Source organism: Balaenoptera musculus, chromosome 18 (assembly GCF_009873245.2).
Source record: "Balaenoptera musculus isolate JJ_BM4_2016_0621 chromosome 18, mBalMus1.pri.v3, whole genome shotgun sequence".
In the NCBI taxonomy this organism is placed as follows: Eukaryota; Metazoa; Chordata; class Mammalia; order Artiodactyla; family Balaenopteridae; genus Balaenoptera; species Balaenoptera musculus.
Window position 1 is genome coordinate 36,408,679 of NC_045802.1, and position 72,089 is coordinate 36,480,767.

The window sequence follows — 72,089 nt, forward strand, 5'->3', positions numbered from 1 at the left end:
AGGGGCTTCCTAGTGTGTGGAAACCTTTCCTCCTTCAGAGCTCCCTCCCACTGGTGCAGGTCCCATCCCTATTCTCTTGTCTCTGTTGTTTCTTTTTTCTTTTGCCCCATCCAGGTACGTGGGGAGTTTCTTGCCTTTTGGGAGGTCTGATGTCTTCTGCCAGCGTTCAGTGGGTGTTCTATAGGAGCAGTTCCAAGTGTAGATGTATTTCTGATGTATCTGTGGGGAGGAAGGTGATCTCCGCATCTTACTCTTCCGCCATCTTCTCCTCTCCTCCCAGGAAATACATTTTTAAAAGTAAGTTACATGGGGATTCCCTGGTTGCGCAGTGGTTAACAATCCACCTGCCAATGCAGAGGACATGGGTTCGAACCCTGGTCCAGGCAGATCCCATGTGCCGTGGAGCAACTAAGCCAGTGCGCCACAACTACTGAGCCTGCGCTCTAGAGCCTGCGAGCCACATCTACTGAGCCCAAGTGCCACAACTACTGAAGCCTGCATGCCTGGAGCCCATGCTCCAAAACAAAGAGAAGCCACTGCAATGAGAAGCTCACGCACCACAACAAAGAGTAACCCCCGCTTGCTGCAACCAGAGAAAAGCCTGCGCGCAGCAACAAAAACCCAACACAGCCAAAAAGAAAAAAGAAAGAAATTTTTAAAGTAAGTTACAATGTTGTTTTAGGAAATTTTATTAAAATGATTTAAGAATATGTCAAAAGTGTACAGCATAACAAAATACTTTGGTATTGAAAAGAACCTCTGCTACGCAGGTACAAAAACCCCTGTATTTTGACAGAAAATATAAGTTCAAGTTTTGCTCTCTTTGCATGTCATCCATGTAACAAGTTGCAATAAAAAGATTCATAAGCCTTCTGCCTTATGAATAAATCCAGCATATTTACTCTCATTTGCCAAAAATTTCAATAAATTTTGTTCATTTAAAAATTATCATTTGTAGGTTTTATATTCCCTGGAAAATCAGGTCCATGTCCCATCAGACCTTAAGGAACTTGAAATCATATAAGGTATGTTCTCCAAGCACAATGGAATAAAATTAGAAATCACTAACAGAAGGAAATTTGGAAAGCTCATAAATATGTGGAATTTAAACACAATGTTAAATAATCAATGGGTTAAAGAAGAAATCATGAAGGAAATTAAAAAAAAACTTTGGGATGAATGGAAATGAAAACACAATATACAAAAATTTATGGGACACAGTTACAGCAGTGCTTAGAGCACAATTTATAGCTATAAATGCCTATATTAAAACGAATAAGGAGAAGAGGAGGAACCAAGATGGTGGAGTAGAAAGACGTGCTCTCACTCCCTCTTGCAAGAACACCAGAATCACAACTTGCTGCTGGACAATCACCGACAGGAAGACACTGGAACTCACCAAAAAAGATACCCCACATCCAAAGACAAAGGAGAAGCCAAAATGAGACGGTAGGAGGGGTGCAATCACAGTAAAATCAAATCCCATAACTGGTGGGTGGGTGACTCACACACTGGTGAACACTTATACCACAGAAGTCCACCCAGTGGAGTGAAGGTTCTGAGCCCCACGTCATGCTTCCAAACCTGGGGGTCTGACAAAGGGAGGAGGAAATCCTAGAGAATCAGACTTTGAAGCCTAGTGGGAATTGATTGCAGGACTTTGACAGGACTGGGGGAAACAGAGACTCCACTCTTGGAGGACACACACAAAGTAGTGTGCACATCGAGACCCAGGGGAAGGAACAGTGACCCCAGGGGAGACTGAACCAGACCTACCTGCAAGTGCTGGAGGGTCTCCTGCAGAGGCGGGGGGCAGCTCTGTTTCACCGTGGGGACAAGGACACTGGCAGCAGAGGTTCTGGGAAGTACCCCTTGGTGTGAGCCCTCCCAAAGTCTGTCATCAGCCCCAACAAAGAGCCCAGGTAGGTTCCAGTGTTGAGTTGCCTCAAGCCAAACAACCAACATGGAGGGAACACAGCCCCACCTATCAACAGTCAAGTGGATTAAAGTTTTACTGAGCTCTGCCCACCAGAGCAACAGTCAGCTCTACCCCCCACCAGTCCCTCCCATCATGCCTTAGATAGCCTCATCCAACAGAGGGCAGACAGCAGAAGCAAGAAGAAATACAATCCTGCAGCCTGTGGAACAAAAGCAAGATTCACAGAAAGAGAGACAAGATGAAAAGGCAGAGGGCTATATACCAGATGAAGGAACAAGATAAAACCCCAGAAAAACAACTAAATGAAGTGGAGATAGGCAACCTTCCAGAAAAAGAATTCAGAATAATGATAGTGAAGATGATCCAGGATCTCAGAAAAAGAATGGAGGCAAACATCGAGAAGATGCAAGAAATGTTTAACAAAGACCTAGAAGAATTAAAGAACAAACAAACAGAGATGAACAATACAATAAGTGAAATGAAAATTACACTAGAAGGAATCAATAGCAGAGTAACTGAGGCAGAAGAACGGATAAGTGACCTGGAAGACAGAATGGTGAAATTCACTGCTGCAGAAAAGACTAAAGAAAAAAGAATGAAAAGAAATGAAGACAACCTAAGAGACCACTGGGACAACATTAAATGCAACAACATTCGCATTATGGGGTCCCAGAAGGAGAAGACAGAGAGAAAGGACCAGAGAAAATATTTGAATAGACCATAATCGAAACCTTCCCTAACATGGGAAAGGAAATAGCCACCCAAGTCCAGGAAGCGCAGCAAGTCCCATACAGGATAAACCCAAGGAGAAACATGCCAAGACACAGAGTAATCAACTTGGCAAAAATTAAAGGCAAAGATGAATTATTGAAAGCAACAAGGGAAAAATAACAAATAACATACAAGGGAACTCCCATAAGGTTAACAGCTGATTTCTCAGCTGAAACTGTACAAGCCAGAAGGGAGTGGCATGATATACTTAAAGTGATGAAAGGGAAAAACCTACATCCAAGATTACTCTAAATGGTAAGGATCTCATTCAGATTCGATGGAGAAATCAAAAGTTTTACAGACAAGCAAAAGCTAAGAGAATTCAGCACCACCAAACCAGCTCTACAACAAATGCTAAAAGAACTTCTCTAAGTGGGAAACACAAGAGAAAAAAATGACCTACAGAAACAAACCCAAAACAATTAAGAAAATGGTCATAAGAACATACATATCAATAATTACCTTAAATATGAATGGATTAAATGCTCCAACCAAAAGACACAGGCTTGCTGAATGGATACAAAAACAAGACCCATATATATGCTGTCTACAAGAAACCCACTTCAGACCTAGGGGCACATACAGACTGAAAGTGAAGGGATGGAAAAAGATATTCCATGCAAATGGAAATCAAAAGAAGGCTGGAGTTGCTATACTCATATCAGATAAAATACACTTTAAAATAAAGAATGTTACAAGAGGCAAGGAAGGACACTACATAATGATCAAGGGATCAAACCAAGAAGAAGATATAACAATTATAAACATATATGCACCCAACATAGGAGCACCTCAATACATAAGGCAGCTGCTAACAGCTATAAAAGAGGAAATCAACAGTAACACAATTATAGTGGGGCACTTTAACACCTCACTTACACCAATGGACAGATCATCCAAAATGAAAATAAATAAGGCAACAGAAGCTTTAAATGACACAATAGACCACATAGATTTAAGTGACATTCATAGGACATTCCATCCAAAAACAGCAGATTACACTTTCTTCTCAAGTGGGCATGGAACATTCTCCAGGATAGATCACATCTTGGGTCACAAATCAAGCCTCAGTAAATTTAAGAAAATTGAAATCATATCAAGCATCATTTCTGATCACAATGCTATGAGATTAGAAATGAATTACAGGGAAAAAAAAAATAAAAAACACAAACACATTGAGGCTAAACAATACGTTACTAAATAACCAAGAGATCACTGAAGAAATCAAAGAGGAAATCAAAAAATACCTAGAAACAAATGACAATGAGAACACGACCATCCAAAACCTATGGGATGCAGCAAAAGCAGTTCTAAGAGGGAAGATTATAGCTATACAAGCCTACCTCAGGAAAAAAGAAAAATCTCAAATAAACAATCTAACCATATACCTAAAGGAACTAGAGAAAGAAGAACAAACAAAACCCAAAGTTAGCAGAAGGAAAGAAATCGTAAAGACCAGAGCAGAAATAAATGAAATAGAAACAAAGAAAACAGTAGCAAAGATCAATAAAACTAAAAGCTGGTTCTTTGAGAACATAAACAAAATTGATAGATCATTAGCAAGACTCATCAAGAAAAAGAGGGAGAGGACTCAAATCAATAAAATTAGAAATGAAAAAGGAGAAGTTACAACAGACACCACAGAAATACAAAGCATCCTAAGAGACTACTACAAGCAACTCTATGCCAATAAAATGGACAACCTGGAAGAAATGGACAAATGCTTAGAAAGGTATAACCTTCCAAGACTGAACCAGGAAGAAACAGAAAATATGAACAGACAAATCGCAAGTAATGAAATTTAAACTGTGATTAAAAATCTTCTAACAATCAAAAGTCCAGGACCAGATGGCTTCACAGGTGAATTCTATCAAACATTTAGAGAAGAGCCAACACCCATCCTTCTCAAACTCTTTCAAAAAATTGCAGAGGAAGGAACACTCCCAAACTCATTCTACGAGGCCACCATCACCCTGATACCAAAACCAGACAAAGATACTACAAAAAAAGAAAATTACAGACCAATATCACTGATGAATATAGATGCAAAAATCCTCAATGAAATACTAGCAAACAGAATCCAACAAAACATTAAAAGGATCATACACCACAATCAAGTGGGATTTATCCCAGGGATGCAAGGATTCTTCAATATACACAAATCAATCAATGTGATACACCATATTAAAAAATTGAAGGAGAAAACCCATATGATAATCTCAATAGATGCAGACAAATCTTTTGACAAAATTCAACAACCATTTATGATAAAAACTCTCCAGAAAGTGGGCATAGAGGGAACCTACCTCAACATAATAAAGGCCATATATGACAAACCCACGGCAAACATCATTGTCAATGGTGAAAAACTGAAAGCATTTCCTCTAATATCAGGAACAAGACAAGGATGTCCAGTCTCACCACTATTATTGAACATAGTTTTGGGAGTCCTAGCCATGAAGTCAGAGAAGAAAAAGATATAAAACGAATACAAATTGGAAAAGAAGAAGTAAAACTGTCACTGTTTGCAGATGACATGATACTATACATAGAGAATCATAAAGGTGCCACCAGAAAACTTCTAGAGCTAATCAATGAATTTGGTAAAGTCGCAGGATACAAAATCAATGCGCAGAAATCTCTTGCATTCCTATACACTAATGATGAAAAATTCTGAAAGAGAAATTATGGAAACACTCTCATTTATCTTTGCAACAAAAAGAATAAAATACCTAGGAATAAACCTAACTAGGGAGACAAAAGAATTGTATGCAGAAAACTATAAGACCCTGATGAAAGAAATTAAAGATGATACCAGCAGATGGAGAGATATTCCATGTTCTTGGATAGGAAGAATCAATATTGTGAAAATGACTATACTACCCAAAGCCATCTACAGATTCAATGCAATCCCTATCAAATTACCAATGGCATTTTTTATGGAACTAGAACAAATCATCTTAAAATTTGTATGGAGACACAAAAGACCCCGAATAGCAAAAGCAGTCTTGAGGGAAAAAAACGGAGCTGAAGGAATCAGACTCCCTGACTTCAGACTATAGTACAAAGCTACAGTAATCAAGACAATATGGTACTGGCGCAAAAACAGAAACATAGATTAATGGAACAAGATAGAAAGCCCAGAGATAAACCCACACACCTATGGTCAAATAGTCTATGACAAAGGAGGCAAAGATATACAATGGAGAAAAGGCAATCTCTTCAATAAGTGGTGCTGGGCAAACTGGACAGCTACATGTAAAAGAATGAAATTAGGGGCTTCCCTGGTGGCGCAGCGGTTGGGAATCCGCCTGCCAATGCAGGGGACACGGGTTCGTGCCCCGGTCCAGGAGGATCCCACATGCCGCGGAGCGGCTAGGCCCGTGAGCCACAACTACTGAGCCTGCGTGTTTGGAGCCCGTGGTCCACAACAAGAGAGGCCGTGATAATGAGAGGCCCGTGCACCGCAATGAAGAGTGGCCCCCGCTTGCCACGACTAGAGAAAGCCCTTGCACAGAAACGAAGACCCAACACAGCCATAAATAGATAAATAAATAAATTAATTAAAAAAAAAAAAAGAATGAAATTAGAACACTCCTTAACACCATACACAAAAATAAGCTCAAAATGGATTAAAGACTTAAATGTAAGGCCAGACACTATAAAACTCTTAGAGGAAAACAGCAGCAGAACACTCTTTGACATAAATCACAGCAAGATCCTTTTTGACCCACCTCCTACATAAATGGAAATAAAAACAAAAATAAACAAATGGGACTTAATGAAACTTCAATGCTTTTGCACAGCAAAGGAAACCATAAACAAGATGAAAAGACAACCCTCAGAATGGGAGAAAATATTTGCAAATGAATCAATGGACAAAGGATTAATCTCCAAAATATATAAACAGCTCATGCAGCTTAATATTAAAGAAACAAACAACCCAATCCAAAAATGGGCAGAAGACCTTAATACACATTTCTCCAAAGAAGACATACAGATGGCCAAGAAGCACATGAAACGCTGCTCAACATCACTAATTATTAGAGAAATGCAAATCAAAACTACAATGAGGTATCACCTCACACCAGTTAGAATGGGCATTATCAGAAAATCTACAAAAAACAAATAAATGCTGGAGTTGGTCCAGAGAAAAGGGAACCCTCTTGCACTTTGGTGGGAATGTAAATTGATACAACCACTGTGGAGAACAGTATGGAGGTTCTTTAGAAAACTAAAGATAGATTTACCATATGATCCAGCAATCCCACTATTGGACATATACTCAGAGAAAACCATAATTCAAATAGACACATGCACCCCAATATTCATTGCAGCACTATTTACAATAGCCAGGTCGTGGAAGCAACATAAATGCCCATCGACAGATGAATGGATAAAGAAGATGTGGTACATATATACCATGGAATATTACTCAGCCATAAAAGGGAAAGAAATTGAGTCATTTGTTGAGACATGGACAGGTCTAGAGACTGTCATACAGAGTGAAGTAAGTCAGAAAGAGAAAAACAAATATCATATAATAAGGCATATATGAGGAAGCTAGAAAAGTGGTACAGATGAGCCATTTTGCAGGGCAGAAGTTGAGACATGGATATAGAGAACAGACGTATGGACACCAAGGGGGGAAAACCACTGTTGGGTGGGGATGGTGATGTGCTGAATTGGGTGATTGGGATTAACATGTATACACTGATGTGTATAAAATTGATGACTAATAAGAACCTGCAGTATAAAAAAACAAACAAAACAACTAATACTAAACTTTCATTGGATTATTTGTATGGAAATATGTTAATATAAATGTTTCAGACATTACATGAAATTTCTAAAAATCTTATATGTTCTGGTATAATGTTATAAGTCATAATTCTAGTTATTACTTTAAAATGTATATCTCAGAAATAACTAAATTTCCTTGTCAATTCCAAAAAAAAAAAAGAGAATGAGGATTTCAAATCAATACCATAATACTCCACCTCAAGAATCTAGATGAAGAAGAGACAACACATCCCAAATGTTCATCTACTGATGAACAGGTAAACAAATGTGGTATATCCATATAATGGAATATTATTCAGCAATAAAAAGGAATGAAATATCAATAAATGAGACAACATGGTTGACCCTTGAAAGCATTAAGTTAAAGGATGATACCTAGTCACAAAAGGACACATATTGCATGTATCTATTTGAATGAAATGTTGAGAATTAGATAAATCAATAAAGATTAAAAAGTAGATTAGTGGTTGCATAGGGCTGGGAGGAAAGGAAAGTGTGTTGTGACTGCTAATGGCTGTGGGATTTCTCTTCAGGGTGATGAAAATGATCTGAAATTATATTGTGGTGATAACTGCACAATTCTGTGTATAAACACCACTGAATTGTACACTTTAAAAAGGTGAATTGTGCAGTATGTTAGATCTCAATACATTTGTTATTAAAATAAAATGCAGGCTTTGTTCCTAGAGATTCTGATTCAGGTTTGGGGTGGACTCAGATAATTCATGTACTGTGGGAAGTGTGTGAGCTATGAGTCATGCTATTGTGTTTTCAGAAGACTGCTGTCAAAATGCAAATATAGTATCGGGGAAGAGTACGATAATAAACATCTGTTCTCCAACTGATATGAGTTAAATCCTCCATCTGTCTTGTGGACTCTGAAAGACTGAAACATAATCATGAGAATCTTAGTGACAAGAATGTGGAAGATAGTTAAGTGGCTGGCCATGAAGGTAGGAAGGGAGTCCTGGGACAGACACTTAGTAGGAAAAAGGGGCGCTGGGCAGATGGAGGTGCCTGAAGCCCACTATTCCTAGACTAACACAGCTGCATCTGCCTCTCCACTTAAGTATCAGAGTGAATATGATAGCCCACATGTATTAGGCACTTATTTTGTAGCAGGCAATGTTCTAAGTGCTTTTTAGTGTAGAAACTTCTTTATTCCTTAAAAAAAAAAAATGAGATTGGTACAATTATTATTTCAATACTACAAAAGAGGAAACTGAGGCACAGAGCAATTATCGTGTCCCAAATCACATAGCTGATGCAATAAAGAGCCAGAATTCAAACTTTGCAGTCTTGCTTCAGAGCCTTGTAACCACCACACTACTTTGTTGCTCCAATGCTACCTGGGAATCACCAGCCAAGGCAGATGGTGGAAGGAGAGGCTGCCAGGTGCCTTATCTGTGGCTTCTAGAGGCGGTGATAAGGTTGTGTGGAGCTCCAGAGAAGTTGGGTAACACACGTGGGTGTGGAAATGAGTATTAGACTTGGATTTGGACCATCCTGAGATTAAAACCACAGCAGAGACCTAGCTTTTAGGTTCTCATGATTCCTGGAGGCTCTTGGATTTATAAGCGATCTGGGAAAGAAAAACTGTCTTTTCAGACCAGTCCTTAGAGATGAGAGATTTCCATTGCAGTTTGAGGATAGCTGTCTCTCAGGTCTCCTAGTAGGTAAGTCCAGTTTTAAGTAATTGACATTAAAAATAATAATTCTTTCTAGAAAATTATTGTTAGTTTGTTTCACGAAAAAAAAGTTGGCAGAAGAAAAGTTAGTTCACCTCCACCTCAGAGCAATTGTTCAGCAAATTTTTCAGAAGTCTGGATGTGCATGGAGGAACAGGCTCTGAAAAGTTCACCTCGAGGTCTCGCTTCAAATTATAACGTCACTCTTTAGTCAGGGGGGGGTCCATCTTTTATGTCTGTGTTATGTACAGTTCAATGGCAGGAGGGAAGAGGAGAAAGGATTTGATTTTGATTTCAGCTTGCTCTGATTAGGGGGTGGTGGAGGACTTTTTCTGAATGTGCTGTTAGGATGGCTGACAGATGTCTTCTTAACATTTGTACTGGAATGTAGAAATTCGCAGTGTGTTCAATGACTTTCTGGTAGCTGTGGGATTTCATAGCTCCTGAATGTGCTAATTTAACATTTGTTTAGTTTGGATGGCCTTGTTTTGAAATGGTAGCAAAGAAGGCTCTGAGGATCATTTTGAAGGAGAGTTGTTTTGGAATATAGTGACAAGCTCATAAACTAAATGTCATAACTGTGACCAGTGGATCATTAATTTGTTTTTCTGCTTCTTGGCAGACCAGATCCTGTGTATTTGCAGCAGACTTTAATGCTGATGATTTAGACAATGAGAAATGTCCCTGTTTGTATTCCTGCATTCAGAGGCTCTGAAGTATAAGTGAAAACATGCTGAGCTGAAAGCCTAGAACAGGAGGTCTTAGCACCATTTTACTCTAGTGGATCCCTTTACCCCAGTCTCTCTCTCTTTCTTTTTAACTGGTACAATAGAAACCTACAGATAGATTTCTGGGCCCAGTTGAGGAAGTTATTTTTCTAGGAATTTTTTTTTAAATTAAGTTTTATATTTTCTTCCTTGGCTAGATTCATTAATCAACAGGTAGAAATAGTTTAAAAGTAGTATGGGACCCTCTCTGCTGCTCTCCTAGGGCAACCTAACCAGGTTGCTCTCTCCCTTTCTCTTTCTTCTGAATATATAATTAAGCATCTAAGAGGATTTGTGTTCCTTTGGTTCCTGCCTTTTTATACTGCATTAGTCCAGTTCTTCCAGGCATATTTAAGATTTACTTTCAGAAGAAGATGAGTCCTACCTCATCAATCATGCCTGAGTCACATACTCCAACTCAGCTTTCACCAAAAAGCCCTACTTTGACAGTGTCTAATATTGACTCACTTATATATAAATAATTGCTTCCCTACATGACTAGTCTTTCTTTCCCAGAGTTCTCTAGGATAGAGGCTGAATAATAGCTCAGGACTTGGATATTCCTAATCTCCTGATCATAATATTCTCAAAATAAAATAAAACCTTTTTTAGAACTCAAAACAGTAAGCGTTTCACTGCATGCTTGTCTGACTATTGCTTTTGCCACATTAAAATTGGAAGTACACTGACTTGGTGATCCTTGATTCTATTCTGTTCCAACTCTGCCTCTTACTCCTTTGGTGCCCTTGGCCCTTAATTTTCTCATTTGTAAAAAAGGAGAAGTAGATTCTTTCAGGTTAACCTTTAATCTTTAACATTTTCTGATACTGAAAATACCTCTCTAATGAATTCAGAGCCCACTTACATAGGAAATTTATTTTTATTTTTAATCTTTCCTCTGAATTTACTTTTGAATCTCAGTCTGCCTCTCTCTCCCTCCCTGCTCCCCCCACCCCCATACACACAGTTAAATATCAGTGAATTAAATACATTTTCTGTGAATGGAGAAAAAAATTTACATGACATAAAACGTCTATGGGGAAATGGAAGAAAACACCCAGAGTAAAACAGGTCTCACCATATTTAGGAGGCCTTTTTTAATGCAACTTCAAAGGAAATATCCTCGTGTGAGAAGAAGCAGTTTCAAGCAGATCAAGCAGTTTCTAATATGCCTCATTTATAGCCTTTTCACATAACCAAGGATATCACATTTTTAAAAAGAATGAGCCATGCCGAACTCTGAAAAGAGCTTAATGTTTCCGTGAATAACATAATTACGATGAACGTTCACATCAATGAGTTAATCTGGGTCATTGCTTTATGAAGAAGTTCAGAAAGAAGGACTTATTCAGGAGGCCTGTGGAGAGGATAGTGAAAAATAAAAATACAGATCGGCTTTGGAGCAGGAGGTTATACAGTCACAGAGGGCAGCTGCTGAGTCCAAGCTGGATGAAAGGCTCTGCCTGGAATCGCAGGCCAAATGGACAGGAGAAGAACTGGATGGAGAAAAGGAGAGCAAAATCCAAAATACAAAGTGTAGTATCTCAGGATGAGTACATGAGGCTCAGCCTCAATAACACGTAGCTGAAGAGTAGCACTTGCTGGAACACCACGCCTGTGAAAGAACAGAGAGACAAAGGGGATGGAGATGCAGCACCTGCTCTGTGCAGACCTCTGTGTAGTCTTTTTTGTGCTTAACCCTGGAACTTTCAGGGGTTAGAGTGGGTTGAGTTGTTCGTGCAGATATTCAATATTATCCTCATATCCTTGAGGAAATACCCTTTGCTCTGACAAATCCCTGTTTGATTTCAGTTTACAATCTCTGTTGAGTACCTGTTGCTTCGTATGTTTTTGCTGCATCACCTCATGTGGAAGAAAGGGGGAAAGGACAGTGAGAAGTGGTGGAGAGCAAGCCAAGCTCACCACCAACTTTTATCATCATCCCAGAGGAAGTTCTATTTCATGCACAAATTGTTTGGCATATATTATTCATGGAGTCACCCAATGAAAACAATGAACTGTCAAATACAAAATAATCACTTTATTCACTCACGGACTTGGTCTCCCAAATCTAATTATTATTTGGAGAATTTAGGAGAGTTTTAATCCAAGCCAGTAGAATGTTGGTTTTTTTTTTTTTTTTTAACCAAATTCTTATTTGTATTGTTAGGACACCATTCTCCATGGTTCTCTCAATGTTCCTGTGTGTCTTATGACAGAGGCACTAATTGCTCTCTTATTCTGAGCTATCTTTTAGTGTTTATATACCAAAGAGCCTTGAAAAGATAGCTCCAAAACAAAGAGCAGGCATGTCTCTCTAAGCAAAGGGTGTGCATGCATACCACCAATTACAGAAGATGAAGGTTCTTCTGCTCTAATGCAAACCACTCTGTGTGCAGCCATCTTTCTGGGCTTATTCATGTCTCCCTGTGGGACTTGGGACAAGGGAAAATATGCTGATTCTCATGCCCTTTGCTACACTATGAGTAATAAAGTCCTTTGTCTCTGACCCAGGAATCTTGTGTCTTCCACCAGCATCCATGAACTGCTAATGAGTTGTGGCTAACTTGTTAGCTTGTAAATCAGGTAACATTTCAGACAATTAACAGTTCTTGATGAAGTGGTGCTGAGGATGAGATGTTGACAGAGATATACAACTGAGAACAATCCTAACATTCTCCTCTTCCCTTTCACTTCAATAAATGGGAGTTAAGCCAAGAAAATAATGAGATCCAACAATTTTTATGAGCTTTAAAAAAATTTGTCATCTAGAAGCAAAAGTTTAGATTTATAAAATCTTTAGACTTATATTACTTTCTGTTGTAAATATTGTGTTCCAAATGGGCTTTGTGTGCACATGAGTGACCAATATTGAAAGTGGAAACAGGCAGAACTCACAAATTCAGAAAACATTGTAGTCTCTGGGGGCATCTGAGTGACAATGTAAATTAAAGAAATTCTCTAGGGCTAAATCCTTACCTAAATCTCAGTTTTATCTAATATATGATAGATAAACATACACTGATGTTTGTTAAACTGAATTAATTAAAAGCCATTTTGCTTAACTCAGTACACACATGATACACATGACCAGTACACAGTTAAACATTTACAAAATTTTTCGTCTTGATTGATTAAAAAAAAACTGTTTTCTGGATAAAGAGAGAGAGAGAGAAAAAACAGTATTGTAGAAGGACTTCACAAGGCTGGGAAAATGCAGTTATGAGGAAGGGCTTCCAGGACAAATATGATTTGACAATAGAATAATCAAGTTTCCCAAAGAGCATGAAACTCCTCTGAACCATTCTTATCACTTAACAACAGAGGAAAAGGGTGATGCTGTAAATAAACCCTATTTATGCATATGGATATACCTATGTTTCCCTCATATTTGAGAGCTAGACTCAACTATGTTATCTAGGCCTGTGGTTGTGACTGATAAGCTGGTATTCAACCAGCTGAGCTTGCCAGACCTGTGGTTTAGGACTTCAGCTCCTCCTGGTAGAGCCTTGTTTTTATTTGTAAATCTGCACTTTTGCTAGGAGTCTGACTACTTGCACTCAGAAAATGTTCTTACAGGCTCCATTCCCAGCACCTAGTTGATGCACCCCAAACTGGGTTTGATAGGGACAGAGTAAAGGGACAAAGTAGGGAATTAAATAGCTAATCCTACTAGGGGATTGTAAGTAAAGAAAAAAGTATGGGAGACCCCTGTAAGTTAATGATCACTCAAGAAAGCATGTTTGCTTAACCACAAAACCAAGCAGGCTTGCTTAGCAACAAAACCATGCAACAAAAGCCTGAGACATACCCCAAAACAATAAAACAATGGTGACATGAGACCCACTTCCTGCCCAGTGAGCTCAGTAAGTCAATGATTCCTAGGACATGCTCCTCTGGGCACATTAAAAACAAAAATATAAGGAAAGGGTGACATTATATTGAAACCTAAAATGATTTGCCATTTTTAGCATATGTTACCTCCTTTTTGCTCATTTCTATTGTGCCATGACAGTCCCAGCTTCACTCTGTAGGGACAAGAAAACTCCCCTGCCCAATGTGGAGGAGGAACTGATAATGGAAGTGTGATGTCTACTAGACAAGAATGAGGAAGAAGGTGGTCTTTTCCCCCTCCCCTCTTTTCCTTTGATTATAAAACTGTAGCCCTGTTCTCAGGGTGCAGCACCCTCTCACCCACCTGCTTGTAAGCCTCACAAGCATCCTATTCTAATAAATCACTTCTTATCTATCACTTTGCCTCTCACTGAATTCTTTCTGTGCTGAGACATAAAGAACTGGAGCTCCTCAGAGACCCCCCTGAAACAGCACTTAGCTGCTTCAGTTTCTCTCGTCATGCTCCAGTTAACGCCCTCTACACAGCTTAGGACTTATAGTAAGTGTCTCACCTGATTGCAGCTGCTGTTTATTATTATTTTTCATTATCATTTATGCTAATCGATTTGTTATTTTCTCCATTAATTTTTTATGCTTATAAACTGTCCATATCTCAGGTCTCTAGCTTATTTTTTAAACTTTATCTTTTACAAAAATATAATTTTTACATATACACACATATGTACATATATATAACAAGATGTGTACAAATGTGTGCAATAAAAATTCCTGTGTACCTATCAAACAGATCAAGAAATAAAATTTTAGAACCCTCTTTCATGCTTTCTTTGAATAAGTACTCCTTTCTCCTATCAGAAGTAGTCAGTATCTTGACATCTAACACTAGAGAGGAGTTTTGTCTTTTTTTGAACATCATGTGAATGGAATCAGACAGTATGTATTTTTGTGTGTGTCTGTTCTCCTTGAATCAGAATTTTTTTTTATATTTGTGAGATTCATCCATGTTATTGCATATAGGCATTTTTATAGTTCACCCCCCCTCCCACACACACCATGCTTTATACACTCTACTGTTTATAGACTGTTGTGTTGTTTCCAATATTTGGCCATTATGAATAAGACTTCAAAAGTCATTTTTATGCATCTTTTAGGGCACGTATGTACACCACTCTGTTGGATATACAACTAGGAGTAGAACTGCTGGGTATATTACATATATGTGAAGTTTATTGTTATGTGTCAACTTGACTGGCCATGGGGTGCTCCCACATTTAACATATTTCTGGGTGTGTCTGTGAGGGTATTTCTGGATGATATTACCATTTGAATCAGTAGACTCAATAAAGTAGATTGTCCTGCCCGATGTGGTGGGCATGATCTAATCCACTGAGGGTCTGAATAGAATGAAAGTGGAGGGAAGGAGGAATTCCTGTCTCTTTGCTTCCTGTATGCTTGAGTTGGGTCATTTCATCTCATCTCTGGCTCTCAGACTGGGATTTAAACCATCAGCAGCTCCCCTGATTCTCAGGCCTATGGACTTGGACTGAATTACACTATTGGCTTTCCTGTGTCTCCAGCTTGCAGAAGGCAGATTTTGGGACTTCTCAGCCTCTGTAATCATGTGAACCAATTCCTCATAGTAAATCAATCTCTACATATACATATATATATATATCATCCACACCCTCACAGACACACAAAGAAAAAAATATGTATATATGTCTTACTGGTTCTGTTTCTATGGCGAACCCTGACTAATACAATATGTGTGCTCAGTTTAATAGATACGAATAAATACTTTTCTAAAGAAGTTGTGTTAATTGCAGTCCTACCAACAGTATACAAGGGTTCCACTTTCTTGTCAGTAATCAATACTGTCAATTGTTTAATTTTCTTATGTCTATATAGTATCACACTGAACATTAACTTGCATTTATTTGAGGGCTGATGAGGTTTAATAACTTTTGATATAATATTTGGCCTTTTGCAATGTTGGTGTTGTATCATTTTCTCTTTCCTTTCTTTCTGAAACTTCAATTACACATGTTAGATACTTTTTTCCTGTGTTCCCTTTGTTTTATGCTTTTTTCTGAATTTCCTATCCTTGTAATTCTCTGTACCCCAGTCTGTCCATTTTTTACTCTCTTATATTCTAATTTATTAATTTTTCTTCAACTGTGTCTAATCTACTGTTAATGCCATTTATTGAGTTCTTGATCTCAGTTATGACAATTTTATTTTCAGAATATTGGCTGATTTCTTTTTTAAAATTTTTATTGAAATATAGTTTATCTACAATGTTGTGTTAGTTTCAGGTGTACAGTAAAGTCATTCAGTTATATATATATATATATGTATATATGTGTATATATATATATATGTATATATATATATATATATACATATATATATATATATATATTCTTTTTAGATTCTTTTCCATTATAAACTACTACAAGATATTGAGTATAGTTCCCTGTGCTATACAATAGGTCCTTGTTTGTTATCTACATATATATATATGTATATAGTAGTGTGCATATTTTAATCCCAAATTCCTAATTTATCCCCCCCACCCGTTTCCCTTTTGATAACCATAAATTTGTTTTCCATGTCTGTGAGTCTATTTCTGTTTTAGAATTAAGTTCATTTGTATAATTTTTTAAGATTCCACAAATAAGCAATATCATATGATATTTGTCTTTGGCTTACTTCAATTAGTATGATAATCTCTAGGTCAATCCATGGTGCTGCAGATGGCATTATTTCATTCTTTTTTATGGCTGAGTAATATTCCATTGTGTACATATGCCACATTTTCTTTATCCATTCATCTGTCAATGGGCACTTAGGTCACTTCCATGTCCTGGCTATTGTAAATAGTGCTGCTATGAACATTGGAGTGCGTGTATCTTTTTGAATTATAGTTTTGTCTGGATATATGTCCAGGAGTGTGATTGCTGGATCATATAGTAGCTCTATTTTTAGTTTTTTAAGGAACCTCCATACTATTCTCCATAGTGATTCCTTTTATTGTTGCCAGTTCTCTACTGAAATTCTCTTTCCTCTAATTTATTGAACAAGTTAATCACAGTTGTTTTAAAGAGAGTGTGTCTTTGATAATATCCAGTGGATATATTTCTATTTTCTCTTTTCCCTCACTCTTTCTCTCTCTTCTCTCTCTCTCTCTCTTTCTCATTCTCAGTTCCTTTTTGGTCAAGTTGTTTAATCTCCTGCTAATTCTGGTAACATTTAATTAAATCCTGGAAAATTATAGAGATAATTTGAGGCTCTAGAAGATTTTATTTTTCTCTAGCAAGAATTTAATTCTCCTTCTAAAAGGCAAATATATGTTACATTAATGCATCTAGCAATTGAACTGATTTGAAGCACTTTGTGAAGCTTAGCCTTCTTTATTACTAGTTCTAGAGTATAGATTTTCTGGAGTTCCAGCCAAAAACTTGGTTGGTTGGCATAGCCCTTCCTTCTGGGGCTTCCAATTTATATAAAAACAAACAAACAATAAAAAACAAAAAAAAACCTAAAATGAAGCAAAAAGAATGCCCAATTAATTTTGAACTTTGAATTACTAATATTATGTGAGACATATTATGCTAAAATTTTTTTGTTTTTTGTTTTTATCTGAAATTCAAAGCTAACTGGCATCTTGTATTTTATCTGGCAACCTTGTTGGACCTTATCTTCAATTTCCCATTAGCTGACCTTGTGAGACTTTTGCAGCTTCTGCTCAGTTTCTCTTCTACCAATTTCTATTTAGCTTCTGCTTTGGAAATGGCAAATACCTCATGGTGAAATTTGGGGCTGAATACTGGGCTAACCACTGAGCTTCCTTTCTTTCTTAATCTTGATCTCTTAAGTCTTCACACAGTTGCAACTGTGATGTTTTCTAGAAAATTTTGTTCTAGACACCAGTAATGAAATAGAAATCTTAGGTTGGCCAAGATTCAAACTTCAAATACACTTATTAAAGTTACTATTTTTGATGAATAGTTTCATTATTAATAGCAATATTAATACTATTAATAATAGAATATAACATATTGAGCACATGTGTGTCTGGTAATATTTTAAGTGTTTTTCATAAATCAACTAATTCTCACTATCTGTATGCCCATTTTTCAGATAAAGTATTAAGCGCTTGTGTGAGATGTTTGCTAATGTCTGAGAAGTACAACCACAAAGAAATTAGAAAATATTTACTGCTCTCAGCTGGAGCTTGCCATGGTGCCTAGTACTAAATTTTCACTCCATGAATAATAAATTATGTTCACTAGATAGTTTTCTATTCAGGTAGCACACATCCCATTAGCTGTTTGAATTTATTGGCCTTGGTAATGCCTACCTCATTCAGAATCTTAGTCTTTAAACAGCATTATACTTTGGTTGTGTGTTTCACCAGACAATTTCAGAACAGTGTTTTTTCAAACCCTGTTTTAATAGCAGTAGACAAATACCCTAAACACATGAAAGTTATTTACTCTGGTTGAAGAAAATTAGAGCCACACAACCCACTCAATTATCTTTCCCTCTCTCCACTGTGGACTGAGAACCATCTAGAAATCTCTAGGACTCTGGGACAGCACATATTTTTGAAAAATGTCTACTGTCAGTCCCACCTGATTGGTCCAGAAATTTCATGACAGTAAAATATGATTCCAGCTCACGGGCATAGCTGATTGATCAGGACTGGGAACCTGATGCAAGCAGAGCCTAACTCTCCTCCAGTGTTTGGAAAAATAAGCTGAGGAAAGAGCTGAGCTTTAAGGCATAAAGGAACCAATTCTCAGTCTTATCACAGATAATTTGGATTTTTATCAGGAGTTTCCTGCTTGGAAACATTGATTCTTTACTTATTTCTACTGAGGGAAATAACCAGAAATTTATTATGAAGTGTCTCAGATGGTAAGCCTCTTGGAGGGCCCAAGCCATGTGCTTTTGCCACGGGGCACCCTCTGCAGCAATGATTGTAGTTGTACTCATGTTTGTTGAGGACAGAGCAAGACCTTGGAAGAAGGTGAATCTGCATAGCTCAATTATAGGAGCAACTGGTCTAAATTTAGAAATTTTAACTCATCAGTGCACTAGGTCTCTGGCACTAGTTAACTTCAGAGAGTGTCATGCAATCTCTCTGGTCAGAAAGAAAAAAGGATTTTCTCTTGTATTTATTTAAAATGTAGAAAAGAGATGACACAGAAACAAATAGAAAATAGTAAAGGTTCACAACTACAAAAAGTCAAAAAATCTGACTAAAACAAAGAAAGATAGATGAGGGTGAGAGAATTTTTATAAGAACTATAAAAAGAGTGGAAATCTTTATCTTCTGAGGGAAATAGAGGCTCAGTTCAATATTTTTTTTTTCTCCAAGAAAGTCTGATAGGTGAAAAGGAAGGAAAATAAGAAAGACGAGATGAAGAGTGGCAGAGGGGGAAAGGAGGGAGCGAAGGTCTTTAGAATCTACAAGTTTCACAAAAGTAGCATGCAGATACTTGAGAAATCATCAAAGCAGAGGTGACTTGAAGTAACAGATGATTCAAGCAGGATCGTTTCAACAGAACAGTGATATCATCAAAGTAGGAGAGAGTAAAAATCAGTACAAGGATAGCAACTCTGCTCTTCATACTAAAAGTCATCTTGGGCACATAGGGCCAAAAATGCTGAGGGCAGAGCTGTGTAGATTGCATATGGATGAATTTGGCTGTGTCAGTTAACCAATTTCATTTATATAAGGTATTTTGATGGCAATGAACATGGATTTGGAGCTAGAGATCTGAATTTAAAACCCAACTTTCTGCATGTGTTTTCTTATTTGTAATATGTAAATAATAAAGTTTATCTAGTGACATTTTTTTACATCTGGTAGTTATGAACCAAGGTAACCAAAGCCATGAATCTGTCCCTGAAGAAAAATTCCTTGGAAGGGCTGGATCTCTGATGCTATATGAAGTGGGGTCCCATTCTCTCTGCTGGTAATGGGGACATCAAACCCAATGTTCCATGGTCATTAAAAGACCCCATTTCAAACAGTAATATTAAGAGAATCTAAAAAATAAAACACAGGAATGTACATAAAATGAAACAGAAACAGACTCAACAAACTAGTGGACACCTGTGGAGAGAAGGAAGGGGGAGGGGCAAGACAGGTATATGGGATTAAGTGATATTGGATTTAACATTTCACGGAAAACCCCGAACGAACTTTTTGGTCAACCCAATACAAACTACTATGTATAAAATAGATAAGCAACAAGGATCTATTGTACAGCACAGGGAAATAACAGCCATTATTTTGTAATAACTTCAAATGGAAGTTATTTATAATCTATAAAAATATTGAATCACTATGTTGTACACCTGAAACTAATATAGTATTGTAAATCAACTACACTTCAGTTAAAAAAATAATAAATAAATTTAAAAATAAAAAAATTTTAAAAAGATTCTGACTGTGAAAAATTTTTCATATGTGAAGTGCCTTTGTTCTGCAGCATTCAAAAACTGGAATAAATAAAGATGACAGAATCTATCAAAATGAAACAGTGCAGACAAATCTGTGCATAATGCTCCTTGTTTTTTCATGCTTTTCTCTCTTTTGTGGTTCAATCAATATTTTTGTAGATTATACTCTATTTAAAGTTATTACAAAATAATGGCTGTGTTATATCCCTGTATTCGTGCTTTTCTATTCTTTACTCAACAGAGCATTTTAAAGTGAACTACACCCAAACAGTACAATTTCAGGTCACAGAGGCCAAGAAAAACAACTCTTTAAACAGGAGAGTGCCACTTCAAAAAAATGTTACATGGGAGAAAGAATAACTCTAGTTGAAAAACTCAGAAACAAGGCCAAAAGAATATAAATATATTTCCTCAGGCAGACTCTGTAGGCATATTTTTTATTTTACTTTCTCTTTCACAAGGTAAGGAAGTCAGCCAAAGAAGAAATTTGCTTTATTTTTCAACTTAAGGACTATGTATACATTAAAATGGACATACTGCTGTCTTCTTTGAAGAATTCTGGTATGATTATCATGGAGTGGTGTCCTGTCGACCAAATAGCCTTTGTTGTATTTGTTTTCTGCAGTTGGTTTCTCCACCCCACCTATATTTTAAGTAGAAATGTTGATGCTGCTTTTGTGCCTGCAGAGCCCTCCAGTCATTGGATGGGAGTGTGAAAAGTCCAGGATATTAACTTAAAATGTTACGCTTCCGCAGCCCCTTCATTTCTCAAATTTGTTTCTGGCATGAGACAGCAACAGATTCTCCACTGCTGCAGTAGGAAACCAAGGAAATTGCTTTTTAGCTCTTCTCTGTTGCCCAAGGTCATTTCCCAGACTGTTGGTATCCAATTTGGATTGTTCTGTAAGCAGCCCAAATGTCAATCAAATAATAATTTATACAGTGACATATATTAGGATAGACGTGGAAGAGAAGAAGCTGGTGCCAAAGAAATAGCTATAAAGCTGATTATTATAGCTATAAAAATCATCTTTGGTACTAGGGCCCAAAATGCTGCGGGCAGAGCTATGGAACACTGTACATGGATCAATATACTTGCTTCAATTAACCAATCACATTTCTATGAGGCACTTTGGTTATTGTGGTTTCTTCTCTAACTCATCCTGGAAATATTGAAACACTGTTTGGAACTGAGGTCCCAATGAAAAGAAGAGTCTTTTGACTGGCATGACTAGCTATCTTGTAATACAAAATCAGAGAACACCAGAATAATAAACAAAGTTGGGTGAAATTCCATACAGCCTATAGTAGAAATAATATTAAAAGTATCAACTTACTGGCAAGACCAGGATGGCATGTGCCTGCACCTTTCCCTCATGTGCTTTCATGTTCTTTGTTTTTTTTTCTCCTATTACCTGTACACTGTGAGGTTCTCCACAATCAAAGAGGTCTACGATCAGATAAATTTGGGAAACTAAATATTGTCAACTTTTTCCACAGCTACTTGACCATAAAACACTTGATTTTTTTTATCATATAACAGTTACATGAATAGTAAAGTGGGGGAATCATCTTCTGTTAAATTAAAGTAGTAATCAAGAGCTACAGATATTAAAATGTTTTTTTCCCTACTTTATTGGATATGTGGTCAAAATATTCAATGTTACATTCCCTCTGTTGGTGAGATGCGAACTCCAATAACAGTGTTAAACACTTACTAATACAGTGTCTCTTTCCTGCCAAGTTCCTCCAGGTCTCAGAGTTTGTGTGTCTTGAGAGCTTCCTCCTCTCCTCCCCTGGTGCAGCCCTCCTGCCCACAGCTCTCAACAAGGCAGAAAGTGAGACATCCAGCGGTTTGGTGTCTCCTCATGCTTTAATCCAGGGATCAAAAGTTGGCTTTGGAGACCTGAAAGTAAATAGTATATGTATTTTAATAATAATAGTATCTAGTATTCTTTTATTTATTCATCTGTACATTCACTGTTTTTTCTAACTTTTTTTCTATGATTTATCTTTTGTCCATCTCTATCTATGCCCTCCTGCTCCTTTCAAGTCACAATTTTGTAAAATTTCTGTATAAACATGCATGTATTAGTTAAGGTACTACTAACTGCAGTAACAGGCAAACCCTCAAATCTTATCCATCAATCCACTACAAGATTATTTCTCCATTCATGAAGTTCAAAGTAGGTGTTATGATTCAGTCTCCTTCAATTTTGTGCTCCATGATCTTCATTTGGTCTCCAAAGTCTCTGCAGAGGGGAAAAAGCATGGAGGATCACACTTGGGAGGTTTCATAGGCCAGGTGTGAAAGAGGCACAAATCACTTCTGTTCTTGTTCCGTGGGCTGCAGTGTAGTCACACAGCCCACCCAACTGTAAGGAAGATAAGGAAAGACAGTCAAGCTCTTTGCCAGGCCTGACCGAGAGCTATCGAAACACTGGCACTGAGCATTTCTAACCTGAGGAGGGCTGGGAAGACTGCATTTCAATTGTTTTGGGAGAAATTTCAAGCTGATGGCTGAATTAAAATGAAAGGTGAAATATTGTGTCTTACCAATGCTCTTACATGTTTCTCTAAGAACAGAGATTCTTAACAAAAAGAATTTACCAAGAAGACAAATTCGACAAGTAACAAAAAAATTACTATGTGAGCATGATTCCAGTTGGGTAGGAAGATGAATAATGGAGAAAAGCCAAATATTCATGAAGCATACCCAATTCTCTAAAGGAATCATCTTTATACAAACAATGAGCACACTATACTTGCATTTCATTAAAAATTTAATGGGCAGTTTAGAATTTTTTAAGCTTTGTCTTATCATTTTTATTACAAAACCTAACTTCTGGGCTTCTCTGGTGGCACAGTGGTTGAGAATCTGCCTGCCAATGCAGGGGACACGGGTTCGAGCCCTGGTCTGGGAAGATCCCACATGCCACGGAACAGCTGGGCCTGTGAGCCACAGTTACTGAGCCTGCGCGTCTGGAGCCTGTGCTCCGCAACAAGAGAGGCCGCAGTGAGAGGCCCGCGCACCGCGATGAGGAGTGACCCCCGCTTGCCGCAATTAGAGAAGACCCTCCCTCGCACAGAAACGAAGACCCAACACAGCCATAAATAAATAAAAATAAATAAATAAATAAAATTAAAAAAAAAAAACAACCTAACTTCTAAACCAGCTCCCCGACAGCAATAAATTTCAAAACCTTCTCAAATGTGACATTCCATTTGCTACACATGCTATATTGCATTCGTAGGAGAAAATTTCATAATAAGCCCCAAAGATTTAATATTCTTATTATAAGAAAAAAGTTTTCAAAGTCACCACCATTTGAATATCCAAAACTTTCTCTAGATCCAAAGAAATAAAAGAAAAACCTGATATGATGATAAATATCTTCATTAAACAAAAGATATGCAAAATAAAGTGTTCTCTTACCTCACTATAACTGACAGTATTACAAACAGTAATCAAATAAGAAAATTAAGGTTTTGATTTTCAAGAAAATGTACTTTTTACTCAAGGTCCAGAATGATTTTAATAACTGTTGACGCAGTTGCTTTCAACAGAATTTATGGTTCATGTATGCAAATTGCTTTTAAAAAATAATGGTACACACAGAACTTCTGTCTGATATTTTCCTTGGCTATTTCTTCTAGCTTTCACTTACTCCCAAATTCCTACCAATTCCTTCCAAATTCCTTCCACATTTCTGTTTCCAGACCTTTTGGCTAAAAAACAATAAATCTTCCTCCAGCAAATATCCTCATATTCTATGCTCAAACATAAATGTGTAAAAAAAAAATGATTAGAAGAAAGGCAGAGTATATGTGAGTCCTTACTGTATACTGACTAAATTGGATTTTGCTTTTTCTATTTTTTTTCTTAGTCTGTCTATTACTTTGGCCATACAAAAGCCAAAACATTTTACTTCCAGGTCTCTTGGCTTTTACACATTTGATCACTATGTTTTGTCCACTTGGGTGGACAGTGTTAGAAATATTTAAGGTCAAGTTGTAATGTTGACTCATCTCTGCTCCTACCAGCCACTCTGTGGCTTCTGCAGAAGACCAGTGTTATCATTAAGAAACTTACCCTCAGACCTGACAATTGATACTATTGTTGGTTAATTTTTTTGACCAGGATTAATCTGTGTGGTCCATATTGAAAAATATTAAATTCTTGTGGGAAGGCTAACCCTTCAAAGAGTTGGAGAAACAAGCAGCTCATTTTATTCTTCATTTCAAGACAAGAAAGTGGGGGTCACAATACTCATATCAGATGAAATAGACTTTAAAACAAAGACCATAAAGAAAGATAAAGAAGGGCACTACATAATGATAAAAAGGATCAATACAAGGAGAGGATACTATTCTTCATTTCAAACTTGAGTAAGAAGTATGTTTGTTTTCTGTATTTATTTATGTCCTCTGCTTCTTCTTGCTAGATAAACTTTTCAAGACAAGACCAAAATTTGATATTTTTTATCATGAATTCTGAACACAGGTATAATGCTAATGATCATTTATATAATGGTAATTCTCTAAACAGCACATATTAATTAGGAATTCAATTTTCAGGTCATATTTGACCTGTCAGAAGAACACAGGTATTGCTATTCTTACTTATCTTTTGAGATCCAAAAGGAAATGGAATTTATCAGTTGCAGGGGCATCCCTTCAGGAATAAGTGGTTTAAAATTGAGAAATGACTAGCATTTTATACGTGAGAGATTTTAAGTGATGTGAATGTTAAAGAAAAGATTGTAAAGATATAGTATCCAAACATAGCAGTAATCCATGAGAGAAAAATGATTGAAAGAAATTTGTAACTGTAAATTATTTTAGAAAATGTGGAACTCCCTTTGTAATGAGCAAAATGTTAAATATTCATAGTACAATGCTCATTTATGAACTGTAATCAGCATTCTGTAAAAGTGTTGTGAAATGATCAGAACATGTTAATTACCTAATTAAATACAAATTTGACTAAAATAAAGTATAGCATGTTAACCTAAGTTTAATTTAGATCAATTTACATGTAATTAATTTAAGTTGAAGGGAGCTTTCACCAAATACAGATTTTACAAATCATTTATGCACTCGTTCATTTACTACACAAAGATATTTTTTACATGAGGTCAATGTTCTAAGTTTTCTTTGATTTATCTATGAACACCCACTATGTTCCAGACACTGTGCCAGTGGTGGCTGATACAGGGCAGTTTAAACAAAGGAAGGAAGTAACTAGCTCGTTCTGGACCTTCAAATCTCTGCCCAAATGTTCCCCCTCAAGCCTCCCCTGACTGCCCCATCTAAGTTAGGTTCCACAGTAATTGCTATGTCATAGTTTGTATGCTTCCTTTGTAGGACTTATCACCACTAGTTTGTTTGTTTGTCTACTTATATATTAGACTTCTGTCCTCCACAGTGTAAACTTTATGAAGGTTTACATGTCTTGTTTGTAAACATATTAGCTACTCAACTAATGCATGGACGAGACATGCATTAGTTAAGGTAGTATGACTTGATGGCTTAAGGTAAATAGGAGCTTTACTCTTAGTGATATAAAGTACAGTTAGAGTGAAACCACCAGCCAGTCTATAAGAACTAAATCATGTACACCTATCTAGATGCAAGAATACATATTAATATATATTATTGAGATGTATATTAACACTTTCTAGTGGTACATGCTAACACATGTCATGCAGAACTATAGATTGAATGTATGTGTCCCCCTCCCAATTCATATGTTGAAACCCAACCCTTTGGGAGGTGCTTGGGTCATGATGGTGGAACCCTCATTAATGAGATGAGCACCCTTATAAAAGAAACCCCAAAGAGCTTCCTCACCCTTTTCAGCATGTGAGGATACAGCCAAAAAGACGAACACCTATAACCCAGGAAGTGAGCCCTTGTCAGACACCAAATATTCTGGCACCTTGATCTTGGACTTCCCAGCAACCAGACTGTGAGAAATAAGTTTCTGGTGCTTATAAACCACCCAGTCTATGGGATTTTTGTTACAGCAGCCCAAAAGGACTAAGACGTATAAGTATACATATTAACACACATTACAAAGGTACTTATTAATGCATGTTATGGAGGCTCATGCTAACACACCATAGGAGTACACATTAACATATTATGGAGGTACATGTTAACACGTTATGGGAGTATGTGTTAACACACTATAGAGGTACGTGGTAACGTGTTATGGAGGTACATGTTAACACATATTACAGAGGCACACGGCTAACACAGTTATGGAAGTACATGTTAGCATATGTTACGGAGGCACATTGCTGACACACAGCATGGAGGTGCATGTTAACACATGTGCATGAGCTTATTAATACATGTTATGGAAGTACATGCTAACACATGTCATGGAGGCACATGTTAACACATGTTATGGAAGTACATATTAAGAGCTGAGGAAGCACTAGGGATGGATCAACTAACTTTACTTAAGAATGAGTAAATGATGTTTGACTTGGGTATTATATGACAAATTAAAGTTTTCCAGGTAAAAAATATTCAATATAGAACACAAAGCTGAAGATAAGCTAAAGGGCTAAAAGTGTGATAAAAACTATAAAATAAAAGGCTTGTAGACCTAGCATCTCAGGTCTGAAAGAGAGGCCATCACAGCTCTGCTTGTGGATAGGACTACTTCCAAGTTGCTGTTAATGAGCCAACCAGAATCTATGTCACATTTTGTTTCCCTTTAATTTTTTAAAAAGACCCTCTTTAGGGCTTCCCTTGTGGTGCAGTGGTTGAGAATCTGCCTGCCAATGCAGGGGACACGGGTTCGAGCCCTGGTCTGGGAAGATCTCACATGCCGTGGAGCAACTAGGCCTGTGAGCCATAACTACTGAGCCTGTGCATCTGGAGCCTGTGCTCCGCAACAAGAGAGGCCGAGACAGTGAGAGGCCCGTGCACCGTGATGAAGAGTGGTCCCCGCTCACCGCAACTAGAGAAAGCCCTCGCAGAGGAACGAAGACCCAACACAGCCAAAAATAAAATTAATTAATTAATTAATTTTTTTAAAAAAGACCCTCTTTATAACTATTGCAATCCCTTCTTTCTTTGGTCTAGATGTGGCACAAAACCTGCAAATCTGGATATGGAGGGAAGGATCGTTGGGGAATCATGGAAGTAGTACTGGTCAGTTTTGGTCCTCAAGGCTTGATTGGGAAGCACACTGGCTGCCTGGAGAGGAGCTGGGGAGAGAAGCGACATGATGATCATAGCATGAAAAAGGCAGTGGTGGTGGTTATGAAGTCAAGACACAGGGGTACTTCTAGGAGCCCTGTTTCTTTCAGGGTAAAAGATGAAGTCACTCCTGGTGAGCAGACAGCCTCTACAGAGGGTGCAATCATGCCTCCGGGAGAGGAGGATAAGCTGCCCTTGTCCACCTGTGCTACATTGGCCATGCATGAGTAAATGAGTGCTAGTACTTTAAATGATAACTGGGACTTTTCAGAATTTATAGCTTTGTTATATAATCTTCAGATTAAATATATGCAGTTTTTCATATTGAGTACACCTCAGCCTGTACCAGTATCTTGAGGGTGCATTTAACTGAAGAACATTAGGCTTCCTATAGTGGTTTGTTGATTGAGTTGAAACACTCAAACAGTGACCTCAGTCCTTGTGTTAGAAGAGATTCGTCACAAGTTTTACATATATGTCAAACATAATCCCAACTTCTAAGGTACAGTTAGAGTATACCAATGAGGCAACCCATAAGTATTTTTTGAATGCATACTCATCATTCATTTGTTTATTCACTGAATTATTTTTTCAAATTCTAGTCATGTGTCTGTATTTTTTTGTTTGTTTAACACTTTGCCAGGTTTAATAAGCATAAAAAGTGGTCCTTAAAGAGGATTCATTCTAATGCCTTTGGCATACTTGTTGACACATAGAGTTAGTAATTACAGAATTTTTAGCCAGACTGTATTTGTGAACTGGTACAGAACCAGTACAGAAGGCATTTCAGTGTCCCTCTTACAGCAAATAATGCACAGCGATCCTCTAACACCCAAAGCTTCCAGGAAGGAGGGTATACCATGAGTGGCTTTGAAGTTAATGAAAGTCTAATAAATTTTGGATTTTGGTAGAAACATTTCTATTGAATATATATAGTAATGCTACATATTGGTGTAATGTAAAACTGAACTCAGAGAAATTTTTTTACAATTACAAAGTGTTCCTTAAATTTACTATGAATGCACTGAATGAGTTTATTGAGGTAAACACTCATGTTACTCCTGAAATAACATAAAGAGGGGTACACCTGGCTCAGCAAAATGTATCAATTACTGAAGGACTCTTTTTCTACTCTGAATAGGTTCATTATAGAGTTCTGAAATTTTAATTGACTTTGGTGTTTGATATGCCTTTGAGCAAATCAGAGCCCTATTGCCTACCATATATTGATATTTCTTTCACAGAGAAATTTACTAAAAATTATAAAAAGAAAGAACTCCTCTATGACTTAAGCTAAATGTTAGAGCAGCTCACTGTTCATTCCTGTCTGACTCTGCACAGTGCTGCCAGCCACCCTCCTGGCCTGTATAATACAACCAGACACATGTGGGTGTGCTACTCAATCGCTGTTCCTTGCGCACAGTTTCAGCTCAGCATTGTACGCTGTAGATATCCTTGCTCTCAGTGAATGTCTCCCTCTTTTGCTTTGCCTTTGTCATTAGTCTGAAAACGTGGAACAAGTTATCTGACTACGATCTTTAGTTTCTCTTCAAGGTTGTGATTTTTAGATTTGCTACTTGTGGCCACCTCAGGTAAACATTCCACCTGAACTTCTTCACCCCTGAGAGACCTTCTCTTTACCTCTTTCTCACATTTCTCACCTGGTGAGCAGACCCTGGGCAAATTTTCCTCTTTGCAGTGTAATTTGACTTTGCTAGTGGGTAGAACATTGCTGTTTTCAATTGCTGTTAAGAATTTTAGGTTTCCTTATTATGGAAATAATAAAAGATAAGTTAATTCAGTGATATTTAAAGTGCAATTATTTTTTAAAAAGGAGAAGACATCGGTACTTATATCTTTGAACTCTGTTTAAAAGAGGTTTGATGAATATGGAAGACCATCATGATTTTTCAGGGTACAGTGACACCAAGTATACATCTCTTCAGGTTCTTAGCTAAGTCCACTTTCCACCACCATATTGCTTCCACATTCTCAACTACATTATGGCTGTGATTAAATGATCTCTCACATATGAAGTACAATTGTAAAACTGAGCTCTCTGTTTGCTCCTTCTGGGTTTGCCACCAAGGAAGTTATTCAAGATACATATCAAATCTCCTGGATTGAGATGAATTGGCATGAAATATGATCTGAGGACCGTGAGGGATCTACCAGTATCTTTGCGTCACTGCAGTCTCATGGAGAGGCTTTTGCGAGTCCCTGTGGGCAGAGAGCTAGAGGCACGAGAAACCGTAGCTGCGTGGTCACAGATGTTGTAAACCCCTTCTTCCTCTGCGTGTCAGCAGTCTCCTTGGCAACACATTTTCTCTCTTGCCTTTGGAAATTGTTATTGAGTAGAAACAATTTGGGTTGTTATAGCAATGAAGATGACTAAAACCAAGGCCAAGAGATAACTGCTTTCCTCCCCAGTAGGAAAAGAGCTCTCCCATGAATGTACATTAGTCATTAGTTGAGCATTCCCCTCATACCTGATGGCTTTATAGGGACCCTCATGCTGAAGTCCCATAAGCTGGGTTTGAAAATATCTTGGAAACCCAAGTGAATTCTGCCAGGAAAAGGACAATTCAAAATTCATTATAAGAACCAATTCTAGGAAAAAATTCAAGAAGTATGGCCCACTTTCTAATTTGTTTCCTGTTAAACTGAAGGAACTATAAACTTATTAGCTACCCCTTCGAAAATGGAACAGTGCAGAACCACAATTATGTCACATTTTTAAAAGAACACAAGTTTGGGGAGACACTGTAAATATTAAACTTTAATTACTGATAAATAATATACCGAGTCAACCAAAGGATTTTCCTGGAGACTTGAAAGTAAAAGGAGGAAATGTATTCAAGTAGATAATCATTTATGTAATCCTTGCCAGCTATGAGTGCAAATGAGGTGACACCAATATTTTCCTGGCGTCTGAATTCACCTGGTAATGCAGCATTTTTATCATCACTTAAAATCTCTCATAGGATTACTGTTGAGCATCTGTGGGGATGTCACACATGAGACCATGAATGTGTTGTACACCAGGTTCTGCTTTGACCCTTCCCAGATGCCCATTTCCCTCCACAACCCATGAGGGCATCTCACATTAGTTTAAAATTTTATATTTTTTTTAATTTTAAAAAATATTTTTATGTAATAAAAATTAAAAGTCCTTGTCCAACCATCCTGGTGGGACACCTGTGTCTCTCACACAGATGACTCAAGTTAATGGGGAAGAAAGAACAAGGGGCCCAAGTCTGAGGTTATAAATAATAGAAAATAAAAGATCTTCCATCTCCAGCAGGGGGATAGATGAGAGGATGGGAGAGCAAGATGGAGTGGGGATGGGCAGGGGCAGAGCAGAAAACCACCACCCCTGCTGGACCCTGGCCCTGCCCACTTTGAGGCCCTTCCCATTCAAGGTGCTTGGCAGGAATTCCACAGCTCCCCAACCCCACCCCCCCAGTGGGGGAAAGGGGCTAAGGGGCTGGGGGCTGGGACTGCTCCGAGCTGCTGGGGGAAGAGACATAGATCACTCTTCCCTCCACTCATGGAGGTCTCAGGTCACAGCCAGGACAATCTTCAGTTCCCTGGGGGGTGGAAGGGGAGCTGCTGGGAGGGATGAGATTGAACTGGTTGGAGGGGAAAGAGAAGACAGCAGGCACATTAGAACCCAAGCAGCTGTCCCTTCATCCAGTGCCATCCAGTGTGGGTTGTTGGGGGAGTGTTGATAGGACCGGCCTCCTCAAGGCGTCTCATGGGGCTGTCAGAAGCACAGATCAATTGCCATTTCCCAGTGAGCCAGAGCTCTTCCTCATGTGCCCAGCTCAGCCCCCACATCCCAGCCTGGCGCTGTCTGCTGCGCTGACCTTACCTTGCCTAAGTCAGGAGACAGTTGGGTTCACTGAGAGCTGAGGAGGCAGTGGGGAGCAGGGCTGCTGGATCACAACTGAGGGAGGACAGAGGGAAGCAAAGAACAGAGCCAGGAGCAAGCCCCTGGTGGCAGCGACTGTGGCTTCTGCTCACCCTACATCACAGACAGGTGCAGGTCGGCAGGCACCCTGTGCAACAGCCCTGCCTCCAAGACCTCTCACTCCCCACCCAGAGCCCATGCATCCTGCCCTACCTGCAGTGCATCAGCCGAATTCCTCCATCTAATGAGAACTCATGAATCCTGTCATCAGCTCCTCCCGGAAATCCAGGCGCCTGTCCAGGCTGCTCACCTTGGGAGTGTCCGATGTAGGGGTAGGGTGAGGGTATGGAAGCTGAGAATGCAGGCACCCCACTCTGGGGCATTGCACATTGAGGGGAGCCCCCATGGCTCTGGGGTGGGTGCAGCGGCATCATCTGGGGCAGGTGGGGAGCCCCAGGGTGAGGAGGCTGGGCTACTGTTATTCCAGTTTGGACATGGGCGTGGGTAACATGGGCCATATTGGTGACACCGTGGGGCAGCTGCTGGTGGGCATGGATGCAATACACAGCGGCTGGTTGGGGGAAGCTGCTCTGAAGAGACTGGGCAGAAGGTCCCAGTGGCAGAGAAGGCGGTGTACCTGTCAGGACCCCTGGGTGGTACAGATTCTGCTATGGCTATACACTGCCCAGGTGTGGGGCCTGCCCCACCTGGTGCTGGATGGGACCAGGGTCCACATGCTGGGACTGCAGTTGGCTCCCAATAGGCATGGTGGCTGGTTGCGGCTGGTGGGCATGGAGCTACATGGCATGGTGCAGATAGGACTGGTGAACAGTGGCATAAAGGGTTTGGGGTGTGGGCTGCTCTGCAGAAGTGTACTGAAGGGTGAAGGGTGACACAATGGCCTGGGGATGGCTCCCTGATGTCAGCATGCATGGGTTGCTTTGAAGCATGGGGGCAAACACTGGCTGTGAGGGTAGGGGGCCATGGGCTGCATCATGGTGGGCTGGCCTGGGAACTGCTGTGGGTTGTAGGGGATGTAGGAAGAATAAGGTGTGGCAGCCACCAGAGGTGGGCCAGAAGCAGTGGCAATGGCCTGCATCATTAGAGGGGCTGAAGCTGGCTGGTGTTTGTCCGAGTGCTGGGAGGGCAGGGAGCCTTTTGCTCCCTGGTACTTGCCCTGCTGTCCAGGCATTAAGTTGGACACAGGATTTGTGTCCTGAGGTGCCTGAACATCTGGTCCCATGTGTATCTGAGGTATGTAGGAAATGTACTGGGGGCTTTATAGCCCACTCTGACCTGCTGTCAGCACCGGGATGGAGGGAGTTGAATGAGTCCGGGGCCCAGGAGAAGTTGGAGTACTGGTTGATTTATTAACAGACAGCAGGGGATTAGTGGGATTGAACTCCTTGGCCTTAGGGTTCAGTGTTGACTTCTTCACTTGTTCAGCAACAGGGCCCTCATCCTTGTGATCTCTTTGGCTTGGGCAAGGCAGTGGGGGCTGATCCCGCCCCTCGGTGCCTCCTGCTGGTGGCAGGGGTAGTTTGTCCTCCTCAAGCGATACAGATTCTAAAAGGAAGAAACAGCCCGCATGGGGTCTGAAGCCAAAAGACCTCCTTCTCCTTCCCTTTGGTCTCCTTCTTTAGGATCTGGGGAGGAAAAGGATCCAGGCTGGTCTCAAGGGAGCTATTGGGCTGAAACTTAAACTGGGCCCCAAACTTTCTCAGTTCTTCCAGTTGAAAGCGTTCCTGTTTGTTCTGAAGGCCAGGGACTTTCCCAGCTATCCAGGATAGCACCTGGAACTGCAGCGTTCTCTCAGGTTACTTGGCCAGGAGTTCTTTTACATCTCTGGGGGCCAGTGAGATCTTTGGAGAAGCTGGGGAAATGGAGCCTACTCCAGGATCCCCAACTGATGACATCACGGGGATGGAAGCTGAAGAGGTCGGTACTGCTGAGCAGATGGGAGGCTCAGGACAGGAAGCTGAAACTGGGGCAGGGGCAGCTGACTTGGGAGAGCACAGGGGGTACAGCCAGCCCACTGCAGGAGCAGGTGGAACAGAAGCTTCTCCAGAAGGCCTGTTGCTGGGGGAAGACAGAGTCTTGGTACCTCTCAGAGGCCACTGTGCCTTAGGGGACATGCGGGAAGGGCCTCCATTGATACTGTGTGTCTCAGAACCTGGGCTAGGACTGCTATTGTCAAGATGGTGAAGACGAAGAGGTGGCAAAGAGCTAAGACCAGGCTGGCCGGCACGAGAACTACTCCATCAAACTCCTCCCCTGGGACATTCCTGAACTCGATGGGGTAGAGGGATATACTTTCCCTCTCTAGATGCCAAGCTGGGGCTCTCTCGCCCTGAACCCCGTTGCTGAACTGCACTGTTCTCCTCCTCGGTGTGCCCTTCATCGTTCTCCATGGCGATCCACAGGCAGTACTGGGGGCTCGATTCAGTCTCTCAAGTCAACTGGGCTGCACACAGCTCTCGCTGATGAAATTCTTCTGAGTTGTCCTTCTCTAAGGGACAAGAAGAGAGACTGCTCTCATAGGTGATCTTTACACTGTAGTTCTCTTCATTGAACTGGAACATTTCATTGGGGTCCCATCAATTGGACATGTCAGACTCCAGGTCATAGTCATCACAGTTGCTGTCGACCCCCTCCCAGCACTGGAGCATCTTCTCTTTGTGCTCCCCACTCACTTTTGAGTTCATGGCAATGGCTGAATCAGTGAACTTGTAGTGAACTTTAGTAGCATAATTGAAGTCAACATTTCAATTGGAAGTGGACAAGCATGACATCACTTGACTCAAACACCAAGGTGTCCACAATGTCTTCCTGACGAGGGCCACCTGCTGGCTCCGATGCTTTCTGGTGCACAGTGTCTACTGCCAGTTCGAACTTTGAGCTCAGCATCTTGAACATACCTTCACAGGTGGTACCATTCTTCACCTTTACATCACAAGTGGAGCCCACAACAGTTGTAAGGAAATGCAGCATTCTGGAATTGCTGTCACCCTCAAACACCGGTGACTGTGGGGTGCCTTTCCTGTGCTTTGTCCCCTGGCGCTGCCTGTGGCCGCTGCCCTGGCCTCTCCTGATGTTTCTGCTGTGGTGGCAGTGGCTGCGGCACCGAGATGCCCTCGGCTCCGGCGGAGCCCCGCTCCCAGCAGCGGCTGCAGGCCCCAGGCAGGGGGAAGCGGCCACAGGAAGCCCTGGGGCAGCCGAGGTGGAGACCAGGGGCCCCCAGGAGGCCGCCGTTGGGGAGGCTGGTGCTCTTGGGAGGCCAGTGGCCACGGCCTGTTGCATGGGGGCGGCTGCTGGGGCTCGAGGTCTGTTGTGGCGGCTGAAGCTTCAACTTGAGGGCAGCGTCCGGAAGGGGAATTAGGGGGAAGAGAGGGAGAGAGGAGGCCTGGGCTGGGCCCCTGCTGGAGAGCGTGGGAAGCGAGGGGGACTGGGAAGCTGGGGCCCCACCGCCGCTGGCGGGCAGGGGCGAGCCCTGCGGTGTCGGGAGCTCCATTCCTTTAATTCCAGATAATTTTATCTCACCATAACACATTATTATGACTCAAAGTATTTTATTGACCACCCTAACAAAACATGTATGTAAGTTGAAATTTAATTTTTGCACATGACCATATGACCTAGGGACTAATAGATTTCTTCCGGATTAAGAAACCCCAAAGGAAGCAGATGCTCAGCCTGGAGGAGGCATAGTTTCACATCCAGCAGGCAACATGAGAATTTCTATGCGGTGCTTGTACAATCTCATGTCTCTGGTACTTGGCCAAAAACCAACTGTCATCCATCAGGGGCATCCTCCCTCTGAACAAATAAAACTAAACATAGCAGGTGACCACTATGATCAGCAAGCATCGTTTACCCGAGTAATTGTGCCTATAAGCACTTAAGTAAGATGCATGTTCCTTAAGCTTGCAGATTCAAGCTCCGTTATAGAACAGTCACCCTGCATGATCTGAAGCCTGAAAAGCTGGTCTTCAGGGAGAGACATCAGAGAACTCTGCCCTTGAACCATGATGTAAAGAACATTATGATGTACTATTAACAATTGACACAGCAGCAAAACTCCAAGATGGTCATTAGATTCATGTTTCTTAATTAAGAAGACATACACCATTTCCTCTAGAGCACTGGATGTCCAGTCCATCAGTAGTCTGTAAACTGACAGCTACACGGGTGAACAGTATCCTCCCAAGACTCTCTGATCAAGTTGATTACTGCAGACACAGACTTTCTGTCCAAGGCAACAGAACATAATTTTCTGATTCGCTGGTACAATTTTTCTTTGCTTACTTCTAGTCTTGGTTATTATTATTGTACTTTGACACCCTCTGTTAATTGAATAAAGGTTTTTCAACATACTCTCCATTATTTATATTCTGTTATTTTTTTACTCCCTAAGGTCTTCTGCCCCTTAAGGAAAAACAAACTGTCTTGCTCATTTGTCTCTTAGCTACTGTGGTAGTTAATTTTATGTATCAACTTGACTGGATCAGGGGATGCCCAGGTATCTGGTGAAACTATTTCTGGGTGTTGTCTGTGAGGGTGTTTCTAGATGAGACTAGTATCTGAGCTGGTGGGCTCAGTAAAGTAAGTTGCCCTCTCCAACTGCTGGGCATCATCCAATGTGTTAAGGTCCTGAATAAAACAAAAAGGTGGAAGAAGGAGGCATTTGCCCCTTTTTCCTGCCTCATTGCTGCTGAGCTGGGACATCTCATCTCATCTTTTCCTGCCCTCAGGCTGGCATTTACACTATTGGCTTCTCCAGTTCTCAGGCCTTCAGGCTTGGACTGAACTACACCACTGGCCTCCTGGGTCTGCAGCTCGTGGATCATGGGCCTCCTATAGCCTCTATAACTGCATGACCCAGTTCCTCATAATAGATCTCCTTTCATATCCTATTGGTTCTATTTCTCTGGAGGACCCTGACTAATACAGCTACAATTCTGAATTTAATTCATTACTAGACTTGTCTTCTTCTATCTGATTCTGCTGACAGAAGAAATACAAGTTATTCCTTTTAACATTTCAGAAGGTAGATTTCATCCTATAGGCCCCTTCTCGTTCTTAAATTTCAGTCACATAATGCATTCCAAACTTCAGCCTTGTGAAAAGTGGACCTTGACTCCACATCAACAAAATGATTTTTCTCAGGTCATCACAACCCTGTCAACAAAACCTACCACACCAGGAATGGGAACCAATATTGGAGCTATCATAGCTATAATTATCCGTCTGTTCTCTTCAGAGCTGTTTACCTTAAAGGAACAATGACTGGTTCACTACAGTTGATATAAACACTATGCATATACCCAATAGTATCTGTGCCCCTTTCAGGTACTTCTAATGAAAATACCTTCTGCTCTGGAAGCTCCACAAACTAGGTTAAATTTATTATCCAGTTGATGAAATAAAATTTATGTTTTAAGGTAGGACAAGAAAAAATTAAACATAAACTTCTCTCTCTGTGTTAGTTTGGGTCTTCTCCCTCCCTAATGTGCAGGGTGCATCTGCCATACACATTAACCAGAGCCCCTCAAAGATGGAAGAGCCTGCTCAACCTTAAAGATCAATTTTATTTCTTTCTTCTGATGTAACTTCTTAAAAGAATAGTGTTCTTTCCCAGCTCTGTAGGGGATCATGGTGACTTGCTGTTTCTTTGTATGTGTTTACCTGGACTATGTATCCTTGGTGAACTTTATGTAAAATATATCATTTTGATGTATGATCCTTTGTCTCAAAAATGTATATGACTTTGCCTTCCAACTTCTAACAGGTGGAACAGTTCTCACAGCTTGCTGAGAATCTGCTTCCCTGGTTATAATCCTCAGCTTGGCTTGAATAATATTCCATTTTTTCTTCTTATCTTGATAGTAAATTGAATTTTCATTGACACAGTGTTGTCACAAATAATCACATAGCCATTGATTTCCTCTTAGCTAGCCAAGGGAAAATTGATGCTGTAAGAAACACTTCTAACATAAATATTATACCTAGGTAAATACTACAGGTAAGTGAGCACATGGTTTGGGACATTACTCATGCCCAAAACTCTAAAACAGGTCAGGATAATTTAATAGGTCACTACCACTTTCACCCTCACCCCTTATTATTTGAATCTGAAACAGTTTTCATTGTTGGACCAAAAAGGGAGAGACTGAGGAAAACAGTAGAGACATGAGGGGCTAGAAAGCAACTTGCTTAACCTCCATACCCTTAAGGACAGCAATCTTCTGAACAAGGAATTTTTTCAGTATTTTCCTTAGATTTTAAATATCTTTCCTCTGATTTCAAACAATCCTGAGGAAACGGTTTTGAGAAGCACTGGTTCATCCTTCACTTTTACTTGTAACAGCTCTCTCACAGGTAATACAGTGTCTCATTTTATGTCAGACAAGGAACTGAAATAAAATCTTGGAGGTTTTATGAAAAGGGTGTGAATTGGCAATAGTCAAACCACTAAGCCACCTCTACTTCCACCCGTTTTTTCCTACCTCCCAACCACACTTCATGTTCTTCAAATACAAGCATGTGCATATGATGTGTTCTAACATCTCTGAACTGCTGTAAGAATGCCTCAGTAACCAATATTCCTTCCAGGGATTATCACAGGTTTTTATTTTTGTATGAGAATTACTAGATTGCCCTCAACATGTCCAAACAGTCAAATCTTTAAAAGCCCTCAATCCATATTCTGATCTTCTCTAGCAAACCAGTTTTTATTTAAAAACTATTACCCTTAAATAGAGAAAAATCATATAAATCTATTTATTTCACCTTTATTATTTATTAGTTTCTCTTTAATAGACAAACATTTATTTATTTATAAATCACTTTTTGTTATAACTTAATGGTATTACTTATTCTAAAGGTGTTGATCTAATAACTCAAACTTGGATGAGAGAAAACGCTAAATTAAAAGTGTGAAACTTTTTTTATTTATTTGTGTTTATACTCACAGAGAAGCTTTGTAGGGCAATGAGAAGAGCTTGGACTCTGGACTCCAAATACATGATTTCAAGTCCTAGGAATATCCCTTGCTGTGACCTCAGGCAATTTAATGAAACCTGTTACACCTTATTTAAAAACAAAAACTGGATATACTCCAATGTAATTCAAGATGAGGCATTTTACTCTCATTAATAAAACTTATAAGGATAAATTGTAGTCCAGGACACTTTATAGACAGACTCAGGCACAAAATATCCTTTCCAAGAGGGTAGTGTATAAGTGGTGAGTTTTCCATGACCCCTGATGGTAAGAGTTGGGGGTGGAGAACCTGGGAGAATACTTTAGAAACAGATCTCTACCCTCGCCCACCTGGGAATTCTAAGAGCAGGGAGGGGAGAAGATTTGAATCTGCTGACAGATTGAAACTTCAATATCAACCAGATTTTTAATACTGGAAAATAAGATATGAGTGACCCAAAAGCTCTGGTGTTTATGCAAGATTATCTGTCAGAGATGAGAAAACCAACAGAGCTAGTCTGAAGGGCAGATTTGAAAACAGCACTGAAGCTATTTATTAATTGTACACCGCTAAGTCTAGCCACTCCAATAAATGTTCTATCTGTAAAGCACCTGGCACATAGAATGAGCTCAAGATATGCTAGTTCCTTCCCTCTTACTAGTTCTGGGTCCTTCACAAGCTCAGTCCCTCTGAGGGTCCTCACCTATGACACACAGGGAGTTACCACGAAATCCAAATGAGATCAGGGGTTCAACTGCTGCCTCATTCACACACTTTCTGGTTCCTTGAGTTCCTTTCCTTCTTTACATCCATTCATTGTTAATGTGAAGTCTCAAAACCAAGGAAATAATACCCAGAAAGGATATGGAAAAAAAAAAAAGAGAGCTGAATTTTAAATTGGCTGTATTCTGATCCTCACAATTTAAGTTTAACATATTTTAACACTGTTCAGGTATTACAAGCTTCCAAAGGAGCAAAGAAAAGAATTCTCCTTCTCTTTGGCAGTTATATCAAATTGAGGATTTAGTTCTTACAGATTTTCTTTTACATGTGCTTCTATAAACTCACAAATCTATAAATGTTAGCATGATTAACAGTTTTGAACTATTTCAATAAACTCTTGCTAATTGTAACTAAGTGAAGAGAAACAGCAGGTTATTGAAGGGAATCAATAAAAATGTATCTGTAAACAATTTTAAAAGACATAAAATCAATGAAGTAAGTGGATTTTATTTGAAAAGTATTTTTCAGAGGAAGTGTTTTGTTGAATACATAAGATTCCCAAAGAACACATTAGTATTTTATATAAATAGTTGAAAAGAGCTTGAATGTGTTTGGAAAGTTCATTCTCTCACAAAATTTAAGTATTCTACCTGATGACTTAGTATTTTGTTTAGCAGATTTTTGTCCTTAATTAATATGACATTAAAGTTTAGGCTTATTCTAATTATCTCAAATTCTAAATCTGTAGAATTGAATGTAAAATCAAAAAATGAATATTGTTTTGCTTCAGTTATAATTTCCATCAACATGAGGAGATACTGGGTAAACAGAAAAGGCAGTGCTGGATGGGGTGAGACCCACAAGAAAGAAGAAACCCATAGCACAACTGAGTGTAAATCAGGGCCTGGGTCCTGGACCTGAAGCTCTGACACCAGTGCTATGGTGGCCTAGGGTGGTAGACAGAAGACTTTAACCAGGCAGGCAATCAATCATTGGGGGTCCAAAAGGACACAGCAGCATGTCTCCCCCATTGTAAAGAGCAGAGTCACAGGGGCTAATATGGAAACTGCTGGCAGGAAGTCTGACAGCAGGAAGCAGGGAATCCAGATATTTGGCTGGGGGTTCAAGGCAAAAACTTCAGTCTTTGAGTGCACCTAAAGATGGCAAAATAGGTTCCTGAAAGTTCTGGGAAGTTTAGTCCTGGAAATGTTATCAGAACTAGAACACAAAGTGAGCACCAAATTAGCTCCAAGTGTGTTTAGTCCCAGATCATAGCACTAAACCCCTTTGGCCTAAATCAGAAATGGTTCTAGCAGTTGGGGTTACATTGAACTTGCAAGTGGATTCAAGAGAACAGGAATTTAATCAGGGTTTTGGTATGTGCTTTCAGATTTATGTTAGATCCTTGAGAGAACTATTCATCATCCTGACTTATTTTTTTCCAGCTCAAAGATGAGATTATTTTTGGGTACATTCCTTAAGGGAAAGTTGAGAGAATTTAATGTGATTATGGCCCTTGAGTTCTTTGCATTTATTTTTCTAAAGTGGGAAGTCTCAGTGCTAAAGCTTGGTTTAGACAAGGCTTAATTGGAAGTAGTTTATGTGCATATGTGCTACTGTGAAGTGTGCCATCCTTAGAAAGTGTCACCTTAAGCTTTACTGAATGAAAGAACCTATTCTTATCAACACCAGTGGCCCTCAGATTGTATATTTATACACACATGAACACACAGAGACACTCTTTGCAATTGCACTCTTTCTCTCTCTGTACATAAATAAGTATGTATGTTTAAATAGAATCTATATACATACATATCCCGTGCAAGCCTACTCTTTATGCAATATGGAAAAAAGCAACAAATTTCTAAAATTAAATGAACAGAAAGAGGAGTGTTTACTTTGTCCAAAGCTTAATGCAATCACTTCTTAGCCTTTTACAAGAAAGAGGCCAGAATTCAATTGCAAGTTTTCTACACAGTTTATTAAGGTAGAAGATAAAATACATCCTCCAATCAGAGAGGAAAATTGAGAATGAAAAAAATAATAAACTGTGACAAGAGCTGCCTGGGACCCTTAATGGAGCGTAAGTGTTCCTAACATCTGGGGCAGAAATAAAAGTAATTTCTACAGCATGGAAAATGGAAACAGACTCATTTCACTGGGAATCCTCTCCCCCCTTCTATGTGCATTGTTGTGAAACCCAAATGTCCACTCTTGTTTCTCCCTACTTTCCCTTTTCATTTCTATCATGCTCTTTAGAAAGAACTCCAGTTATCAATTTCTTATTTGCTCTACCACCCTTTAACTTTTCTTTCATTTATTCTCCTTTTAGTTTTATCCAGTCATATTTCCCACTTTCCTCTCCTTCATTTCTATTGTTTTAACTGTTGATGTTCAGTGGAATACCACTCTATTATTCTTTCCCCTTCTGTCTCCAAATTCAATATTATACATACTTGAAATATGTCATGAGAATTTGTTTCAACCTCAAATATTAAATGGAACTTCTTCTCTCTCTCTCTCATTACAATTAGAAAAGATGTTGTATTAGCTAAACTGCCTTTTGAACCATCATTTTATCCCAGAAGCAATGTAGTGCATTTAGTTCCTTTGGGCAGACCTCCACTTCTACCAGACATTTTAGATTTCTTCTTTACCAGTTCCTCATGAAGTTTACTTTATATTGTCTAGAATAATTTTCTTAGAGTCTTCAGTTGAGACCAAAACTCTTGGTTTTTCAGAGTAAGACTTGATCATCTAATATGCTTAAGAACTGGCACACCTCCAACCCTCTGATTTCCCTTCTCTTTTAGCCTTGTACCCTGCTCCTTCTCACACTCCGTATCCTTGGAAGCCCCTAAAACACTCCTTGCACTCGGAGATCTCATTCACTCTCATAGATTCAACTATATGAGTTATTTTCAAATCTACCACCAGTCTCAAAATTACCAACAGAATTTCTTAATCCTACATTCCCAGTTGTCTGTAAATTATTTTCATCTGAGTACCATGAAAATTTCAACCTTCATGTGTTCTAAACCAGTAACTTTCAATTTTTTCTAAACACAGATTCCTTTCTATAATGTGTCTTAAATGGAAAACCAGTATTTTCTCAGATTAAAGCTAATAGAATAGCAGGTACTTATTATGAAGTCCTTAAAGGTGACAAATGGGCCATTTTGTTATATGTACACATACTGATACATACAGAAAGAGTTATGGGTAACAAATAAGTTATATTTCTGTATCTTGGTTTTGCACACACAGTGTAGATGGACAATGTGCCCATCTCAGTAGACCTAAATTTAGAAAAGATCACTGAGAAACAACAGTCTCTCAGCAATATTTTTGTAAGAATTCATATTTGTGTCCAAATATGAACGCATAGCAGGAACATGCAGATTTATTCTGAAGTCTGCACAAAGAGTGAGTTGGCGTGGAAGCTCATATTAATGCCATTGGTGGCCCCATTGAGCTTAAATGTAGATATTATGCAACAAGTTTCATGAGTGTGTTGTTTTATATTAAAATTTGTTGAGTTAATTTTTAAATTATGTTCTATTACTTCCAGAAACTGTGAAATTTCAGCTTTTAAGGAACTATAACAATTTACAAATCACAGTTTAAAAGCCATTCTTTTAGTTGAATGAATGAAATCATTCCTCACCGACACTATTTTCTGATCATAATCTCTATATTCTTTTGGTAAAATGATCACTGCCTCTTATGTTTTCTTCGCATATAACCACAATTTATTTCATTGCTAACTTCAATGTATTACAATTTTTTCTGTCCTTTTTTTTCTACTTCAATAATATTTCCCTTGTCTAGGCTCATATTAATATTACCCCACATCTGTATTGCCAAAAATAGCTTCTTACATGGGCTTCCTGTTCTCCACCACCTTTTCTTCCAATTTATCCTTCACTCTGCAACCTGATGAAAATACCACTGTTCTCACACTGGTGCCTTACTCACGAAACTTCAGTAGCCCTCTACTGTTCCAAAACTAAATGCCAAATACTTCTGCTTAATTTATAAGGTTATTCATTATTTAAAAATCTTAATCTTTACATCTCTAACAGTAGACACACAAATACGCACAAATACATGCACACACACACCCCTAACTGAAACATTTCTCCCTCACTCCACATCTATCATATCCATATCAAAATCTGTTCTAGGATCTTCCTTTATACCTTTCCTAACTACACAGAAGCACTCCATTTTAGCCCTTGTGGTCTACACCACTTTTTCAGCAGATAATTATACACTGTTGACTTGTTCTCTTCATTTCATGTCTCCTCCAGCCTAGACGATATGTATTTCAAGAAAAGGAACCTCTGTTTTCTTCATCTCTACTCTCCTCCACCCCACACATGCTCAGAGTGACCACAATAGGCTTGGCATGTGGGAGTAGCCTCTCAAAATCTCTTGAACATTGTCATCTTTTAATCTTCCTATTGAATACTCTTAATTCTTTTATTTTTTTCCTTCATGTATCTTCTTTTTTTTTTTTTATTACCTTTGTGACTTTCTCAAGATCTGTGTACACATTCTGTATAACTCAGTTTAGCCACATTACATTTAACTCAAGCCCTGAGATAGGGAAGAACTTTCAATACTACTGATTTTCAGATTCCCTTGTGGAGTAGATAGGATGCAACCTTCTTAATCAAAATAGGAAAATTAAATATAACCTTTTACATACACACACACATGCCCACACAAGAGTCATATGAACCCCTAGGAAGGTCCTCTGTCCTATTCTCATTCTGAGAACCAATGCCTGGAAGGATTACTAATGCGCTTTGTTATATCTCTCAAATGGGTTGAAATGAAGGGGGAAAACAAGTATGGAAGAATTTAAAATTAAAAGAACAAAATATTTGATTACATTACAATTTGAGACTTTTATCATAAACATAATTAAAATCAAATAACAATCAGATTTAGATTTTTTTCTTACTCCTTCCCTTGATTCAGCCCTGGAGAAACTACAGAAAATAGAAGGAATCAAAGATCCAAAAAAAATAACACCTATGAGAGCTCCATACAGACTGAAAGCATCTCAGAAAGAGTAAAGAGGAATGGTGGTGCAGGAAGCATCTGCCTCTGGCTAAGAGCATCCGGGCCCATCTTTGAGAGACTATGTTGGAGATGTATTATGTTTTCTTCTTCTCTCCACGTTGCCTTAGACAGTTATTGCCTGCCCCATCACCACAGAAATTCCCTCGAGCCTAGACTGCTTGGTCTTGAGGAAACAGATGAATATCAAACAGAATTCAAGGGTAGTTCAAAAATCATCTGGGCAGGGAGCTGGTGTAAACAGGGTAGGCAGGCTAGCTACCCTCAGGCATTCATTATTTGCCTCCTCTCTGCTCCAAACAGCAGGGTTCACATCATTCCAAAGAAATGACCTCTTCTAAGGCTGCTTCTATCTAAGGTGATCTTAAAGGTGAATTCTTCAGATCTATTGGTCCACCTAGTGACTCTGTAGCTGTGTGCACTGGTGTCCCTTCCCTCCCTTTCCTTAAACTCACAGAGATGACAAGTACTTACAGGCCTTTGGTTTTTCCCCAATACATATTAAAAGTTAGAGCAGGAAGACATTCTAAGAGAATATGAACTTACAAGCCAACATGACTAGACTCTTAGAAGAACAATCTTTTCAGCAAAGAAAGCAAAATCAACAATGAATATCACAAGAAACAGTTATTAAAATAGACAAACATTTTAAACAGTCATGATAAATGCTCTTAAAATGATGAATATTAGTAATATTTAATAGGATGAAGTCATAAATAGAAAAAAGTAGAAATGTTAATTTTCAAAAATAAAAGTTATAATAGTTTAAGATGAATAGCAGGATGAAAATAGTAGAGAAATCAATTAGTGCACTTTTAGACTATTTTGAAGAAATCTTCCTGAGATTAGCATGAAAAGGAAAAGGGAAATGAAATATAAAAGGATAGCTAAGAGATATGGAGAAGAAAAGCAGAACTACCAACATATGGAAAATAAGAATACAGTAAAAAGATAAAATAAAAATAGAATTTTTAATGAAATATAAGGACATCAGAAAGTTCTAAAATCTTCCTATAAAGAAATAAGAATCAGATCTATTTGAGACTTCTTAACAGTAACTTTGGTGACAGGAAGATAACGAAGCAATATTTTTTAAGTATTTAAATAAATCAACTTTGATCTATAATTTTTAATCAGCCAGATTGTCATTTAAATGTGAGACATATGCACAGCTACCTTTCCCAGAGCTTTCTTTGGAGTTAAGTGTTTCCCTGTGTTTATATTTTGGCCAAGGGAAAATGGGCAGAAGTATGCCACTTCTAGGCCTTGCCAATAAAAGTATGTGATTCTTCTCTACCCGTATATTGGTTACTATTGATTCCCAAGGCAGTTGGGGAGCTATGTGTTGGATGTAGCATTTCCTCTGTCAGCCCAGGTCCCTGTATGACCATATGGAACACACCACCCTCCCTGGAGCTGATTGTTCTTTGTGTGAGGAAGAAATTTTTTTTTATTATGTAGAATCATTGTTGTTTTGTGGATTATCTATAATAGCAACTTATTGTGCCTCAATACAAAGAATTTTATACAAGCAGACCTAATTTTATTGCACTTTGCTTTATTGTGCTTTGCAGATATTGCATTTTTAACAAATTGAAGGTTTGCGGCATTGAGTAAGTTTACTGGTGCCATTTTTTGCAACAACATTTTCTCACTTTGTGTCTCTGTGTCACATTTTTGGTAATTCGCACAATATTTCAAACTTTTTCATTATTATTTCATTATTATTATTATATTTGTTATGGTGATCTGTGATCTGTTTAATTTCTACTACAATTTGCTGAAGGCTCAGATGCTGGTTAGCACTTTTTAGCAATAAACTATTTTTAAATTAAAGTATGTACATTCTTTTTTAGACATAATGTTTTGCACACTTAATAAACTATAGTATAAGGTAAACATAAGTCTTATATGAATTGGGAAACAAAAAATCCATGTGACTCTCTTTATTGTGATATTAGCTTTATCACAGTGGTCTGGAACTGAATTTGCAATATCTCTGAGGTATGCCTGTATTCTGGTAAAAGAATAACAGAAGAGGAAGACATAACAATCATAAACAGATGTGCACCTAATGATATATTTCCAAAACCATAAAACAACTACTGCAGAAAGGAAGAAAAAAATAGGTAAAACAATTATACCTGGAGATTTTAGTCCATCCCGCTCTAAAACTGAGGATCAATCAGACAAAAAATAAGCAGAGATATAATAAACAAATTTGAACTATTTAGACTTTGTTAGACATCTACACCTAAAAAACAGATAATTCTTGCTCTTTTTAAGCACACGTGGAATGTTTTATGAAGTATTAGACTATTGAGAAAGCTTCAATTATTTCCCTAATCAATATCTTGTGGATTGTGATACAAGCCATCATACAGAAAATTAGAACTGGTAACAACATTATAGATTTTAAAATTCAATATTTTCATTATTTTCAATTATTGCTTCTATCTACTTTAGAAATTGAGGTCATATAAGCCTCATGAAATGAGCTGGGAAGTTTTGCTGTTTTACTTTTTTTTTGGAACACGTGTATTAGAAATTATTTCTAAGAAGTTGGTAAAATTCACTTCTGAAATTGTCTGAACATACAGGTTAGGGACATGATGGTGTTTGGTGAATACTTTCTTTTTTTCAATTTCATTGACCATTCTAATTTTATATTTATTCTTGAGTTTTAACATTTAAAAAATATTTTTCTGGAAATGTATTTAAGCTAGATTTTGAAATAAATTAACATATACAGCTGAATCTTGAACAATGCAGGGGTCGGGGTGCTGACCGCCACACAGTCAAAAATCCATGTATAACTTTATAATCGGCCCTCCATATTTGTGGACCTGCATTTGCAAATTTGACCAACTGCAGATTGTGTAGTAGTTGTTTATAATACGTGTGCATTTATGATTGTGTGCTTGCTTTTGTTTGAAAATGTAATTGTATGAGATTGAATTAATCATACTCTCTTGTTCAAGGTACAATGTCATTTTATGGCCATGCAAGACCATTCTATTTCTTTATGTATTTTTACCTTTTTGCTACCTACCTTGCCCACTTTGACCACCACTGTGTTTATTAAATATATTTTTCTTTGTATGTTTTTTGAAAAATGTATATTATGTTGTGTGCATACATATTTTTATTTAAATAAATAGTGTCATGTTATATAGTTTAAAAATTTCCCTGAGCTCAGTGTGTCTAAGATCCTTCCATACTGCCATGTGCACATATAACCTGTTTTTATTTAATTGCTGGACAATAACCCATGATGTGCTTCCACTGCATTTTGCCTCTCTGCTGTCCTGTATGGAACTCTAGATGCTTCTTCTCCCTGCTATCTCAAATGGCACCAGAATAACTGTACTTATATGTGCCCTCTGAAAGATCTGTGTGAACATTTCTCAGGGATAAATGCCCAAGGAGAGGGTGGGTTATGGAGTACATGTCTGCTTAATTTGACTAGTTACTCTCACACTGCTCCTACTATCCACACACAATAGTTGTTGTATACCCACATCCCACCAACACAGCATTATCAAGCTTTCTAATGTTTGCCAGTTCTATAGGTTTAAAGTGATACCTTATTGTTATTAGAATTTCATATCTCTAATTATTAATGATTTTGAGCATGCCAGTCATGTGAATTTGGTCCTATCTAGGTCTTCATTTGTTCAGGATAGGTAGCAAAACATCAAATGGAACAGACTGAGGAATAGACTTTCTTTAAGGAACAAAGGAAACTCACGAGGCCAAGCCCAGCAGAAGATAATGGAAAGTGTGGATTCCCCACCTGTTATCCTCCCACAGAGAAGTATGCCAGTCCTGGGTGCTGCTTGATGGTCTGTAGGTCTGCATTCCAAGGGAAGACATGCTTCCTCAGTCACTCTCCCTCCTTACAGTTCCAGCATAAGAGCAAGCTTGTCAGTAGGGAACGGTGGTCTACACAGTCATCAGGATTTAGATGGTAATATTTTCAGTTGTTTGGGAATGACAGCTGTTCAGTACTTAGAGACCTTGGACAAATCCATGGACTTGTAGAGCAACATGACTTGGTCAGAGACCTAAATCAGAAATTTCATGAACACCGTTCTGCTGACTCATTTACTAGGCAGTGAATTGTGTTTTCTACTTTCTGCCCAAAGAGTGGCCTTTTCTTGACAGTGTCATTAATATCAACTCTGAGAAGCTGTTTAGCAATCTGCTAGTATCCTCCATATTTGGGCCTGGAATGCTGAAGAGGTCCCTGTTCACCAGGGTATTAGTCAGGATCCAGTCAGGAAAACAGAAACCAATTATGTATTTCAAATGGAGGGAATGTGATACAGGCAATTTGTGACACGGATGTTGAAAAAGCTGAGAGAGCAAAAAGGGAATGGAGAAGCAACCCAGATAATAGTAATGCAGGAAGATTGCTTATGACTCTTAGGTCTATGGAAACAAAAGAGAGAATATGACGTTTCCTGAGTATACAAGTGGGACTAGGCCATTTGGTGCTGAAACCAAGGAGGAGAGCCCCCATGGCCAAGTCTAGAATTGGTGAAGGTCTACAACCCCTTTCCAGAAATATTCCTAGAAATACAGAGGAAGGAATAAACGCTTCTTCTCTTTTCCCCCCTCTGACTGCCTACTAGGGACTTTTGTTTGTAGAACACAAGACAAGGGAAACAGGATAACATAACTGCAGACTCCCAGACCCAAAATTTCAGTGAAAAATAGAGAAGAACAGGTATAGTGCCAGGAGATAATAGGTCATGATGGGCAAAATGGGCATGGAGTTTTGGAGTTGATATAGCTTTAAAAGAACAATACTAATAAGTTTGTAATCCATTTTATTTTGAGAGATGTTATTGGATATGAGACAATATTGGACATTGGCTTATTACCCTGGTCCCAATAAAACCTAAGCCTGATAAAACTAACAGACAGAACTTGGTCTGCCCTGTAAGGCTTCTATTGCCTCATAAAATTATCAGAACCTGGGCTCAACCACTGATCTCTACTTAATAGCCTTAGCCTCTGGCAATATGTGGGAGACAGTGGACAACAAAAACTCACTGTTTTATGGATTTCATAATAACAGTAGTTATATCATCACTTTCCCCCACTGGGACACAAAAAGAAACTTTATGTAGTGGCTGAGGGCAAGTTGGTTCCTCCCCAACATCCTCTTTCCAATCATCATAGTACAATACTATTCACTCTCCCTTTTCTTAATTTATAATTTTTTATTTTTTATTTTTAAAAATTTTAGGGGCTTCCCTGGTGGCGCAGTGGTTGAGAATCTGCCTGCCAATGCAGGGGACATGGGTTCGAGCCCTGGTCTGGGAAGATCCCACATGCCGCAGAGCAACTAGGCCCGTGAGCCACAATTACTGAGCCTGCACGTCTGGAGCCTGTGCTCTGCAACAAGAGAGGCCGCGATAATGAGAGGCCCGCACACCATGATGAAGAGTAGCCCCCACTTGCCACAACTAGAGAAAGCCCTCGCACAGAAATGAAGACCCAACACAGCCATAAATAAATAAATAAATAAACCCAAAGTTAAAAAAAAAACAAAACTGTCAAATACTAAAAATAAATATAAAAAAAATTTAATTGGAGTGTAGTTGATATACAATGTTGTGTTAATTTCAGGTGTACAGCAAAGTGAATCAGTTATACATATACATATATTCGCTCCGTTTTTTTTTAGATTCTTTTCCCATATAGGCCATTATAGAGTATTGAGTAGAGTTCCCTGTGCTATACAGCAGGTTCTTATTAGTTATCTATTTTATATATAGTAGTGTGTATATGTCAATCACAGAAAGGCAAATATCATATGATATTGCTTATATGTGGAACCTAAAAAAAATAAAATAGAAAGAGGGTACAAATGAACTTAGTTACAAAACAGAAGTAGAGTCATGAATGTAGAAAGCAATTTATGGTCACAGGGCAGAGGTTGTGGAGGGATAAATTGGGAGATTGTTCTGTTTTAACCCAAACATTAAATTCATCCACAGGAATGAGGCCATGGTATAGAATCCAGCTCTAGCTACAGAGCACTTGAGGTGAATTTCTGTTCTCACCACTCTACAGATACTGCTTAAATCAAAGGGACATATAAATTGTCATGTTGCCAAATCCAATAGTCCCATCCCAACTCTGATTGCACTTGCCCATTCATTAGCATTCAGCACAATTGATCACTGACTACTACCTCAAACACTTTCTTTTCTTGTTTCTTCCCTGTCTCCACCTTCCTTGTTTTCTACCAACCTGCCTGCTCCTTTCCAATTTCCTGTGCTAGTTTGTCATCTTCTGTTCAACCTCTAATATCTCAGGTCAATCAGTGTCCTTGTCCCTTCCTTGCACATCTAAACACTCTCCTATAGGCATGTGGTTTCAAATATCTCCTGTATGCCAATAGCTTCAAAATTTATCTATCTCTGATATTTCCCATGAATTTCTCATGCATGTATGCAACTGCCTACTCAAGATATCTGCACATACTTGTGTCTTAGATCCTTCCAAATTAAAGTACCCAAACAGAATTCTTCATTCTTCGTATTCCCAAACAACTCTTCCCCAGACTCCTGGCCTTGGTCAATAACACACACAAGTACCCAGTTGTTCATGCCCCAAAACTAGTAATCATTTATTTTCCTATTTCCACATCAATATATACATGTCTTATCACTTTACCTTCAAATTATCCCAAATCTTCCCTCTTTTATTTTTCTCCAATATTGCTGCCTTAATGCAAGACAATCCCTGCTTATCTGAGCTACTGCAGTAGTCTCCTTTGCTTCCTCTGTTCCTATATCTCCATCTAACCAACACCAGAGCAACCAAAGTTATCTTTCAAAATATATGCCTGACCAGGAGACCCCTGCTTATAATTCTCCAGTGATGTCCCATCAATCTTAGCAGAGCATACAATCTCCTCACTTTGGTATTTAAGGCCTTATCTGACAAAGAACTTCACCTAGTACCTTCTCTCTCCCTTACTTCTCCCCTTCTTTCACTATGCTCTTGCTGCATTGACCTCATTCCTGATTCTGAAACATTCCAAATAATTCTCACCTAACGACTTTTGCACCAGTTATTTCTTCCTGTGTCTTCTTATGACTCAGTTCTTAGTTTAAACATCACTACCTTAGAGAGTTTTTCCTTGACCAAAGAATATAATGTTGTCCATAAAACTCTAGTACATACTCAATCTTATTTATTGTGTTTTGAAATTCATATGTGTTCATGAATTGGTAATATTACTGATTTGTTTATTTGTTTGTTTATTACCTCCTCAATCTCCCATTAGAATGTAAACTCAAAGTGTCACATTAGGAGTTGCAGTTCCAAATGTGCACATTGCTAATGTTTTCAGTTGAAAAGATTTTATTATAAAGTTTCCTAGCACTAAAAATTATGATAGCAACAAAATACTTTTTCTAACAAATCAGCATGTTATGACAATTTTTAGACAGATGGAAATGAAGTGCCTTATGCTAACATTTTATTACATATATGTACACTTGATAATCAAAAGACATTGTTGGTCTAACAACATGTTAAATGACCTGTGCTTCTGAACAAAGGAATTACATTTTAAGTTAATATATTAATCACTGTATCTTAAAAAAAATGTTTAGGGAATTCCCTGGAGGTGCAGTGGCTAGGACTCGGTGCATTCACTGTGGTGGCCCGGGTTCAATCCCAGGTCAGGGAACTAAGATTCTACGAGCCACGAAGTGCAGCCAAAAAAAAAAAAAAAGTTTAAAGCCTCCATTGTTTTAGCACAGTGGTTAAATTTGATATTTCATATTGTAGCTCATATACTCTTTTACTTTGTGTGATAATTACATTGCTGAGTTTTAAAATTAAATCTACAAGTGCTTGCATAATACAAACCACTATTTAACAACTTAGGTATATATATCATTATGTAGATGTAGTAGGGATTCTTTGTAATAGTTTGGCTAGTATAACGTAGCATTTTTTTGGTTGCTCTGATTATTTCATTATTTTAAATATAACTGCTTTGAAATTTAAATAACTTTTAGATGAATATTATTTTGAAATGCTATAAAATTTAAGATAAAATACTGAGTTGTTTTATTATTTCATCATAGATGTCAGGATTAATGAAAAACAGACCTGTTAGAATAGAGCTATAATAATATTATTCTGTGTCATTATATAAAATTTTGGAGAAATTTGTTGACATGTCTGAAAAAAAGAAAAAAATTCAGAGCTATTACTTTCTGTAAACTGTAGCACAGATGTGCCACTGATAGAGCAAGATATAAATTTACCCTTTACCTCCACATCAACCAAATCTAATGAATTTCAAGAAAAATGGAAAGGAAAAAAACCTATTTACACCAACTGTACTTTCTCCTGTCCTGGATACATGACCATGTAACTAGAATATTCAACTAGAAGACAGGTCTTCTCAAAAGACATTGCAAGCAGGAAAGTTTCAATAACTTACTCCACAAAAATTATTCCAAATATTAAAAAATGTCATTTGATTTCTGCTGTTTTTTGTTTTATCCTCAAGAATCTGCATTTTTTTCTAGAATGAAGACATTTTAGAGATAGGGAAAGAATGAACTGAAGAATGAGATGTTTACAAATGTTGGCAATAATTATCACATATTCTTAGTAGACATAAAGAAAATGAAACGCATAACAATAGTGTTATGTATTCAAAATGAAAATCTGATTTAACTACTATAACTCTTGATCCTGCAGAGTAGAAATATGAAAATATGGTACAATATTGACATGCTGGTATTGAATGCTCAATGTTTATGTTTCAATTTTGTGAATGTGTCCAGCATTCAGTGAATCATCCACAAAATTTTAATTATATTAATAGAAATTTTCTTAATATGGATTGTGGTAGATTAGGTTTATCATTAAAAAATATTTACTCCCTCTCTCCCTACTTCCATTGGTATTTAAACTGGGCCATGGACTTCCTTCAGCCAATGAATGTTAATGGGCACAGCATGACTGAAGTCTTGCAAACCATCTGACACTGTCTTGCATTTCTGCCTTCACCAGCAAAAGAATTCCCAGATTAGCCCACTGGCCTTGAGAAGAGGGTGAGAGGATACAGTACAGAGCCACTCCAACCAACCTAGTCAGACCCAGGACTGCCCTAGATCATCCAACCACAGCCAATCTGCAGATGTGTGAGGACATGGATACAAGAGCCAGGCAGCTGAGAGTGGGTTAGACCAACTTCCCCCCAGCAAATTCATAGTTACCAGCACAACAACAACAAAAAATGCTTATCTTTGTATAACACTGAAATTATGTTGTTGTTACAAAACAATACATAACCAATTCAGGGCAGAAACCATAGCAAAATTTGATGATTGTACAAGAAAACATTTGTACAGAATAAGAACATCAGCAACAAATAATACAACAGATTATGCAGGGAATAAATTACAAAAGTTAATAATTTAAATAACAGCAGATGTGATATATTGTCATAGTGAAAATGTGAGAAATTCTAAATATTACTCAATTTTTTAGATACAAGTCCTGAGTAAAGTGATGTGAAAGAGATAGCAATTAGAGTTAGACTTACAACTTCTAAAACTCAAATGGTTCCCTATGAGAATAATTTGAAGAATTTTGTCTAATAAGATAGCACAACAGGAGCAGAATTACACACTTTTATGTAAATTACTTACACAACCTTTATCTAGATAAAACTATAGAAAAAATTTGAGGGGCCAGGAATATGACAATGCTGTTAAAATGCAGTAAAAAATTAATGGAATGAAATTTTATTATAAAAAATTCTGTGGATTTTATATTTCTTGTTGAATGCATTCTTTAAGTGCTTTTGTAAACACTGAAGAAAAATATATTTTTCGCTTCCAGCTTTATTGAGATATAATTGACAAATAAAAATTGTACACTGTCCAACTTGATGTTTTGACACATTTATGTATCAATATAGGTTCGATTATAAGAAATATACAATTTTGATATGGGATGTTGTTTGATAATGGGGGATGTGTGAGGGCAGAAGGTATATAGGAAATCTCTGTACCATCCTCTCAATATTTCTGTGAACCTAAATCTGCTCTTAAAAAAAATACAGGTATCCCTCACTTTTCGCAAGTTCACTTTATGCCAATTAACTTTTACAAAAGACCTACATTAGTACATGTTTCTGTTAACCAAAAGAAATCCAAAGAGGCTTTTACTTTTATGAAAAAAGATGAAAAATGAAAATAACATTCATCATATGTTTTGCATGAGCTGAGCAATTATAGAGGCAGTGCACAACCTGAGCAGTGAGAATGGCCCCACAAAGCTCCTTCCCCAGAAACTGAACTCAGCATCTCAACATCAAGCTTTGAACTGTGACTGTGAGCATCTGTGCTTTACCTTGATTTATTTTGTGCATCCATTAGCAAGAGGTGCCCTAATGTAATTGCTACTTTGATTTACACAATTTCAGCTTATTAAAATTTTCATAGGAATTCTCTATTTTCAAATAACAGGGGAAACGTGTATATACAAAGTCTTAAAATTAAAAATAAATAAACTAAAAGAGATTATCCTAGGAGGGCCTGACCTAGTGAGGTGAGCTCTTTATAAAAGGATTTAGAAGGCAGAGATGGAAGAAGTAAGGCAGAGAGAAGCATCAGCAACTACACTCTTGGTGAATGTGAAGAAACAAACCACCATGTGGCAGAGAATGGGGGCAGCCTCTAGTTGCTGAGGACATCAGTCTCCTAACTGCAAGAAACTGAATTCTACCTACAAGTAGTGAGCTTGGAAGAGAATCCTGAACTCCAGATGAGATCATACCTCCAGCTAATACCTTGATTTCCTCTGGGGTGTTGGGGGGCACCCTGAGCAGAGGACACAGCTACCCATGCCCAGACAACTGAAACACAAAACTTGTCTGATAATAAATTCGTGTTGTTTTAAGCCAATAAAAAACAAAAGAAAAACTTTCCCCTAACTTTATTGAGGTAAAATTAACAAATAAAAATTGTATAGAGGTAAGTGTACATATTTTGATATATGTGTACATTGTGACATAATCACCACACTCAAGCTCAGAAACATATCCATCACCTCACATGGTTACTATTTGTGTGTGTGTGTGTGTGTGCACGCATGTGTTTGTGTGTGGTGAGAACAATTAAGATCTACCCTCTAAACAAATTTTAGTATGTAATACAATATTGTTAACTATAGTCCTATTGCTGTGCATTAGATCTCCAGAACTTATTCATCTTGCATAACTGAAACTTTGTACCCTTTGACCAACTTCTCCATATTTCCCCCCCCCCCCCACCCAGTCCCTAGCAACCACCATTATACTCTCTGCTTCTATGAGTTCGACTATTTTAGATTCCACATGTAACTAAGATCATGCAGTATTTGTCTTTCTGTGGCTGGTTTATTTCACCTAACATAATGTCCTCCAGACCCATTCATATTACTCTAAAAGTTAGGATTTCTATTAATAATATTCTATATACACATATAACATATATATATATATATATATATATAAACATAAGAATACAGATATTCCATTCAAATACTGACTTCATTGTCTTTGGATATATATGCAGAAGAAGGACTGCTAGATCATAAAGTAGTTCTATTTTTTTTCAAGGAAACTCCATACTGTTTTCCATAGTGGCTGCACCAATTTACATTCCCACCAACAGTGTACAATGGTTCCCTTTTCTCCACATCCTCAACAACACATGTCATCATTTGTCTTTTTTTTTTTTTTTGAGTTTGTGTAGTTTTATTATTTTTTTTTAATTGGGGTATAGTTGTTTTACAACATTGTGTTAGTTTCTACTGTACATCAAAATGAAGTAGAGCTCCCTGTGCTATACAGCAGGTTCTTATTAGTTATCTACTTTACACATATTAGTGTATATATGTCAATCCCAATCTCCCAATTCATCACCCCCCCCAACATCATTTGTCTTTTCGACAACAGCCATTCTAACTGGTATGAAGTGATAGGTCACTGCGGCTTTGATTTCATTCCCCTGATGATTAGTGATGTTGAGCACATTTTCCTGTACCTGTTATCTATTTATATCGTTTCTTTAGACAAATGTCTATTCAGGTCCCTAGCCCATAATTTAATTCAGTTGTTTGCTTTTTGCCATTGACTTGTATGAGTTTCTTATATATTTTTGATATTAATCCCTTGTCAGGTATGTGGTTTGCAAATATTTTCCCCCACTCTATAGGTTGCTTTTTCACTTTGTTGATTGTTTCCTTTGCAGTGTAGAAGCTTTTTAGTTTGATGTGATCCCACTTTTCTGTTTTTGCTTTTGTTGACTGCTTTTGGCATTATATCCAAAAAAAAATTATTGCCCAAACCAATGTTGAAAAACTTTTTCTCCATGCTTTCTTCAATAGTTTTCCAACTCCAGATCTCATATTTAAGTTTTTAATGCATTTTAAGTTGATTTTCATATGTTTTATGAGATAAGGGTCCAATTTTATTCTTACGCATGTGGATAACCAGTTTTACTGACTCCATTTATTGAAGAGACTATTTTTCTCCACTGCGTCTTCTTGGCACCCTTGTCAAAGATCAGTTCACTGTAGATGCGTGGATTTATTTCTAGGTTCTCTACTCTGTTCCATTGAAATCAAGAAGTATGATGCCTTCAGCTTTGTTGTTCTTATTTATGATTGCCTTGGCAATCAATATTGCTTTTGTGCTTCCAAATGAATTTCAAGACTGTTTTTTCTATTTCTGTAAAGAATGCCATTCAGGTTTTGATAGAGATTGCACTGAATCTGTAGATCACTTTAAGAAGTATGGATATTTTAACAATATTAATTCTTCCAATCCATGAACAAAAGGTGTCTTTCCATTTATCTGTGTTTCCTTTAATTTCCTTCATCAGTGTTTTATAATATTTGGTGTAAAAATATCTTACCTATTTAGCTAAGTTTATTCCTGTCTTTTTTTCTTTTTCTTGCTATAGTGTAAGGGATTATTTTCTCAATTTTCTGTTAAGATATTTCATTGTTTGAATATAGAAATGTGACTGATATTTTTATGCTCATTTTGTGTCCTACAACTTTAATGAACTTATTTATTAGTTTTAATTTTTTTGTTGAGTTTTTAGGGTTTTCTGCGTATATGATTGTGTCATCTGAAAGTAGAGATAATTTAACTTCTTTCCTTCCTATTTGAATGCATTTCATTTCTTTTTCTTGTTTAATTGCTTTAGCTAGGATTTCTATTATTATGTTGAATAGAAGCAGTGAGTATGGGCATCCTCCTTGTACCTGACCTTAGAAGAAAAGCTTTCAGGTTTTTCTTACTGTTTGTGATGTTAGCTTTGGGCTTTTCATATATGATCTTTAGGAAAGTTTTTTCTATACTTATTTTATTGAGAGTTTTTATAATAAATGAATGTTGAATTTTGTCAAATGTGTTTTCTGCATTTATTGAGAAGGTCATGGGTGTTTTTTTCTTTCATTCTGTTAATGTAGTGTATCCTTTGATTGATTTTGTATGTTGAACCATCCTTACATCACAGGGATATATCCCACTTGGTCATGGTGTTTGATCCTTTTAATATACTGTTTAACTCAGTTTGCTAGTATATTATAGAGTATTTTTGGATCTGTATTCATCATGGGTATTGGTTTGTAGTTTTATTTTCTTGTCTTTGTCTGGCTTGGGTATCAAGGTGATGCTGGCCTCATAAAATGAGTTTGGAAATGTTACCACATAAATTTTTTGAAGAGTTTAAGAAGAACTGATATTAATTCTTCTTCAAATGTTTGGTAGAATTCACTCATGAGGCCATCTAGTCTTTTATTGAACTTTTATTTGTTGGGAGGTTGTTGATTACTGATTCAGTTTCCTTACTTGTTATTGATATGTTCAGATTTTCTATTTCTTCAGTATTTCTATTTCTTGGTTTCAGTAGGTTGTATGTTTCTAGGAATTTGTCCATTTCTTCTAAGTTATCCATTTTGTTGGCATATAGTTGTTTATAATTGTCCCTTGTGATCCTTTTTATTTCTGAGGCATCCATTGTGATGTGTCTTCTTTCACTTTTTATTTACTTGAGTCTTTTCTCTTTTTCTTAGTCTAGCTAAGTCAATTTTGTTTATCTTTTCAAAAACCAACTTTTAGTTTTGTTGATTTTTCTATTGATTTTTATTCTCTGATTTTTTTTCTGCTCTAACCTTTACTATTTCCTTCTTTATGCTAACTTGAGCTTTGTTTTTCTTCTTCTAATTCCTTGATGTGTAAAGTTAGATTGTTTGAGATTTTTCTTCTTTTTTAATTTATCCATTTATCACTCTGTACTTCCCTCTTAGTACTGATTTAGCTGCATCTCATAAGTTTTGGGTGCTGTGCTTTTGTTTTCATTTGTCTCAAGATAATTTTTAAATTCCCTTTTGCTTTCCTTTTTGACCCAATGATCATTCAAGAGTATGTTGTTCAGTTTCCACATATTTGTGAATTTTCCTCTTTCATTGCACTTGGAAAAGATAATTGAAAAATTGATCTTCTTAAATTTGTTAATACTTGTTTCATGATCTAACATGTGATCTACCTTGGAGAATGTTCCCTGAGTGCTTGAGAAGAACATGTATTCTTCTGCTGTTGGGTGGAAAGTTCTGTATGTTTCTGTTAGGATCATTTGGTCTATAGTGTTGTTTGAGTCAGTTGTTTCTTTATTGGTTTTCTGTCTGGATGTTCTGTCTGGTTTTGAAAGTTGGATGTTAAAGTCTCCTACTATTATTGTATTGCTGTCAATTTCTTCCTTCAGATTTGTCAATATTTGTTTTATATATTTAAGTGCTGTGATGTTCAGTACATATATATTTATAATTGTTATGTCTTCCTACTGAATTGACCCTTTACAGTATATAATTACCTTCATTCTCTCTAGAGACACCTTTTGACTTAAAGCCTATTTTGTCCAAGTACAGTCACCCTTGCTGGAGTCCTCTGTGGTGAAGGCTGCTGTGATCCTTCTGTTATCTTTTTCCACCAGGAGGTGGAAGAAAGGGCTAGCTGAGGGAATCCCTCTTGACACTGAGCTGTGCCAGCCTGGGGTATGAGATGACACATATAAAATGCTTTCTACACTTTTTTATGTGACCATCCTCAGTTTTTGTGCTCCACTGGGCTGCTGAAACTTCTTAATTTTATTCCAGAAATCTCCTAGAGCTATTTTCACCAATGAATAGCCACAAATTATTTTTTTTGTGGGGGTACAAAAGCTGGGACCACCTCATCCACCATCTTGCTGATGTCACTCTCCCAACTTTCAGCAAAGATACCATTGTATCATTGGCATATCTTACTGTTATCCAGTGAAATGTTAGAATTTGTTGAAAAGACGTTTACCCAACATTTGAAACCACTCTAGAATGTATGATGGAAAAATCAAGATGGTGTCATCAAGCCCTTAAAAGTTGTTAGTAGATACACTACAAACATCAAGTAGCTAGCTAGTGGGAAGCAGCTGCAAAGCACAGGGAGATCAGCTCAGTGCTTTGCGACCACCTAGAAGGGTGGGATAGGGAGGGTGGGAGGGAGAGAGATGCAAGAGGGAAGAGATATGGGGACATATGTATATGTATAACTGATTCATTTTGTTATAAAGCAGAAACTAACATACCATTGTAAAGCAATTATACTCCAATAAAGATGTTAAAAAAAATAAAAAGTAAAATAAAAAATAAAAAATAAAATAAATTAAAAAAAGAAGCATATAGTGAAATAATAAATGTACTATTTTAAAAATCTTGTATATCATGGGAGATGAAGTTAAAATATGCTTTATATGAATTGTATTTCATGTTCCATTTTACTGAAGTTTTAAAATCCAATTACTAATAATATGGTATGTGCACTTGAAGAATTAAACCACAACAGTGAATTTTTAAAAAGATAAAAAAAGAAAAGAAAAAAAGTTGTCAGTAGAATACTAAGCATTATTTTTAAAGAAGTCATTGATTGTAAGATATCAATTCTAGAATGCAAACAAGGTACTCTTTAGAAAATGTTGACTCATAATTTTTTTGGCTTGGCATGATATTTTAAGTAAAATTAAGTTTTTAAGCAAATTTATGCTGAAAAATTCAATATACATACTCTTCTTGGAAACTTTGAGAGAAATAAGAAATTTTTGAAGTGATACTATTTGTGAAAATGCATTATTGATGCTGAAACAAACTGATGCCAAATAGTTAGCCAACCTTTCAAACATGTATAATCCTAGAAAAATAAGAAAGAAAATTCACTTCAACTACATATCCCAAGGTCAGCTTATCTCTAATCCAAAACTGAATTTTAAAATCAATTTACTTTTCTGTATTGGATAAAATTATACATATTTAAACATTGGTTTATGATCTGAAAAAACAATGTGGCCTTTCATTGTTTAGATGACATAAGAAAATAATGGAATTATAATGAATGTAAGCTAGAGGAATAATGTAAAAATTAATAATTAACATTACTGGACATAATAAGGAATATGTTACTGTGGTACATCAGTGTAAAGGAACTAAAAAAAATAGACTTTTTAAAAATTTTGTAAGGATCTTATTGAAGTATTTTATATGCTTATGGCAATGGTTCACTAGACAAACTTTTGAATATTTCTGTAGCTTTGAAATGTACCTAACTGCAAAATTGGTCTCCAATGGAGAATACAACTTCTCAAAATTATTGCCTAAAAACTACTTAAAGTCTTCAATGTCACACACACACGTGAAATAATGTTAAATCTAACATTCATTTCTATAAAAAATCCAACAAAGTAAGCATTTACACTATCGTAAAGAAAGTGTATAACTTTGAAAAGTTATAACATGAAAGCAAGTGTATAACTTTTATGATGATGATTATTTTATCAAGAGATTTTGCATTTCTCACTACTCTGATTAAAATGCATATGTTCAAAGTGTATTTCTATTTCCAGAATTATTTACCATTTGTAACTATTATATAACGATTAGGCAACTACTATAATCTTACCTAATTTATATAATTGTTATATAAATAGTATACTGACTTAAGATATATTTTATTTGAGGAACAAGTATTTTTCAAAAACTCACTCAAAGATTTCATGTGAGCAGATAGCAGCCCTTTCCAAATCAAATTTTGTCTTCATCAGGAATTGTATGTTTTTTAAGGAACAGAACTCATTCAACTGGTTTAAATTATAAAGGGAAACTTATTTTAGGACAAAGGGATGTTTTGTGGAATAAGAAAAAAAACTGTAATAAAGCCAGTATCCTGAAAGCCTGGAATCAGTCCCTGAAGAACAATTGAATACCAAGATGCCCAAGGACTCTGTCTTTCTGGCTTTCTTTCTAGGGCCACACAGACTTCCTGTTCCACCAAATACGGTACCTTCTCTCTCTCTGCAGACCAACATTCTCGACTGCCCTTGTACATAGGCAGTTATGGCCAACTTAGCCAGATCCTCTTTGCCCCACTTCCAAATTACCAAAAGACCAGGCTGGCTTTTCGAGCTTGGGTCAGCCAGCTCTGGCTAAGGGAACTGGGCAGTGTGGTGAGGACCCACTTGGCAGAAACCATGAGGTCTCATTCCATGGTTAACACAGGCAAATGTTACAAATGAGCCCCAACTGCTCCATCTTATCATGGAGGCCTTTCTTCCTACCCTGCATTACAGGGAGGTCACCCCATCCTGCAGAAAACACAAAGCCTTATAAGCTTTAACATTGGGCTTCTCATCTAGCCACTGAGCTCTTTTAGCTCATGCAAACTCTGACTATTTTTTGGTTTTCAAAGGGATTAGCATGACTGGGGACATAAACAGGGTTCACTTCATGCTGGGAAGCCAAAATTCCTAAAGATCTAGGAACATTGTAAATTTTTGTATTTAAAATTAGTTTTGACCTCATGGACCCCCTGAAAGGGCCTCAGGGACCCCGACCCCCCAGAGGGGACTACACCTTAATAACTGTTGATTTACATTATTCAGTTTATCCTATGGGTTTATTTTAAAAATAAAGGAATTTCTCATGGAACCAAAAAGCTGGAACTGGAAATTGAAGGGAGGGCTGTGACACATGAGTGACTGGAAGAAAGAGTTTTGGGAACTGAAGCATGGTATCACACAACATTTTATTAGTCCTCATGGAACTGTGTCTGAGTCTATGCAAGAGAGCTTGGACACAGAACCTGAAGTTGCTGTATACACAGGGATTCTGTGAGAGGTGGGAGCCTTGTTGCTCTATGACAAGGTGTCATGATTCGGTGCATGGAGAACACCAATACACATAGGGCTGTTTGGAGCATCATGAACTAGAACTCTTAATACAGACATTAGCATTCTCAAGGCAGGTACTACCAGATGTGTTACTTGTTAATAAATTTTTTTAAAAAATAAAGGAATGGAAACACTAGGTCAAAGATTAAAGGAATGATGTGAAATTTCTGATTTAAAACAAGGTTAATGGATTAATTGAAAGGGTAATATCAAACTACTGTATTTTTTAGATTCCTCTGGATACATTTAAAAGAGTAATACAATGAAGTTATTTAAAAATATCAATATTTACAGTGTGCCAGAAATTACATCTTTTATAAATATTTAAATTCATAGTAAAAATTCTGAGGACAAATTTCAAATGGGTGAAGCAACACTCTTCTTCAAAATTCTTTTAGAGTGCTTGAGACTAAAAACTTTGAAACCTTCAAAATCTACAACACTGACTCTCATTGCTGGCTCTGCATTAGAATCACTTGGGGACATTTAAAAAACATTGGTGGGGTTTCCCTGGTGGCACAGTGGTTAAGAATCTGCCTGCCAATGCAGGGGACATGGGTTTGAACCCTGGTCCGGAAGATCCCACATGCCACGGAGCAATTAAGCCCATGCACCACAACTACTGAGCCTGCGCTCTAGAGCCCGTGAGCCACAACTACTGAGCCCGTGAGCCACAACTACTGAAGCCTAGAGCCTGTGCTCTGCAACGAGAGAAGCCACCACAATGAGAATCCCGTGCACTGCAACGAAGAGTAGCCCCTGCTTGCCACAACTAGAGAAAGCCCGCATGCAGCAATGAAGACCAAAAGCAGCCAAAAATAAATAAATAAAATAAATAAATTTTAAATAAATAAAAGAAAAAATATTGATGACTGGATGCATTGATTGTTTTAGGGTGGGTCCTGGGCGAGCAATCAGTATTGAGGACCACAGATGTAGAAGCAGCCCTATTGCTGCTGATATTGCTCCTGGGGGCTTCATTTAAGGATATCGTCTCCTTTGGCCACTGAAGCCTCTGCCAGTGCTGGTACGGAAGCACATTGCTGCCTGCCATCCAAAATATTTAGCAAATAATATTAATCAAAAGTGAGATAAAATTGTTATATAATAGAACTTTAACTAGCTAAATGTGTGTTTTGAAAATGAAAATATTGAAGGGAAATATACTAAAATGTTAGTAGTGATAAAATTAACTCGGTATTGGGATTGCAGAGAAAGTTTTCAGTTTCTTAATACTTTTCTATTTTTTATCATAAATGTATATGATTTTTTTTCGAATCAGAAAAAGAGTAGCTTCCAAAGACAAATTATGAGTGTTCCCCTTAAAAATAAACTTGCTGTTTTTAATTCCACCCCCAAAGCCCAGTCACAAGGAGTAAATCATATTATCAAAACTGCTGCCTGTGATTGATGTGTCTCTGATTTCATGTGATCCTGCATTATGCAAGTAAGTTACATGAATACAATTAAGGATTTTTAGATGTCCTTTCCTCTGGTTTCATTGTGTCATAATTTGATTTACCAATCACGGAAAAAAAATAAGAAAAAGGAAAAAAAAAGAGTGTAATAGGCACCACTTGTGAGTATAAGCTCATGCATTTATCAAGTCGTTGTTATTCACTATCTCAAGAGAAAAAATTCTACCTAGCTTTTATCCCCATGTTTTTCTATCAATAAACTTATTTTCCTTTCACCTAATTGCAAAAGGCTGTTTCTTGAAAGGATGAGTTTGTTATGCTTGTTGTTCATGAAGGCACCATCTCTATAGAGACCCACGCACAGAACGTGGAGGTCAGGAAGATAAGGCTGTTTTCCCTGGAATGACCTTTCTCCACATGGTACTTTAGAAATATATTGAATTCGTTTGCTAAAACAGAATATAAAGTCGTTTCTTTGAAAATCAAGCTCTCTGAAAATAAATCAAAATACCTATTTGGTGCCTTTATCTCAGATCAATCTGGTTAAATTTCTGATTTTTCATGAAAGTAAATTAAAGTATATAATATATGTGCATAACACACACACACACAATGTGACAGTGTGATTAAAGGCTAGTCACTTCCTTTGGTCACAGTTCAAGGGTTCAGAAAGTTCCTTTGTGAGGGCTACTACTTTGAGATTATAATCTGTGTCCTTAATGCACTTTATTTTCTAGTTCCCTAAATTCTTAAATTCGTTACTCTCTGGAGCTGTAGGGAGAGGGTGAATGTGGTGAGCGTGTGCTTTGGAGTCATACAGACGTGGGTTCAAACATTTTTATAGCTTATTAATTAAATGGCCCTAGGAAAGTTATGCTCCATGAGCCTCCATTCCTTCATCTTTATTATGAGAATAGCAACACTGATTATCTCACAGAATTCTGAGACATTTCTTGTGAAGGATATAGTAAGTGTTCAAAACCATTTAGTCCTTCTCTTTCTCACCCTGTCTTAGTCCATTTGGGCTGCTATAACAAAAATACCATAGACTGAGGAACAACAGAAATTTATTTCTACAGTTCTGGAGTCTGGGAAGTCTAAGTTCAAGGTGCTGGCAGACTCAGTGTCTGGGTATCTAGTGAGAGCCTGCTTCCTGCTTCATAGACAGCTGTCTCCTTGGTGTTTCCTCATGTGGCAGAAGGGATGAGGGGGTGCTCTGTGGTCTCTTTTATAAGAACACTAATGCCATTCATGCAGGCTCCACCCTCTTGACCTAATCACCTCTGAGTGACCCCGCCTCAAATACCATCAGATTGGATGTTAGGATTTAACATAAGTTTGGGGGGGCACACAAACAGTCTATAGACTCCCCCTCCATCTCTTTATTTTTATAGAATACATAGGCTTTAGATAATAAAAAGTGAGACCATTGTCTCAGGCATTCAGAGAAGGGGTGGCGTGGAAGAGCAAGACCAGTTCTCATCCAGGGACTGTGCAAAGGTCAAGAGACATTCTGGCCCTTTCCCACAAGTGCTTCCAAGTTTCACCTGCCTGCTTTTTAACTTCAGAGATGGGAACATTCACAAATTCGATCAGCTTTTTGCCTGGGGCCAGGGTCAAAAATAGAGACACACCCAGATTGGTCAATTCTGCCACAGTAAATCATTAGGCATCTTCTCTAATTTTTTTTTTTTTTCATTTAACAAACCACCTTCCTTTATGTTTGCTCAGCCTCAACTATTAAATTTCTTTCTTCTTCTCTCAAACATGTTTACTGTCAGAGTCACATAATTCAAAAGCACAATTAACAAAAAAAGGAGACATTTTAGGCAAATAAGAAACAGGATCCATTTAATGCTCCTGGCATCCCACTACACACTGACCTCAATAAGAATTAAAAACATCTCAACCGTAGCATGATAAAGGTGTCTGAAGCCTGGGGTGAAAGTTGCAAGCTGCTCACCTGAGCCTTCTTACTACCTAGAGCTTAAACTTCCTTAATTTTACTCCAAATAATTTATCCAGGGGTGACAAAATATCAGTGGGAAAACATGAGTTGTTTAAACTACGTACTGAAGAATCTGAATATACTGTGAAAAACCCTTGAGGTTTCTCACAAGAAAGAAGCAACATTAATCGTAAAGTATGTCATCATTAAGATGATTATCTAAGGGGAAAAATTACCAATATTAATTTTGCTATGATAGATCCATAACTATTTTTTTCTCTATAGCAACATATAATATGTTCCCATGGATACCTTTTGCTCATCTGAAAAAAAAAAAAAAACAGTGCTAATAAAGAATGTGCTTTTCATATCACCCTGGTTACCTAAATGACAAATGTTAAATTATAGATATTTGAGTGATCGAAACTTCAGGAGTTGGAAGCAGCCTCAAAATTCATTTAAATCCTAATTATTTACTTTGCTAATTACCTAAATAAAATATTTTCTTTACAAGTGAAGTCACTGATTAGGCAAAATGAATGCTAACAATTTTGTTTTGATTTAGTTATACTTTTACACCAAAATGAAGTAAGTATGCAGTTTTAAACAGTAGGAAAATGAGCAAAGGAAAAACTCATTTCATTTTTTTAAACATATGACTACAAAATTTGTTTCATTTACAAAATATTCCACAGTAAGTAAGCATGGACACATATATGATACTTAGACTGCATTTTGGTTCCAATCCCAACCATAACTGTAGCTTGTTCAGAGGGAAAATGGATCTATTGTTTTCTTGCCTTTCTTGCTTATTGCTTCTTCATTCCATTGTTCATGATATTGTAAGTCAAGAAAGGAAAGAGAGTCAAATGCTGATTTTTTTTAGCACTTCTGGCTCAAAATGAGTTTGGGGAGAGTAAGGAAAAATGGTGGATGAAGCAGGCTGAAGAGGGGTGCTGGATTATACTTACCAGTGGGCTGCTTATAGAAAAGAGGAGTTGTGTCAGGAGCAAAGGCAGAAGAACATAATACAGGCACACATGGGAAAGAAAAAATGAGGTGGGACTCTTATGAGCTGAATTGTGTTTCCGCCCCACCCCATCCCCCCAAATTTATATGTTGAAATCCTAACCCTTAGTATCTCCCTTGTGAATGTATTTGGAGATACAGCCTTTAAGGAGGTAATTAAGGTTAGATGGGGTCGCTGGGGTGGGCCCTAAGCCAGTGACTGGTGTCCTTTTAAGAAGAGGAGATTGAGATATAGACAGACACAGAATGATCACAAGGAAGGGAAAAGACAGCCATTTATAAGCCAAGAACAGCCTCAGAAGAAACCAACCCTGCCAACACCTTGATCTTAGACTTTCAGTGTCCTGATCTGTGAGGAAATAAATGTCTGCTGTATAAGCACCCAGTCTGTGGTACTTTTTTGTCCCTAGCAAATGAGCACAAGACCAATTATAAGATTGGTTAGCAAGTTGTTACATATTCTGTGGTAGTACCTCTCTCTGTAACACTCACCCTAAACCTGATCCTATAAATTTTAGCAAATTTACTAAAGTCATGAAATGTTTGGAAGCTGCTGAAGCAAGGAATAAAGATGAACCCAGCATGAGAAATGAAGTTACATGTAATACTACTCAAAGTCACAGGAGAACTGCAGAAAATTCTCAAAGTGGGAATTTCAGACTTTGGAGAGATACACTAAGACCGTATGTATCAATTAGAAAGTCAAATGGGAAATTCTGTTAAACTTTTTGTGAAATCACAGGCTTGAGTTTAGTATTTAAACCATGCTTCATTGATGAACAACTTCTTCAGGAATTGGAGTCCTACACATATAGACTTGCCTGAAGAATAGTGCTCTTCTCAAGGAAAAGGTTATTATCCTGAACCAAGGTGCAGCTTTTGGAGCAGTGAGAGGAAAGAGGACAGGCACCTAACCAGCCAGATCAAGGAAGTGGACCTTTAACATCAAAGGAGGCTAAGTTGTCATGGCCTGGTGTTTTCAACCTTATTTTGAATTGGAGGTTTGGGGCTTGATATTTGAAGGTAAGATGTCTGTAAAAAGCATTATTTCATAAACTTCAGAACAGAGTCATGGTAACCTTCATTTTTATTAACCTTAGTTATTGGCTAAGGTTATTGAAAGTATTCAATATTGGAAATATTGAAGTAATATTTTCTTGGTTGTCATCAGCATTACAAGACGGGACATCAGAAGACTCAGCCCCCGACACCTCACCTTTCAGTAATGAATGAACAGAATCCATCCTTGAGGCATAAGCCAGCTGTGTCTTAATGACACTAAAATGCAACTGTCTTAAACTAGGTTTGTGGTCTAAATGATTGTTGGAAGTGCAGCCTTCACACTGAAATTTTTTGCCCTGACAAGAAGTTTGGGTGAAGCATTCTGTTTCAGTTGGAATGTTTAGGTACAACTGGTCTATGACACACCAGGTAAATCTGTCTGTTCTGCCTTCTTCTTGATGTGATACAAACTATAGAGCCTTACGCAGGGCTCCTTGATGAACCCCCAAAATTGGTAGTCAGCAGCTCCTTTTAGAAAGCCACAGTTGCTGTTCTGAATGAGGGAAATTTGTGCAATTCTGTGATTAAACTGAACTCATGAGAGACAAAGTCACCAGTCCTCCAGGAGTGAGAACAGTTGAGTAGAAATGGACTCATAGCATTAGATCTTCACAGCCTAGCAAATAATGATTCAATTTTTACCCTGAGCTTCTGTTAGTTTTAACTGGAGGTCTTTGTTTCTAGACATGAATAAGAAAGGGATCCTCCCTTATTCTTTCCATTTCAGTGTACTTCCTGTGCAACCAGGAAGTACAAAAAGTAGCTTTTGTCTGCTATAAACATTCCATATTCCTCTAAGTAAATAAATGCCTATAAACTGTGAAAGGCAGCCAAGAGCCATATAGCAAAATAGGCTCTAGAGTTCGAAACACTGTTTATCCCAACTCTGCCACTTATTTGTGGGCTGAATTTGAAAATGTACTTTACGTATCTGTCTCTCATTTTCCTCATTTGTAAAATGAGGATAGTCATCCACTTTTTTTTGGTTGCAACATGGAGCATTCAATGATGTAATGTTTGAAAGCACTCAGTACCAAGTTGGGCATATAATAAATATAAAATAATTGGTATTGTTATCAAGGACTATTGGCTTGATCCATTTCAGTATGCCAGTAGTTGGGTTTTCTTTTTTTTTTCTTTTTGATTTAGTACAACCAGTTTATTCAATTTTTCTCAAGTTATAATGACGTTATATTGTAGATGTAACAGGCGTTAAAGTTATTTATTACTCTCTATCATAGCAGAGGAACATTACCATCATTGTTCAAAACTGTTCAGTGCCACTGAAGTCAGGTATGTCACATGTGGTCTCCACCAGGCTGGAGATGATGAGGAAGTTGTGTGTATCCCCTAGGGTTAGGTAGCATACATTTTATTTCGGCCTGCCTGCTGTGTGTTCAGACATACAGCCTTTGGTAGTGTTATGAGCAAAAGATATATGTCTGTCTTTAAAGAAGATATATGTTTCAGAAAACAAAACAGAGACACTTAAAATTGTTTGAAAACAATGAGGAAAGTCAACAAAACAAAGCACTGTGTTACAAGAGGAACATAAGTATCAAAAGGAGACAATGGAACTCCAAATTTGAGAGATTCCTGGAAAGAGTGGTTTGAGTTGAATTTGAGGTGATAAAGATGAACTTCTAGAAATTAGCCATTTGCCTACATGTTCTAAATAAATAAAGTTGTGAATAAGAATTATCTTTATCATAGCCTTAAGATGGGAATAAAGTGATTCTTAGAATGGAAGAACATAAACATTTATTGAGCACCTTTAAGTTGAAAGCATAATGTTAGGCCTGTTCATTCATTCATTCATTCATTTCATTCACATTTTATCTACATGTGCTGGTCACTATTCTAATATGGCTTACTTTATCCTTCTTTTACCAATGGTGAGACTGAAACTCAAAAATAAGAAACTGACTCAAAGTTGCATGCTATGTGGCAGATGTGGAATTGAAACTCATCTGCTTGCCCATAAACCAAGCCCTGCACATCATAGCATGTATGCTAATTAAAAAGAAATAAAAGTTACAGACATTGGAGAAATGCTATAAAGAAAGTTTTCTTTTCCTTAGCAAATCCTCCAATCTTCCAGTGATAGGCAGATCTCCCTGTGTTTTTTGCTCACTGGATATATTAGAACTAGATCTCTGTAGCTCTGTGAGGTGAGAATTACTAGGTTAACTACCTAAGTTTGGTGAAAAAAAATCTCCTGTGATAAACATTATTTACAAAATGAAATGAAAACAGTTTTCTACAAAAAAGAAATGCTAACAAATATGCTTTCTGAAACAAATATTTATAAATCTCATCATCACAAATCATCATTTGATAGAAATATTTCTACTATGGCATTCAATATTATGGAAATTTTCTTTGTCTTACTTTAGTAAAAAAACATAGAAACTCAACTTTATTGTAATAAAATAGCAAATAATATAAACTTAATTTAAATGCTATGGTAATATGTAAACACTCTCCAATCTTATTTCTTAACTCTCTAAACAAGTATAATAATTAATCTAAAGCTTTATCTTCTTTGTTTTTTCACATTTTTATTGGAGTGTAATTGCTTTACAATGGTGTGTTAGTCTCTGCTTTATAACAAAGGGAATCTGCTATACATATACATATATCCCCATATCTCCTCCCTCTTGCGTCTCCCTCTCACCCTCCCTATCCCACTCCTCTAGGTGGACACAAAGCACCGAGCTGATCTTCCTGTGCTATGCGTCTGCTTCCCACTAGTTATCTATTTTACATTTGGTAGTATATATAAGTTCATGTCATTCTCTCACTTTGTCCCACCTTACCCTTCCCCTTCCCCGTGTCCTCAGCTCCATTCTGTACATCTGCGTCTTTATTCCTGTCCTGCTGATAGGTTCTTCAGAACCTTTTTCTTTTTTAGATTCCGTATATATATGTGTTAGCATATGGTATTTATTTTTCTCTTTCTGACTTACTTCACTCTGTATGACAGTCTCTAAGTCCATCCACCAAACAACAAATAACTCAATTTCATTTCATTTTATGGCTGAGTAATATTCCATTGTATATATGGGCCACATCTTCTTTATCCATTCATCTGTCGATGGACACTTAGGTTGCTTCCATGTCCTGGCTATTGTAAATAGAGCTGCAATGAACATTTTGGTACATGACTCTTTTTGAATTATGGTTTTCTCAGATTATGTGCCCAGCAGTGGGATTGCTGGGGCGTGTGGTAGTTCTATTTTTAGTTTTTTAAGGAACCTCTATATTGTTCTACATAGTGGCTGTATCAATGTACATTCCCACCAACAGTGCAAGAGGGTTCCCTTTTCTCCACACACTCTCCAGCATTTATTGTTGGTAGATTTTTTGATGATGGCCATTCTGACTGGGTGAGGTGATACCTCATTGTACTTTTGATTTGCATTTCTCTAATGATTAGTGATGCTGAACATCTTTTCATGTGTTTGTTGACAAACTTATACCTTCTTTGGAGAAATGTGTATTTAGGTCTTCTGCCCATTTTTGATTAGGTTGTTTGTTTTTTGATATTGAACTGCATGAGCTGCTTGTAAATTTTGGAGATTAATCCTTTGTCAGTTGCTTCATTTGCAAATATTTTCTCCCATTCTGAGGGTTGTCTTTTCATCTTACTTATGATTTCCTTTGCTGTACAAAAGCTTTTAAGTTCCATCAGGTCCCACTTTTTATTTTTGTTTTTATTTCCATTTCTCTAGGAGGTTGGTCAAAAAGGATCTTCCTGTGATTTATGTCAGAGACTGCTCTGCCTATATTTTCCTGTAATAGTTTTATAGTGTCTGGCCTTACATTTAGGTCTTTAATCTATTTTGAGTTTATTTTTGTGTATGGTGTTAGGGAGTGTTCTAATTTGATTCTTTTACATGTAGCTGTCCAGTTTTCCCAGCACCACTTATGGAAGAGGCTGTCTTTACTCCACTGTATATTCTTTCCTCCTTTGTCAAAAATAAGGGGACCATATGTGCATGGGTTTATCTCTGGGCTTTCTACCCTGTTCCATTGATCTGTATTTCTGTTTTTGTGCCAGTACCATACTGTTTTGATTACTGTAGCTTTGTACTATAGTC

The 72,089-nt window shown here is 37.7% G+C and overlaps 1 pseudogene; it reads right to left on the reverse strand.

Annotated features, from left to right (window-relative positions):
- Positions 1 to 31,397: 31,397 nt before the first annotated feature.
- On the reverse strand, positions 31,398 to 34,942 carry LOC118884044 (annotated as a pseudogene).
- Positions 34,943 to 72,089: the final 37,147 nt, after the last annotated feature.